Below are 71,820 nucleotides of genomic sequence, written 5' to 3'. Positions count from 1 at the left end.
TGCCCCTCTGCCCAAGTGGAGACACCACAGACAGATAGCCGAAACACAGCAAAGCGACTGTCTTCACTGCAGACCACAGTGTAACGCAGCGTCACGGATCGCATCGCCGGCCTGCAATCGTAGGCGCCTTTCACCTCCGTTACCTTTTGTATACACTGTTGCTTCCCTTGCTTAGGCATGGATAATGAGTATTTGTTAATTTTTCGATTTTGATTTGAGATTTTTTTTTTTTTAGAAAGGGTTTCAGTTTACCCCCTGCTAGCCAGGAACTCACTGTGTAGCCCATACTGGCCTCAAACTTGTGGCAATCCTCCTGTATCAGTCTCCCAAGTCTTATGATTGCAAGCATGTGCCATCATGCCTCCCTGAAGTACTTTTTATTTCTCACTCATTGCCGCAAGAGGAAATAACAGTAAGGCAGCAGATCATCCCTGGTTAACATTTGACTTGCAAATGTTAATTTTAATTTAAGCATTTCAAGTCATAATAAAAGACAACTGACCCGGTTTGAATTTCCTCTATGGAATATGAGAGTAAACTTTGAACGTATTGGTCAAATTCGCTTGTAAGCTTTTCAGTGATTTACTGTTAATTAATGCTTCAATCAAAGCAAACCTATTACTAACATGACCAGCCTCCTTAGAGCTATAATCAGTTTACTGAAAGTCTTTCTCTATGTCTTGATTTATTAATTATTTGGCTTTAAATCTAGATGAAAATACTGACACTGAGATATTTTCTTCTTAGAACCTTTGAATCAGTGACAGATCAAACATAGCAAACTTCACCAGCATTCATCTGTGTTAAATAAACACTGGTTTGCTCTCCTACAGAACCATCAGGTGATGGACAAATGCAACAAACCCCTCAAAAATAAAGAAAGAAAGAAAACGAACCTGGATTTCCTCATGTCCACAGTGATCCAGACACTGGAATTATTCAATCTAGACACTGGCAGGAAGAACCTGGGGCACTGACAGATGTGGGTTCAGAATCTTCTGTCCTAGCACCATGAACCCCGACACACACACACACACACACACACACACACACACACACACACCACCGCCAGCTCCAGGACCACTGCAGGCACTTGTAGAGTCTGGTTCCAAAGCAAACTCAGTCTCCCCGAACTGCCCCTCTCGGGTCCTCAGTGTTTCCAGTAACAGATCAACACTGTTAGAGGACAACATCCCAAAGAGGTTCTGCCACTGAGCTCTGGGAATCCTTAAAGAACACACAGTCCCTAAAGAAGCAAGCTAGAGGCCCCCCATCTCTCCACCCATCCCCAGGGCTAGTTAATATGGAAACTGCCTTGCCAGATAGTCACAATGTGTTTAAATGGAAATGGTTGGCTGTAGATAATGTCACTCCCTGACACCCTGGAACACTCTAGAAGACTCCTCAGAAATGACCTCAGGGCGAAACCAAACTATATGGGCCAGTGATTTCTATTTATAGTGACTGAGCAATTGGAACCTTCTGCAATGGTCATCAGACGAAAGGGTAAGTTGTAAGCTAACACACTATAAAAACCAGTGAAATTGTGCCAACCAAGCTCTTTAAAAAAAAAAATCCATATTGTAGAAAATCTTAGGACAAATGATCAGTTTTTTCAACAAATGGATTATAAGCAAAATATTTATATTTAAACTTAGAATAAACAAATTAAAGACTTTAAGAAATGGATGAACTGAAAACTGTAATTTTCTTAGATTTATTTTTTAAAGTGAATTATTTAAAAAAAATAATGGGGCTAGGGAAATGGCTCAGTTAGGCTGCACAAGACTGATGATGCCCAGAACCCCCACAAAAGCTGGACTTAGCCGTACCCACAGCTGCATCCCAGCATATCCCATCAGAAGGCAGCAGCACACACAGCTGCATCCCAGTATGTCCCATCAGGAGAAAGCAGTACACACAGCTGCATCCCAGTATGTCCCATCAGGAGGAAGCAGTACACATAGCTGCATCCCAGCATGTCCCATCAGGAGGAAGCAGCACACACAGCTGCATCCCAGCATGTCCCATCAGGAGGTAGAGGACAGAGACAGGACAATCTCCAGAAGCTGGCCACACAGCTTAGTGTATGCAGGAAACTCTGCCTTGAGCAAGATGGAAAGGCAAGGACCAATACCTGAAGGTTCTTAAGGTTGTGTTGGACCTCCACAAGTGAACTGTAGTACATGTGAGCCCATGAGAGACACATATATGCAAATAAATACATATATTAAATTAATTAATTAAAATTGCTGTGGAATAATTCTCTTGTACATGGTAAAGATTTGTCACTCAAATTGGTTTAATAAAATGCTGATTTGCCAGTAGACAGACAGGAAGTATAGGCAGGGTGACCAAACTAAGAATGCTGGGAAGAGGAAGGGTGGAATCAGGAGTCACCAGCCAGATGCAGAAGAAGCAAGGCGTCAAGGCAGTACTGAGAAAAGGTACCAAGCCATGTGGCTAAACATAGATAAGAATTATGGATTAATTTAAGTGTAAGAGCTAGTTAGTAATAAGCCTAAGCTACTGGCCAAGCATTTATAATTGATATAAGCCTCTGTGTGGTAATTTGGGAAGCAGCTGCTGGGCATTTGGGAGTTGCTGGTGGGACAGAAATCTCTGCTTATAAAAAAAATGGTGTGTCTGTAATCTTAGCACTTGGGAAGCTGAGACAGAATCACTATGAGTTTGAGTCTAGCCCTTGTTGGCCTTGGTGTAATCCTAGCACTTGGGAAGCTGAGATAGGACCATCATGAGTTTGAGGCTAGCCCTTGTTGGCCTTGGTGAACTACAGCAAACAGCAGGGTCTCTGCAGATAAACTAATCTAAGCCTTGTGGGCAGAGATCTGTTATAGTCAGCAATAGAACTTTACAGAAGGTTCCTTACCAATATACACCGAGCTTCTCTACATGAAACAGAGGCCTAAAGCACTACCTTCCACATCATCATTCTGAAGATTAAATGAGCTGGGCATTTATGGAACTGGCTAACAAGCTCACTGATGGCACATTATATTATCATATCATATTATATTGGAGATAAAGTCTCCCCACATAAACCAGGCTAGCCTTGAACTTGCAATCCTCCTTACCAGTGTGTGCCACCATCAGTTCTAGCTTCCTTTCATTTGAATTTGGACAGCTAATGGAACTCAGTAAATGGGACCGATGACATACCAATAACTAGAATAAGTCACTTACGGCTACATTTACTGTTGCTTGGGAGAAAGTGAAGCCACAGAAAGAAATGAGTGTACAGGAGCAGATTTGGACAAGACCAGGACAGCAGCGCTTGGGACCTGACCGAGACTGTAGCCGGAGTGCTGAGCACTGGGTAGGGGTCATACCCGCCCTGGCCTGGGGACAGCAGACAGAGTCCTTGCAGAAGCTGTCTGCTAATATCCCACACGGTGCTGTGAATGTGAGTTCTGGCCTATGAGGCACAACTGCCCAGAGTGAGATCCAGAACAATACTTATTGTTAGAAACAACAGAAAAGGCAAAAAAAAAAAAAAAAGTGTCTACTTTACTAGGGACGGGAGGAGAGAACAAACTAGAAAGGGAGGTCATGGGGTGTGAGGCTGGGGAGTGAAGGACAGCTCGGCACATCCATTGCAACTTTTTCTGCTGACGGGGCAGGCTCATTTATGCTAAAAGAATCAAGTCGTGAGAACAATGCCCAGTGTGCACGCGGCCCAGGACCCATGGCTGGAACGTCAGCACCAGCCATTCTCTCCTGGTCCCTCTCCCATCATGGCTGTCAGCACCACAAATCCTTACTCTGCTTTCAGGAAAAGGCAGCATGCCCTCCCCGCCCCCAGGGGAGGCTGGCACAATGGCAGTGCCTCTCTGGGTGGATGGCATGCTTGGCTCTGCTCACACTATCAAGGAGCCATGGGATTCCACTACCTCACCCCACCCTCACCTTAGAAGGAGGCTGAGAACTGTCTTTTCTCATCCCCTACCACTGTGTGTTTCCTGTGTCTAGGTCACAAGACAGATGCATTTGTAGGGGCACAGTGATGGAGGCGCCTGGGGTAACTTGGCAGGAAAAAAAAATCTTGTTTTGTCTGTCTGTCTGTCTGTCTGTCTCTCTCTCTCTCTGTCTCTCTCTCTGTCTCTGTCTCTCTGTCTCTCTCTGTCTCTGTCTCTCTGTCTCTTTCTGTCTCTGTCTCTGTCTCTCTCTGTCTCTGTCTCTCTCTCTCTCCCTCTCTCTCTCTCTCCCTCACTCCCCCCCCACCCCCAGGAGATCAGCTGCATTCTGGAAAGAAGTAAGGGTTAATGCAAACTGGAAACAAACATTCCAGCAAATCAGGACCAAGGGATGGGCACGAGAAGGAAGTACATCTGTGTGGAATTGAACTTGCTGATGATAGGAGTGTTATCTTAGGAATTTGCTCACTTCCTGCTATAGTCATGCGTCCGTATAGGACAGACCACAAGACAAACAGAGATTAGGGGACAAAATGAGTGTATGGGGGTCTATTTTAGAGTCAAAAGAAAAAAAAAAAAAAGCCAGGTGCAGTGATACTGCATACCTGTAATTCCAACACTTGAGAGGCTGAGGCAGGAGGGTCCTTGCTAGTTCCAGGCCAGCCTGGTCTATACAGCAAGTCCAGGCCAGAGGCCAAGACTACACACTGAGATCTTGTCTTAAGAAAAAAAAAAAAGAAGACTATTTTCTTTATTCCATTTATTTTATGAAAGAGGAAAATGTGATCTTAAGAGAGGAAGAACCAGGGTCTGAACAGACACTAAAGGGTCAAATCATCAAACAGTACCTCCTGCTCCCGGGTTTGGGCCCCTCTCTGTTGGGATTTAGACCACGGATGCTCCGTGTTCAACTATGACGCTGAGCGTGGGGCACAGTGCATGGTGGCTGGCTCCCTTGGGCTCAGGCAGGTCCAAGGGACCAGTGGACTTCTCCCCACACCTAAAGCTACCATAGCCTGTCACCCTCCTTGATCCTTCCCAGAGGACCAAGATGAGATCAAGGTGAGCTCAGCTTACCCTAAAAAGGAGGAAGGCTCTGAAACCCTGGTTTTAAGGGCATCCCTTCCTCCACGATAAGATGGGAGAGAAATAACCCGTTAACAGGTTGGCACCAAAGCCAGGATTATAGGTTTGTTTTTCTATATTTTACAGACTTTCTGTGTTGAATACAGACAGTTTTTTTTTATAATGGGGAGGGGAATACCGATCTAAAGTGGGAGAGAGGAACAATGGTAACTAATTGCCCAGCAATTCACCAACCAGCATAACTGTCCCTGGAGAGCCACCCACGTCTCTACCTGCTAAATAACTGCAGTTTTTCTTGAAATATCCTCAAGATTTACACCTGGAGTAGAAACTGACCCAGAGTCAGGACACTCGCTTTTCATGTCTTTGTTGATGATCACACTGACAGCTACAGTTGTAATGCTCAACGTGGCTCTTTCTCCTTCACTCAGCTATTTAAATTTTGACTCTCAACAGCAGAAGGAAGAATGTGCCCTCCTTGTGAAATGAGCTTATGTTAGACTCCTGAGATCTGACCACACATTAAAGGATGCCGTGTGCAGACACACGAAGGCCTCTAATTGATGTTCTGTCGTAACAACTCGTCGTAAGGCTTAGGATTTGGGCTTGCAGCTGGAGTGAAGCCATCTTATTTTCTGAGGAAAAATCCGGCAAAGTTTTCCATAAGGTTATCCAGCCATCCGTGATAGAAAAGCTCAATAAATTACAGCAGGAGGAAACAGCTGCCCCTAAAAAAGGTACACAGACAAACCACACGCCTCTATCCCAGCACCGGGAGGCAGGGGCAGGTGGATCTCTGTGAGTTTGAGGCCAGCCTGGTCCACACAGAGTTCCAGACCAGCCAAGGCTACATAATGAGACCCCGTCTAAAACAAAACCAAACCTACCAAATATTAAACAAATGAACAAATGCTGCTCAAAATGGGAAAAATCTGGACTCATTCTCTTCAGCTTGTCAAGGATGCATCTGGTGGGACATTTTGGCACAGTCCTGGAGGCCCTGGCCAACGCTACAAGAAAAGAACAAGAAATAAGGTACAAGGATGGGAAAGAAGCCGCAAACCCACCACTGTTTTAAGGATGTGATTAACTCCTTGGGGGAAAAGCGAGAAGAAAAACTAAACGACACAGTGAAGCAAGGCTGTTACACACAGGTCTGTCTAGAACAACCAGGAACCTCGAGAGCCTACAGAAGCAGATTCCATGACATCAGCCTACTTCTGCTAAGAGCCAGAGTTGATTATTACTATTATTACTACTAATAGTTCTGGGATGTTGTTGATAGACTTGGTCAAGCAGCCACTGCACTTTTGCTGAGGGATTCCCTGCAGAGGCTTCATGGCATTTGAAGGCACATCGTTCATTGGTCAGGATTGCACCAAGCCTGATTATGACTCTATTCATATAGTCATTAATATACAATTTGCACCAATTCAAATACATTTCAAGCATCATTCTAAATGTTCCTCAACTTCTCTGATTGGGGAAGCTGAGAGGGCTGGGATTGGTTAGTACTTGGATGGGTGCTGTTGGTTTAAAAAAGAAGAAAGAAAATACAGAACTGAGAAATACCAATTTCCTAATTTGTATATTTTGTAGCACCACAAAGTAGGCCAAGGTTCAGTATTAAGAAAAAAATAGATATTGCTCCTAATAAAAATGTTCACAAGTTTTCCTACAGAAATACATTCATAAGGCTTTGCACTCAGTTTCAGAACAGGAGAGAGCCAGAATTTAATATCTGGCTCAGAAGATGAGAGAAAAATCCAGGCTACGCATCTTAAAGTACTGATAGCCATCTAGAGAATAATGAGAAGAAATATGATTCACCGTAGATCAAAACATGAGGTATCAAGAACCCCCATTCTAGGGTTTCCTGAAGGAATTTAAGGTCTATAATAAAGAAAGGGGCTGAAGACAGCTTAGTGGTAGAGTACTCACCAAGCATGTGCAAGACCTTGAGTTTGACCCCTGGGGCCTGGCGGATAAAGGACTTAAAAAATGAACCCTAGAGGTAAAAATCGATGGAGACTGTGCCCATCTCAAAAGGATCAGGGAGACACGGAGACACACACAGAGGAAGTAATAGAGCACCAATGGTCAGATGCTAACATCTGGTTATTCCAGGGAAAAAGCATACAGGAGCTCTTTGTACTATTCTTAGAACTCTTCTGTTAGTTTTAAATTATTTCCAAGCTCTAATAAACTGCTAGAAAATAAGGTGAGTAAGTGGAAAGACATGTTACTGGCTTTCAGGTAGAACATGTTACCATTAAAAAGATGTCAAGCCTACTCAAAATAATTTACAATATAATCCCAATAAAAATCTCTCAAAATATAATTTCTGAGTAACTTAATGAATTTACTCCAAATTTTATAAGGGAAGTAACCTTTAGTCCAGGAACAGTTACATAAACTTTAAAATGAATGAGTTGCTGTGCTGGTCATCACAAGATGATGATGACGTCGCTGTAATAAAAAAGAAGAGCAACAAAACCTGGAGCAAGAGCTACAGACCAGTGGACAAAGCACACGTGGAACTACAGAGCAGTAAACAAAACACACGTGGAACTACAGACCAGTGGACAAGTGGACAAAACACACGTGGAACTACAGACCAGTGGACAAAACACACGTGGAACTACAGACCAGTGGACAAAACACGCGTGGAACTACAGACCAGTGGACAAAACACGCGTGGAACTATAGACCAGTGAACAAAACACGCGTGGAACTACAGAGCAGTGGAATAGGCATTGAGCTATAGAACGGTGTGCCATGGAAATCACAGAGAAAGGGAAAGAGTGCCAAGGCTCAATAAAGAAAAGCATGGAATTTTCTGCTCTCTCTCTCTCTCTCTCTCTCTCTCTCTCTCTCTCTCTCTCTCTCTCTTTCCTTCTCTCCCTCCCTCTCTCCCTCTCTCCCCTCTCCCTTTCCCCTTCCCTGTCTGGCCCTGTGAGATGTTATTAGAAATCTTGGCTCATCAAATAGAGGAAAACAGGACAGGGCTGGATGCAATGTGGATAAAATGTCTATAAGAATTAAAGTCACAGAAGTGACCCAGAGATGGAGGTTTTAAATATTTAATTCCCCCGATTCTGTGTGTGTGTGTGTGTGTGTGTGTGTGTGTGTGTGTGTGGTTTGTGCATGTCAGGGCACTGCCTGCGGAGGGCAGAAAAGGCATCAGATCCTCTGGTGCTTAGGGCCTGACATGGGTCCTGGGATCCCAGCTTGGGTCCTCTGGGAGAACAGCAAGTGCTCTTAACGACTGAGCCATCTCTTCAGCCCAGGATCGAGTTTTTTCAAACAAAGTTTGAGATGCATAAACCTAGGTTAAATAACTTATTTGACAATATAAAATTAAGGATTTATCTTGACCAAAGAAAAACAAATGAAAATAGAATAGACCAGATGAGAAGATAGCCTCAAAGTATGGACATGCCAAGGAGTATCTCCACTACGATCACTTCTGTCATCAGTGACACCACAGACATCAGCGCCGACAGAATGACACAGAAAGAGCTCGCATTTACAGGAAGCTGTATGTCTAAGAGATGCTCAAAATGACTAGTAATACAAAGATACAAACTAAGATAACAGGCAGCCACTTCACTTACAGGCCGAATGCTGGTGGAACACGAGGAGGCGGTACTTCCGGCAGGACAGCGATGGGGACAGCTGTGAGTCTGGGGTCTTTTTAGCTTTGGAGCCTTTCCTGGATCTCACTCTGTAGACCAGGCCGGCCTCGAACTCACAGAGATCCGCTTGGCTCTGCCTCCCGAGTGCTGGGATTAAAGGCGTGCACCACCACCACCCGGCAAGCCTGAGGTCTTTTATGACATCTCAATCCATGAAAGCTCATACACAAGGGTGTCCTTCTAAGTCCGCATTCCACAGAAAGGTGACGTGGCTTCATAAGCAGACATGTAGGAGAAGGTGGTCACTGCTGTAATTTTTGAGACAAGGTTTAACTACATAGCCCTGGCCAGCCTGAAACTCACTACATAGACCAGGCTGGCCTTGAACTTAAAGATCTACCTCTCTCTGCCACCCCAGCACTGGGATTAAAGGCAGGTGTGTGCCACCATGCCCAGCTCTGCTTTTCATTCTTGTGGTCTGACTGAAAAGACTTGACCCAGTCTCTCTGGATTTGGGGCGATTCAGCTCCCTGTGGGTTTGTGGGTTGAGAACCTCCTCCAGCATGCTCTTCTTGCCTCCCTGAAGAAGTATTCCACATGACCCGAAATCTTAAAATTCTTGAGCTAGAGGGGACCCAATTATTCTGCAGAAGAGGAAATGAAAGCCCAGACAAGATTTCTGATTTAGGGCCACACACTAATATAAAAAGGAAGGCCTCCAATTCCACCCTTGTCCCCCACACTCCCCCCTCCCAACACACCCCTGCCCAGCATCAGCATCTCCTCTCAACCTGTAGTGGGCGGTTTTTTGAGCCATGCCCTGAAGCCCCGCCCCTAGTGAGGTAGCTGTAACTGTTATACCTGACTATGACCTTAAGGTACCTGCCCCTGGGGCGTGGCCACGGGGATCCTTAAGACCTGGGATGCACATACATGCTCTGGGATGCACGTGTGCACTCTCTTCTTCGCTACCTCGTGGTTTTGGAGGCTGGACTGGACCAGGGCAGAGACGGCTAGAGAACAGCATTGGACTGTGCCTCACCCTTCCAAGATCCTGGGACAAATTCCTTTTTTCTGTCTTGTGAGTTAACCCCCAAATAAATTCCTTTGCTCATTAAATAGACTCCATGGATTAATCCCATGATCAATCTTTTTCAAACAACAAGAGGAAAACGCTGTAAAGGTTTCCCCCATACTCAGAGTTGACGCTGGATTTTTTACAATGGTCTATAGTGAGACTCCCTTTCCCACTCCACCACCTCTTAATCTGCCATTTCCCCACATCCGCCCTGCCTGGCCTCTGTGACCCTGCCAGCCCTCCCACCTACCCAGCTGTCTCCTGCTCCAGTGTTAGGCTGGGACTTGCTCCACCTCTGCCTCCCACTCTCTCAGTCAAGTCAGAGATCAGGAGACATCTCAGTAGAGGCCTTCTCCCATCATTCTGTAGAAAAAGTAACCCCCCCCACACACACCCTTTCCTATCTACACTGCTTAAAATTTTCTGTGTATCCTGAGGACCAGATCCGCTATGCTTGCTTACACCCCCTGTCCCTCAGGGTCCCAATGGCTCACAAAGTGCTCCAAAAATATTTGCTGAATGAAGGAATGAAGGAATGAATGAATGAGCCACTCGGGGTCAGAACACAATCCTCAGACTCCAACTTTTCGCACAACACCTTATTGTACTGTCAGTTCTCAGCCCCCACATATCTTCACTGCAGAAAAGGCTTGCAAATTCAAAGATGAAATAACTCATTTTAGCTACTCTGCCTACTTGTTTCCTTGTGGCTGCTTTTTTTTTTTTTTTTTTTTTAAGACAAGGTCTCACTGTGCAGCCTTGGCTGGCCAGAAACTCACTATGTAGAGGGTAGCCTTGAACTCGCAGAAACCCACTTGAAGAGTAAAGTCATGAGCCACCACACAACCGTATCAGGCAGCTGGCTTTCTTTTTAACACCAAGGATTAACCACCTGAACAAAAGTTAGCACTCGGTGTATACAATTGCTCTTTCATGGGGGTTGGCGGGGGGGGGGGGGGGGGGGGGGTTAGGGGAGTAGGGGGTAAGGGTGGAGTGTGCTGGCTATGGCTGGGACTTTCCATCTCCCTGCTCTCCAGGCGAGAGGCTACTTCATAATGAACTCCCAACAGCAAGCAAGACCCACTTAGCCAGTCTTGAAATTATTTTATTCAGATGCTTTCATAGCTGGGTCTAATAAGAAACTATTCCATATTCACTGGTGTGGAACTTTTGAGAACTATTCTGAATGAATTTTAAGAACACTTTAACAACAACAAAAATGCTTGAGAATTTCACAGATGATTCTGTAATGGTGATAAGCTACAGGTGAGACATTAACTGACTTGTATTCAGTCCCAAAGGACAGAATAATAAACCTGGAAAAATAGGCCAAGCTTTGCATCTGCCAACAGGTAGCAAGCCTCCACTTGTACTCATTGAATCATTTTTTAAAATCCGCCCCCAAATTTAAGACTAAGCGATCTGCCGCTTAAAATATTACTTTGCGTTTATTTTAGCCCAGTACAGATCAAAGTGACCCAGAGGGACGGGAACGGTGATGAATTTGAAGCACTGGAATGCACCATGCAGAAAGGGTTTCCTTCTAAGGCAGAGGAAGAGTTCTGCTCTGGAGACATCCCGTATAATAATCTGCACACGTGGAGAGTAAATATCCGAACGTTCTCTGCTCGGCCCTCTGGCAGGGGCGGAACTGTCTATGCTAACCATGAACAGCTCCCATTCGTTTTTTTAGATCTTAAATGGTATCTTGGGATCCAGGACTTCTCCTGTCCTGAAGGAGAGGATGTAAGCTCTCTGGGCGAGGCCCTGCCACATGGGTGAAGAGGATGTGAAGAGGGTCTCTGCAGGCAAAGGGGTGCTCAGAGAATAGGGCCAGAAAAGAGGAGGTGAGTGGGAAGAAAAGGTTAGGAGGCCCTACTTCGAGGGTTAAAAGACAAATAACTCATACATATTCAGACAGCATCTATAAAGATTACTATCAGCCCAAAACATACACAATGTGAATGTGGCACAAGTTATCAGTTTGAGTCAGAATGTTCTTGGCTTATTGGAAAAATCACTTGTGACATGTCCCCCATTCCCACGCCAGACTTAGAAGTTCTGCACCACACACCAAGCACTCGGTTCTAGACACTAACGCAGAAGTGTGAGTAATGTGGGGAAAAAAAAAAAAAAAAAAAAAAAACCAGGTTTCACTTATTTTAGCCCAATACTCAAAATGTGAGTGGAGAGGTGGGGGTAATAATAAACTTGAAGATCTGCTATACAATATGTAGAATTAATTCCCCCCCCCCCCAAGCTGCATTTGTTGTCACCAGGAGTGGGTGTTTCAAGTCAATGCACAAATTAAAGACTTTAGCCGTGGAAGAGCGCCTGAGAGATCACGTCATTCAGTAGTTGAGAGGAAGGAGTCCTGATGGATACACTAATGTGCACATTATAGCATGACTCTGCTTTTGCTTCCACCGTTTTATAAACGCAGCACTGAGAGAGAAATTAGGTCTGGGTGTTGCAAACTTCGACTGTGGATTAAGCAGCTCCACTAGCATCGTGTAGCTCGACTAAGTAAAGTGGAGTCTAAACTATGCTCCAACCCGAGTACCAGTGTCATACTAGCTCATCACATACCACACCATTACTAACGGGGAAGTTTCACGAGGTGCTCCGATGACTGTAAAAGAATTACTGTGAGACAGACCTAAAGGCAGGTTAGAGATTTCGAGAATGAAGAAACATTTACCATCCATTACTCTACCTACGAGGTTGCTTTTCGAGTTGGTTTTTACATTCAGTGCCCCAAACACTCTTCGCGGTTCTTAATACACATCAGATGCCGCCTGTTTGGTCATCCCAATAGCCCTTTTTTCCAATGACAGATAGCACACCCTCCTTTGACACACGGATGCCTTAGTGCAGGCGTCCTGGGTACCTAAAAACTCCACGTTTAACCAAAGCTGCCTCTCCAGCTAAATCGTCCCATCGGCTTGCTTGGGAAACCATCCCCGCCTGCCTGTCACGGAATCCCGGCCTCGCATGCCCACCGGCGACAGCAGCGACAAGGGACAGGTCTGGGGCTGAGTGCTTCGGCTCGAGCCTAGAGGCAGTGACAGCGTCTCGGCCGGACACCTCGTCCCCCGTCCGCGCCCGGGGACGGCCTCTAGGGCTGCGGGAGCCCCCGGGACCCCGCGGCCGTGCGTGAGGACAGCGAGGGCCCGTGGCGCCCCAGCCTCGCGCACCGCTGAGCGCAACGCGACCCGGAGCCGCGCAGCAAGCCGGACAAGGGACCGTCCCCGCCACCCCGCCACCCCGCCACCCCGCCACCCCGGCAGCGCGCGGCCCAGCACCGACCTGCTCTCGACGCCCGGCGTTCCCTCCGCGCACGGCCACTGGTGGCCCGGGCCGGCCGCGGTCACCTCCCCTCGGCGGCGGCGGCGGCGGGCGGGACGATCCGGGTGACTCCGCGCCGCCCCGCCTCCCTCCGCGCCGCTTCCGCCCCGCGGCTCCCGGCTCCGCTTCCCGCGCTCGCGCCCCCTGGCGGCCGCCCCGCCTGCCGCCCCGCCACGTCAGGCCCCCCCCCCCCCCCGCGCTCCCAGGGCCTCTCCGGGAAACTGAGGCACGGGCCGTGCGTTGCTCGGGCTAGGATCCACCCGTACCCCACCCCCACCCCGCGCACCCGCGTCACCGCCAACCCAGAAAACTCAAATTCTCCGCTGCGCCATGAACTTACTCCGCGGGGGAGGCTGGCCTCGAACCTTTGACCATCCTCCACTCCCCAAGTGCAGGATTGCGGGGCATGTGCCACCAGGTCTCTACCCTCTCCCCATCTTTTTTTTCCCCCTCTCCTCCAGAGAAAAGTCTCACAGAACAATTTTGAGAATTTAAAAGCAAGGAATCACAGAATACAGGAAGCAGACACCTCAGGTTCTCAGAGACCCCGCAGGATTTCTGCTGTATTAGAGATCGCAAGTGCTTGGAGGAGCTGCTGCGATTGCAGGGCTTCACCGTCAAGGGAGCTGCCTAGCAGATTTGAGGAATGCAGGCGTCTTCTATCACTGTGCACACATAGCAAAGACAAGCCTTTATTTCAAAGCTGCCATTAGCTATAGCGTTCCTCGACTCCTCGACTCTTACAAGATCATAGTAAACTAGTCATAGCTTGAAGTGTATGTATCCTTTGGATCATTTTTTAAGCGCGCATGTCATCGGCAGTAGGTACATTCACGTTGCTATGCAACCATCAACCTGTCCATCACCAGGACCTTTTAATCTTCCCACACTGAAGCTGCTCTCATCATGGAGGACTCTCCACTCCCTAGCCCCAACAACCCCTCTTCTCCTGTGTCCTTAAGAATTCCTCCACTCTGGACGCGTTCATAAACGGAATCCAACATACTTGTCCTTTTGGTGTCTGGCTTATTTCAGATAGAGTAACGCCCTAAATTTCATCTGCGTTGTACTACGTGTCAGAATGTCCTTCCTTTTTGCTGCTGAATGTATCCCATCTTCTATACAGACTACGTTCTGTTTATGCATTTGTCCTTCAGTGGGCAATTCAGCAGAGTTTCCCTTTTGGCTATTGTGAGTGACCAAAAGTGTACACATATCTACTGGAGTCATTTCCTCCGGTTCTTTGGGGCATGTATCTAGAAGTGAGACTGCTGGGTCACCTATATTATTCTCCTCCTTTGCCGTTTGAACACTGAGGAAAGTTTTTGTAGTAAAACATAAATATTCCAGATTTTTGTCTTTAAAAAATTTAGCGAATGCTTCAGTCGCCTGTGGAACAAGGGCCTTCGCTCCCCCTTTTCAAGTAACATAGAACATCTATTACCTAGAGAGATAATAACAGTTTTTTTTTCTTTTTCTTTTTTTTTTGAGGGGGGGGAACAGGGTCTCTCTCTCTCTCTATGTTGTGTCTCTGGCTGTCTTAGAACTTACTATGTAGTCCAGGCTGGCCTCAAACTCCCAGAGATCCACCTGCCTCTGCCTCTGCCTCTGCCGAGTGCTGGGGTTAAAGGTGTACCACCGTGCCCAGCTGATAATAGTTGCTATCATTAACTAACCACAGTTTTGTTTCCTGTGTATATGGTTTTCTAATGTGGTTTGGAGCCAAGTATTCCTTATGAAAACCAGATGAACTAAAAGCAAAGATTTCATTTGAAATGAAAACACTGGTATGTCTTAACTCAGCTCTATCTAAACTTTTCTCTTTTTAAACATTTATTTATTTATTTGCTGGGGCAGGGGACATTTGAGGCAGGGGTCTCATGAGGAGGTCAGAGGACAACTTCTGGGAGTCAACCTCTTCTACCATGTGGCTATCAGGTTGGACCGCAAGTGTCTTTCCCTCTGTGCTGTCTCTCCAGTCCCTAATCTAAACATTTTCCTTTCACCCAAGAGTCCGTACCTGAAGAGCCAGGCTATTGACTCTCAGAGACTGGTTCTTTGGTTGAGACTAATTGCCTGAGGGTGTCACCAAGATCTCAGTTGTGATTGGCATAACACTTCTGAGGCAGGCAAGTGTAGGAACGGTTTAGTGCCCCGAGATTCCCATTTAGTTTGGGGCTCCACATCCCCTCTTGTAATAATACATTTACACCCGCTTCCATCTCTCAACGATAGTATAAATTTCCAGACCTGGAACTGGTAACAATCAAATAGTTTCTGTTCAAGTATATTCCCAATATATTCACATATAAAGAAGAACTGGGAACAATCAAATAGTTTCTGTTCAAGTATATTTCCAATATATTCACATATAAAGAAGAAGAAAAAGGGGGTGCTAATCTGGCCTGAACTGGTTTTGTATGAATTACCAGTAAGGCAAAGCGATGCCCTCCCTTTTAGAGAGAATCTCCTATTTACTAACTTGTGTCTACGCATAACTGGGTGTGTGTATGATTGAAATCAGATGAGTCCAGGAAGAGACAGGCAGGCACAGTAAGAAAAATGAGTGTATGACCTAATCTATCAGTCAAAATAGAGAACCACCCAAAATAACCCTTCGGTGACCAGCTCCTCCTTCCTTTAGGCCAGGTGGAGAGCTCAGCTGCTGCCTGGAGCCCTTGAGCACTGTCTGTCCTGGGACCGCTGAGAGTCTTGGCAGGGTATCCCTCTCTAGTCTCTACTCTGAATAAAGCTATCTTGCTTCTTTTGCAAGTCTGTGAGTCCTTGTTTTCAGTCCTGTGGATAAGAGCCTGAGAACGCTGAAATACCCAGGGCACGGTAACTTTGCCTCTCATCAGGGGACCCTCACTGTCCTCTTGACACGGAACGGAGCCATGCTGGACACTTGGGATTCAGCCTGCCCAACAGACAGCATGCTGTCTGCCATCGTGGAAGTCATACTCCACAATGATGTGACAGGAAATAAGTTATTTGCTAGATCAGCATGGAGTGGAAAAAACGAGCCAGAGGACACAGATTAATGGCGAAGGATTAACCCCTGATGCCCTGGGCACCCACGGCATGGAAGAATTAACTTCTCTCAGCTGCAACAGGGCTAATAGGAGTTGCTTCAACAGTCCTTGAAGGAAGGAAAAAGCAGTTACTCAACATGTTTCTTTTTCCTATTTGGTGGCTCAGACCAGGAATCTAGCTAAAACAAAGGGAGAGGTTTCTTTGATTCTAAAGGTGGTGGGGAAAGTCTCTCTTCGAATGTGATACTTTCTGAGACCAAAATGAGGAGGAAGACTCAGCCTTGCAAAGAGCTAAGGCAATGCCTTTCAGGCAGAAGAAACTGCAAAGCTCTGAAATCAAGTGCAACTTGGCAAATTTCAGAGCCACAAGAGGATCTGGTGTGAGTAAGCAAGTAGAGAATCGTGAAATGGGACTCGAAGACACACAGAGGCCGGCGAGGTGGCTCAGTGGGTAGAGGTGCTTGCTGCCACCGAGTCTGAGGACCTGAGTTTGCTCCCAGAAAGTTGCCCTCTGACCTTTACATATGCACGCGAACAATAAGTAAACAAATAGCGATAGGAAGTAAACAGGAGTGAGGGTCATCCTGAGTCTAGCAGGGCACGGCAGACTGAGTTTTATGATCAATATCCTCACTTGAGAGGACTGGAATAAAACTGATCAGAAGAGATCTATGTGGGGCCGGGATTTAGCTCAGTTGTTAGAGGGCCTGCCCAGCATGCATGAGGCCTTGGGTTCAAGGCCCAGCACCACACACTGGCCGAGGTGGTGCACACCTGTAATCTCAGCACTCAGGAGATGGAGGCAGGAGGATCAGAAGTTCAAGATCACCTTTGGCTACATGAGTTCAAAGCCAGACCCTCCTGAAAGGTAGGGGATAGATAGAGAGGGCTGTGGTCTGGCTGCCTTGTAAGACGGAAAGTTAGAATGCAACATTAAAACTTACAAACAGAGACTGGAGAGACTGTTCAGCTGGTAAGAGCACTGGCTGCTTTTCCAGAGGACCCAGGTTTTATTCCCAGCACCACATGGCAGCTCACAATCATCTGTAACTCCAGTTCCAGAGGATCAGATATGTCCTTCTGGCCCCTGCTCAAACAAGTCATGTACATGGAGCGCAGACATACATACAGGCCAAACACCCATGCACATAAAAGAAAAGTAAATAAATCTTTAAAAATTACCCTCAGTAATTTTCAATAAACCAAAACACAGAATTCTTGTCGGCTTTGGTGACTCCTACCTGTCAGGATAGTCTGGGTCTGAATTTTCACTGTCATCACAGGAAACATTGCAAAGAGCAGTTGGTCAACGGCTTGGCCCCACAGCTGAGCCTTTTCTTGAATGTACCATGTGGCAGCCATAAGCTGATTAGAGTAGAAGGCTGCTGAAGATGCCTCTCACAGGATATCAGGCAGACGTTAATCCTGGAGCAGCCAGGGGCCCGGCTGTGGGTGAGAAGCTGTTCTTCCTCCTGATCCTAAGGGAAAGGTGGTCCAGAACTTAGTGGTGTAATACAGAAGACACAGGCTTGCAACTTCAAATGTCACGAAGGAAGAGGCATCATGTGGAGATTTTTTGCGAACTATTCATAAAAAGGGGGTCAGAACAAGGAGGGGGTGTCCCAAGACAGAGACAGTGGAAGATGAGCCCTCGGAGAGGATGGAAATGGGAATAGGAAGTGCTCCCTAGAGGGCGGAGGAGTCTAGGATGATTTTGACACAGCCACATCTGTGTGGAGGACCTGTGCAAGGGCGGGGTCAGCTCCTAGCAGTGGTTCTCAGCGTGTGGGGCATGACCCCATCAACAAACCTCTATCTCAAAAAACATTTGCATTATGATTCATGACAGTAGCAAAATTACAGTTATGAAGTGTGCTGATACTTTATGTGTGCTCTAACAAATAAAGCTTGCCTGAAAATCAGAAGGAGGAGCTAGCCACTAGTTAACCATAGAGATCTGGAGGTCTGTACAGACAGACAGACAGGAAGCGATAGAGCTGGGCAGAGAGAGAAGCTCACTCTCTTTCAGAGGATTTCGGAGGGGTAAGAACTAGTGGCTTGCTGCTCTGTCTCTCAGATCTTTCAGCTTTTACCCCAATATCTGGCTCTGGATTTTTTACTAGTAAGACCATTTAGCAAGACTGTTTAGCAAGACCGTTTAGCAATTCGTTTTACAATGAAGTCACAATGAAAGCGATTTTAAGGCGGGGGGTCACCACAGCGTGAGGACCTGTACTGAAGGGTCTCAGCGTTGGGAAGGCTGAGAAACACTGCTGCCGAGGAACGGACCAGGCTCCACTCCAGAACCCAGAGTGATGCCAATCCCTCTCTTGTTCTTAGAAAAGTTCCCTGCAAGGAAGCTTTTAAGTTGTAAAGAACAAAACCAGGGCTGGAGACATGGCTCAGAAGTTAAGAGCACTGGCTGCTCTTCCAGTCGTGAGTTCAATTCCCAGCAACCACATGGTGGCTCACAACCATCTATAATGAGATCTGGTGCCCTCTTCTGGCATGCAGGCAGAACACTGTATACATAATAAATAAATAAATTTTAAAAAAGAACAAAACAAAATCTGCACCCCGTTTCTCTTTAGGGCCTCCTGGTGCTGTGCAGAGGCCTGCTACCCATGGAAGCTTCACCTGCCTTCATATTTAATCACAGTCAAAAATAAAAACCAAGTCAGCGTGGTGACACATACATATAATCCCAGCACTCGAAAGGTAGAGGCAGGTAGATCTCTGTGAGTCTGAGTCCAGCCTGGTCAAAATGCAGAGTCCCAGACAGCCTCAGCTACGTAGTGAGAAAACAAAGCAAGTCAAAAACCAAAACAGCAAACAAACGAATATCCTTGAGTACAAATACCCACCACAACATACCAAGCCACCTGAGCATATAAATGCTGAACTCAAGTAATATTTTTAATTTTTTTTCATTTTATTTTTATGTGTATGGATGTTTTGCCTGAGTGTCTGTCTGGGTACCAAATACGTGTCCAATGCCTGTAGAGACCAACAGAGGGCATCAGGTCCCCTGAAACTGGAGTTACACAGTTGTGAGCTGCCATGTGAGTGCTGGGAATCGAACCCAAGTCCTCTGGGAAGGCAGTCAGTGCTCTTAACCACTAAGCTATCTCTCCAGTTCCAGAAGTAATATTTCTTTTAAAAAAAAAAACATCCATTTTATGTACCTGCCAAAGATATATCACTTTCTAAAGAAGCATCTGGCAATGTAGAAGCTAAAATACACTTTTCTCTTTATTTTATGTGTATGAGTGTGTTGTCCACACACATGTCTGTGCATTACTTGTGTGCCTGGTTCTAAGAAGACCAGAAGAGGATGTTGAATCCCTTAGGACTGGAGTTACAGATGGTTGTGAGCTGCCATGTAGGTACTGGAAATCGAACTCAAGTCCTCTGAAGAGCAGCCAGTGCTCTTAATCGCTGAGCCATTTCTCCAGCTCCCGAAGACAATTTTATAGAAAATGTTTATTATAACCTGGCCTTCTATAAAGACCATAGCATATATTTAGACCTTTAGTTTTTCTTCTTTATCAGTGAGAAAAAAACATTTCTTCAAAAAACAGGACCAGGATTCTTCGTTTGAGTAGAATTAATTTTTCTTTTAAATCTTAACGGTTATTTATTTGTGTGCGTGAACATTTGCCTGCCTGTGGGCACCACAGTGCTTCTGTGAAAGTTAGAGAACAACCTGCAAGAGTCAGTTCTCTCCTTCCACCATGTGGATTCCAAGAATGGAACTCTGGTTATTAAACTCGGCAGGAGCGCCCATACCCACAGAGTCGTCTTGCTGGCTCCTAGAAGTAATTTTTAGAAATACAATGTAGCTGAGCATGGTGACTCATCATGGTGACCTTAGCACTTGGAAGACCAAGGCAAGAGGGTCTCGAGTTCAAGATTAACTTAGGCTACCTAGTGAGACACTGTCTCAAAACAACAGCAATAACAACAAAACCCCACAGAAATCCTTTAGGTCCTGTTTTCTTGTCTTGGTTGTTCACATTAATGGAGCAAGATAATAAAGTTTTCTTTTTCTCTCCAAATAACATTGGTTGTTCTCGGCACATGTCATGATGACCCATAGAGGTGGTCACTGTCACCCTTAGCATATAAATGAGGAGCTGAGCCTCCACGAGGTTGGTTCATCTCATCTTCCCTATATTTTCCACAACTTAACCATTCTTACGCTGTTTGTATCAGAAAACCATTGTATTTATGAGACAAGACGTCATGCATCCCAAGCTGGCCTTGAACTCACTATGTTCCAAAAGATGCTCTTGAAAATTTGGTCCTCTTTCTTCCATCTCCTGAGCACTCAGGTTGTATGGATGTCGGGATCGAAGTCCCGCATGCTAGGCAAGCACTCTACCACTGAGCTACACCCCAGCCCAATAACTGCTGACATGTGGCATGCCACCTTTCTGCTTTTTAAGTGTTTATTTAAATTCACTCACTTTTTTTTTTTTTAAGAAGGGAAAATTCGTATGGACACCCCTAAGTGCAAAACCAGGCTGTAATCACAGGAAGTTATCATCAGAATAAATACAAAGAAACAAGGTTGATATGAAACTCTAATTCTAAGAGTGAGGGCTACTCTTTCATGTGTTAAACAAATGAATAACGAATAAGCACAAAGCTATCCAGTGTTAGAGGGAAAGCTGCCCCGAGAGGCCATTCCCTATTGTGTAAAACTGGCATTTTCAGACGGTGCCTTGCCCTGGGAGGTTCCAGTATAGAAGCAGCATTGACTCATTTTGGGAAAGGAGGATGACTCTGCACCTGGATGGACCAGCCAGGCAGCATAGACTAAAAAATTACTTGTTCCCCAAATCAGAAAGTGTGCCACCCTGTAAATTTATCGGGTTGGATTGGGACTATAGGGGGCAATGGGCGTATCAGGGAAAACAGGCCCAAGAACTTAGCAGCCACACCATCCCAAGAAAGAGTGTGACTCCCTCACTTGGACCACATAAAGAGGTGGACACCAAGCCACCTTGGTGACAGAGATGGCGGAGCGCTGGTCATCTGGTGTGTGCCAAGGACGTACCAGGAGAGAACGCCCAGCTATCTCGGGGCCTTAACTAGGCTTCCATCCTTGCAGTGGAAGCTGGTACTAACTGCTATGTGCCTATCCTCCAGTTCATCAGTCTGGACCGGCCATCCATCTGTCTGTCCATTCCTTCATCTGGACCTCGTCCTGCCCTTTTGCCTCTACAGTCAGACTCAACTTTGCAGCTTTGCTCTGACCTGCGGCCACTGCGCATCCCTGGCATCCCTGGCTTCTTCACGATAGCGCCCATCAATACAGACTCTAGTTCCATGTCCCTCAGCTCCTCACTGAACAGGACTTCAGAAACCTCCTGAACTCTGCTGTGGCCTCTTGACTCTTTACATCCATTCTACAACCTACACATATGCAGATGGATATAGATGTATTTACTCCGTGAAGTATATTGTGTCATCTAGAAGTTAATATTAATAATTAAAATTGGAGTAAAAAAACTTGTGTTATTGTTTAATGATAACCAATGTTCTATGCTAACACACACACACACACACACACACACACACACACACACACACACAGAGCCTCCATCTTCCAGGAGTGGCAGATAACCACAAACTGACCAATAAGAGTCATTATTATAGTTTCTTAATTTGTGTTATTGGAAGTCACACCCAGGTAAGTATGTGTGTGACCCAAGCGTCAGATCTAGTCTGCTTCTAGGCTGGGAGAAGGTGAGCTTGTAGAACAGTTAGTACCTTCCCCCTTCATGGGAGAACCCGAGGAAGAAGCTTTCATCAAAGACAATGATACTAAAAAGTGGAGACAGATTTTAGACTACAGACTGGGGCACCTGATCCAACTCTTTGTGAAGTCCTCATGCATACATTTTTAGTTACCAAAGACACTAATGCTAAGCAGAAATGAAACATTTACTGTAGCATAATGAGAAAAAAGGATGTATTATACTTTTAAAGATTATATTTTGTTTATTTATCTATTTAATTTTCATTTGAGACAGGCTCTCACTATGTAGCTCTGGCTGTCTGAAACTCCATATCTAGACCAGGCTGGCTTCAAACTCACAGAGATCCACCTGACTCTCAGTTGCTGGGATTAAAGGCATGTGCCACCATGTCCAGCTGAAACATTTTGTTTTTATTTATGTGTCTGTATGGTGTGTGTGTGTGTGTGTGTGTGTGTGTGTGTGTGTGTGTGTGTGTGTGTTCCCTGGAGCTGGAGTTACAGGTGGGTGTGAACTCCCCATGTGAGTGCTGGGAAGTGAAGCCATGTCCTCTGGAAGTACACAGCAAGCTCTCTTAACTGCTGAGCCATCTCTCCAGCCCTGGCCCATGACTTTCAATGTTAAGATTATAGATTTCCTAACTTGGGGCATGAAAGCAATTATGAGTTTGTGAAGGTGGAGGATAGCAGGGTGTATTTTTTCTAATTGACCTTACTAGAAAATTAGTAAACTACTCCAAAATAGTTAGTGGATCCTTTAACTTGCCATTAAAATTTTTTATTGGTCTGTAAAATAATAAAGTAATTTTATTGGTTGACTATAAACTACAGTGTGTATAAACATTTAAGTATTTTGGAAAAGGAGTAGAATTGTCCTGTAATTTCTTATCTTGTTTTTGCTTGATCTGATTTCAGAAAGGATTTTAAGGAGGCTCATCAACTCCTTTGATCTCCTGCTCAGCATGGTGTCTCCAGGCCCAAGGCCTGGCTGGGACAATCTATGGGAAGTCAGAGAGGCCTTTTCCCTCCCCGTGAGGAGAACATGGAGCCAAGAAAGGGTTTTATTTGTCTGTTCCCAGGACTGTGTGTAGAAGGCCAGCAGGGTGTGAGCAGAAACAAGCAACAGCCCACCCTGAAGCTGCTCTCTGCTTTCAGAGCCTGGGCTGCTGGTGTCCTGGGCCGCAGCAGACTCTGTGTGCATCCCAGCAGGGAGAACTTAGCCTGTGTGTCAGGGAAGGGAAGATGGGGAGAGACCCAGGAAGGAAAGGGGTGTAGTGAGGATCCTTATAGGGAGGAGAGATGACAGGTGAGGGGGAAGCCTTTCTAAACGGTGGAGTTTAACTTTTGGGTGGAGAGAGAGGACACGTACTTGCTTAGGCGTCTGTCCAACAACGTTCCTCAGGTTTAAGAGTCTGAATGAAACCAGTGTTTCAGCCACCCTGAAGTCAGACCCCAGGAGGGAGAGAGGCCCTGCATGCACGCGGGCTGTGTGCGTGCAGCCTGTGTGCATGCAGGCTGTGTGCATGTGTGTGCAGGCTGTGTGCGTGCAGGCTGTGTGTGTATGTGTGTGTGTGTGTGTGTGTGTATGCAGGCTGTGTGCGTGCAGGCTGTGTGCATGCAGGCTGTGTGTGTGTGTGTGTGTGTGTGTGTGTGTGTGTGTATGTGTGTGTGTATGTGTGTGTGTGTGTGTGTGTGTGTGCATGCAGGCTGTGTGCATGCAGGCTGTGTGTGTGTGTGTGTGTGTGTGTGTGTATGCAGGCTGTGTGCGTGCAGGCTGTGTGTGTGTGTGTGTGTGTGTGTGTGTGTGTGTATGTGTATGCAGGCTGTGTGCATGCAGGCTGTGTGTGTGTGTGTGTGTGTGTGTGTGTGTGTGTATGCAGGCTGTGTGCATGCAGGCTGTGTGTGTGTGTATGTGTGTGTGTGTGTGTGTGTGTGTGTATGCAGGCTGTGTGCATGCAGGCTGTGTGTATGTGTGTGTGTGTGTGTGTGTGTGTGTGTATGCAGGCTGTGTGCATGCAGGCTGTGTGCATGCAGGCTGTGTGTGTGTGTGTGTGTGTGTGTGTGTGTGTGTGTGTGTGTATGCAGGCTGTGTGCGTGCAGGCTGTGTGCATGCAGGCTGTGTGTGTATGTGTATGTATGTGTGTATGTGCATGCAGGCTGTGTGCATGCAGGTTGTGTGCGTGCAGGCTGTGTGCCAGGAGCATGGTAGGACAGATGGTGGTACTGCATGTGGAAGATGATCCTTTCCACTCAGGGACTTCAGCTTCTCCTGGTCTGGTGCCAGATTTGCCCAGAGCCACGTTGCCGTGTTTGCAGTACCTTGTTCTCGAGATGGTTAGGCTCATTGGTGTCTTCTGTTGCCGTGGAAAAAGGGAGTTTTACCAGCTCACTGCCGGCCAGACTCTGTGCTTTGGATGCTAGGTTAGACCCCTAGCAATATTGATACGATAGGTGGGGAGACTTGAGAGCACATACCCTTCACACACCAGATAGACGCATGTGTACACACATGTACCTTAGATCCAGGAGATGCAGCTGCTAGAGACAGACAGGCTGATCCCTGCTACAGGATCCTTGGCCTAATGACTCCTTCGGCCTGGGGTGCTTACTGCTCTGTTCTTGGAAGCCTTCCTGTTCTCCTTTCCAGATCAGCCCAGTGTCACCTGCTCAGATAGGGCTTCCTTCATCATCGGGCTTCTACACGGGCTTTTCATCTCTGGGCTTCTCATTGCAGATACAAATCCTTTTTACATTTTTATGTAGTAAATTGTTTTAGTCTTTGTCTCCCCCTCCAAATGTATCCAACTCCAAAAAGGTAGAAACCATGTCTGTCTGGTTTGTCCACTGTCTCCCCACCATTCAAACAGGGTCTGGCTTATGTGTGAGGCACAAATATCTACCAGATGAGCAGGTATACTAGCAGTTCTATCTCTGTCTCTGTCTACTATTTATTTACTATTTGTATGTGTATGGGTGTTTGGGGCCATGTGTATGTCTGAACACCATGTCATGCAGTGCCCATGGAGACCAGAAGAGGGCATTAGATCATCTGGAACTAGAGCTACAGATGGTTGTGAGCCACCACGTGAGTGCTGGGCACCAAACCCAGGCTCCAGGGAAGAGCAACAAGTGCTCTTCCACCTCAGAATCATCTCTCCACCCTTCCCCTACACCCCTGACACCAAATACGTTGGGGGTTTTTTTTTGTGTGGTGTTTTTTTTTTTTTTTTTTCCATACTAACAACCGGTTCTTCAGCCCTGTATACACTAACTGGGTCCCCAGTAATTTGATTCTGTTGCAATACTAACTTCTTGCTAGGAGCAAACTTGGATCCTCTGGAAGAGCAGTGAGCTCTTTTACCCACTAAGCCATCTCTCTAGCTGTTCTTGGACTGAATGAAAGGGGAAAGAGAGTGAGCACACACATTCACTGCTCCTTGGCTATCAGTTTGAGCGGCTGTCTCAAGGCCTGGCTGCTGTGACTTGAACTGTGAGTCAGAATCACCGCCTTCTCCCCTAAGTCACTTGAGTGAAAGGTTTTTGTGTTTGTTTTGCTTTTTCTTTAATCACAGCAAGAGGAACAGAAACTAAGACACTCTTCCCTTGTCCTACCCTGGAGCAAAAGGTCAAAGGGCACACTGAAGGGACTGGAAAGATGGCTCAGCAGGTAAGAGCACATACCTGTAACCAGAGTTCAGTTCCCAGCACCCACAGCAGGTGGCTCACAACCACCTAACTTCATCTCTGGGGACAGGATGCTTTTGGCTTCCATGGACACTATTGTTGTGTACACACACACACACACACACACACACACACACACACACACTGTCTGATGTAAAATCCTTTCAACTCGCAGGTAAAACCTTTAAGACGTATTAACAAGCCAGGCAAAGTGGCATATGGCTTTAGTCCCAGCAACTGAAAGGCAGAGGCAGGAGGATTTCTGTAGGTAGTTTCTCTGTGTCCCAGTAGCCACTTCCCAAATAACCACTCAGAGACTTATTAATTATAGATGCTCAACCATTGAATAGATCAGGTTTATTACTAACTAGCTCTTACAACTTAAATCAACCTATTTCTATTCATCTACATTCTGCCACGTGGCTCATGGCTTATTACCTCATTTTCTATATGTCCTGTTTCCTTGGCAGCTGGCTGGCATCTCCTCTTACTCTACCCTTCTACATCCCAGCATTCTCAGTTTGATTGTCCCGCCTAACTTTATCCTATGTTGCTATAGGCCAATCAGCTTCTTTATTAACCAATGGGTGTAATACATATTCACAGTGTACAAAAGGATTATTCCACAGCACATAAGGCTCTGGTCACATCAGCACATCAGTACTCAGTAACACACACACACACACACACACACACACACACACACACACACAATGTTTTTTTTTTTTTTTTTTTTCGAGACAGAGTTTCTCTTTGTAACTGCCCTGGCTGTCCTGGAACTCACTCTGTAGATCAGGCTGGCTTCAAACTCACAGAGATCCACCTGCCTCTACCTCCCAGGTACTGGGATGAAAGGGATATACCACCATGCCTGGCTAAAACCAATTATCTTACTCTCAGAGGTAAAAACTGTGTTTGGCATTAACACACCCATCACTCAAAGTTGGTGAGTTTTAGAAACCTGAGGCCAAGAGATCAAGGCCAGGTGCATATTTATCAGGTCCTGAGGTCACAGGCTGGATTAATATCCCGGATGTAACAGGAGTGGGTTTACACCACAGTAACAGGATCTTAGAGATGAGAACTGATTTTCAAGGTCGTTGGGTCATTCAGTTTCCCTGCTCCACTTGGTCTTAAAGATCTTGTAGGAAGAAATCAGATGCTACAGCATTTAGTGAGTTTGATACTTTGTGGAAAAGAGAAAAGCTCCCGTTGGAAGCCATGTAACACTGTCCACACCCTTGAAGTATTACACACCCACTGACAGGCAGTTTGGTGCAAATATGGGAACCACTGGCAGCAAACACAACCACTGTTCAAAGGCTGAAGTCTCTGCTAACAGAGATAACCTCTGGGTAAAGTCTACTGAACTGATCTCTTAAAACCTGTCATACAGGGCTGTTGAGATGGCTCAGAGGGTAAAGGCAGCTTGCCAACAAGCCTGATGACCTGAGTTCAAGTCCCGGGACCCCCATGGTGGGAACAGTGAATCTCCAGCAAGTTGTCTTCTGATCCCACATGCACGCCACGGTATGTGCCAAACAATAACTAAATATTTTCTTAGATGTTGTATATTTTGTTTTCTGTGATTTGGGGGTGGTGGGGGTGGTGTGGTGGTGGCACTGGGATGTTACTCTGCCTGAAAAGTGGGTGTCCATCTACCTCAGGTAGGAAGAGGAGTCACTTCACTTCATCAAAGAACTTTCAGTTTAGGAAGGAAAGTTCTAGAAGTGAAGTTAATAACTGTTACAGAGGCATGATGGCCTCAGCGCAGCCTGTCAGGAACTGCCCACTTCAAGCCCCAACAACTTGTCAGTACCACCCCTCAAAGCCCCACCGCTTGTGCTGATGTGTCGGGTGGCATTCGACCAGCCTTTAGAGTGACAGTCTTCAGAGGAAGGATAGACAGGGGCTGCTTTCCCTCCTCACTGATGAGAAACTCAACTTTAGTACCCACAAACTCTGGGTGAGGCACATCATATTTCTGTGTTTTGGGGTTTGAGTTTGTTGTTGTTTTGATGAATAATTATGACTCAGAGAAGTGAGATTTTTTTTCCCTAACATAATATTTTAATTATTTGGTAATTTCTTGTAATACACCATAGTCACACTCACTTCCCATTCTTCCTAGATCCATCTTCCCACCCTTGTGTGCCAAGCCCCCCCCTAATAAATTAAAAGAAAAATAAAAATACACAAAGTCCAATTTGTGTTGCCCATACACTCATTGGAGTGACCAATCCCTTAAAGATAACTGAGTCCTCCCCCACCCCACCCCCACAAGAAGCCACCAACTATGAAGTATAGTAGAATATTATTTTAAGATGTGTTACTTTTGTTTATGTTCCATTTGTTTAACTCTGTGAAGCTGTGTAACTGTGCCTGTCTAAAACCTGATGGTCTAATAAAGAATTGGCCATTAGCAAGGCAGGAGAAAGGACAGGCAGGGCTGGCAGGCAGAGAGAATATATAGAGGGAGAAATCTGGGAGAAAAGCATTAAGAATAAGCCAGAGAAGAGGAGGACATCAGAGGCCAGCCACCCAGCTACACAACCAGCAAGCCACGGTCTAAGAGTAAGATTTATGGAAGTAAGAGAAGGGGAAAAGCCCAGAGGCAAAAGGTAGATGGGATAATTTAAGATAAGGAAAGCTGGCTAGAAACTAAGCCAAGCTAAGGCTGGGCATTCATAAATAATAATACGCTTCTGTGAGTAAGTTTATTTGGGAGCTAGTTGGCAGGCCCCCCAAAAGACCAAAAACCCCTAACAACATAATGGCACCCAACATGGGGCACGAGCCTATGACCCAGAGATTAAGAGTTTCATGTTCTACCAACTGAGCTAGCCAGGTATTTCCTGATGGCAAAGGGTTACCTTGCCTGTCCCTTGTTGATCTACATTCATCAGTCCAATGCCATTTTTTGCCACACCTTCTGCACACTCAAAATGCTAGGGCCTTCTGTTTTAATTATTTCTATAATAAACATTATTTCTTGGAGTAATTTGCCTATACCCCCTTTTCAAATGACCTTGTCCACCACAATTAAAACACCTAACATTTTGATTTTTCTTCATAGTTTTAGAAAGCAATACTCCTATCCAAGTATCATCATTATAAGTATGGGGGCCAATATCAATTATATATCTGATCCATTCTTCTATGGGTGCTGATCTTGCCCTTGAAGGCCTAATCACCCTTTTACATTCCACGTTAGCATTTTCAAAAGCCAAAGATTATATTAAAATTTGTCTAGTGTTTGGATCAGATACCATTCTATTTATAGCTGATGTTAATCTGCGCAAGAAATCAATGAAAACTTCATCTGGGCCTTGTATAATTTTAGTAAATGATTCAGTCCTCTTTCCTGATTTGTCAACCCTGTCCCAAGCATTCAAAGCTGCTATATGACATAGAACCAGAGTGTTATCATCCAACATGCACTGTCTTTGCAAATCAGCATACTGATCCTCACCAAGAATTTGGTCTTGGGAAATATCATGACCTCTGGCCCTACCTTGTTGTTCCAGGTCCCTGGCTTCCTCTCTCCACCAAGTTCACCATTGTAATAGAGGACCAGCTTCTAATACTGCTGAAGCTAAATCCTTCCAGTCTTATGGAATAATTCTATTCTTAGTTGCCCATGAATTTAACATCTGTCTTACAAAGGGTGAATGCATACTACTGCTTCCTTAACTCTCTTTAAGTTTAACATATCTACAGGATTCTAATTAATTTCTGCATAGTCTTGGGGATGCATATTATCTAGTGGTTGTTGTTTAACAGTAACGGGATATATTAAAGTTGGTGTTCTAATAATCTTAGGCTGTTCCTCTCCAGTTTCACAACACAATGGAGTGGCAAATTCTGCTCTAAATTCCTCTGTGTCTGAACATTTTTGTTTTTTTCACTAGTATATCTAAGGCCTGCATTCTACTAATCAGCTTTAGCACAAAAAACTACCAAGGTTATTATTGGTAAGATATTAATTACCATACTGATAACAAGTATTATCAGTATTATATCAATGTAAGTTAAATCATCAGTCTTCCCATATTCTGCTTCTAACTTCAAGCCTTCTGAGGTAGCAGTATAGAGAGCCCTAGCACCCTGCATGGTTGTGTTTCCCATTTTTTAACACAGAAAAAAAATTTCTTTTCAATATTATTTAATTCTCTCCTACTCTCCTAAAGGATTTTCCAAATCTCTTACCAATTCTGTTCATTTCTCTGGGCAAGCAGCAGCCCATTGCTAGCATGCAGAAGTTCAGGCGGCAGATATAGCAGAGCCGGCTGGCAGAGAGCCCCAGAGGGCAAATGCAGCAAAGCCAGCTGGAATAACCCCTTTTTCTGTGTGGTTCTACCACCTACTGGTGCTCCAATTATTGTCCTTTTTAAAAACGGTTGCTGCCTTTTAAGCCACAGCTGTCTGAATCAGCAACTGCGACTCCACTGATACCACCAGTGGTTAGGCCGCAAGGGCTGTAGCTGGAGGGAAATCTGTTCCCTCTGGCTCCAACTCCTGCAAAGCTATGAAGGGAACTTAACTAAACCTCTCTCCCTCTAAAGAACTCAAGATTCAAAGGTTGAGGTGGAATTCTGCTCTTCAGAGAGGCTGAATAACAAGTAGCTCACCTCCTCTCCTTGCTCAAATCCTCCAAAAAGCCCCTTTTCACCTGGCTCCTCCCTACCACTTCCTATCAGCTAGTTGCTGACTCAGCCTCCTGACCACAGGTGAATTTTATTTAATCAAACACATCTTTGAATCATTAAACAAACATTCCTCTTGTATATTATTAATGGACCAGCCTTAATAATATACTTCCCAGGGTGCCCAGGAGAGATGCTACCATCGACGAGGGAATAATTTTTGGGAAAAGAATCTAAGTACACCGAGCTCTTTGTCCATCTACTTTATTCCTCTGGGATAAAATCCTACCTACATAGCTTCAGTTCCGTCCTGACATTCAGTTCCTCTGTCCCTTCTTTTACCGACCCCTCACAGCTCTAGTAAAAACTAAGCCCTTATGCCTTCAGCCTCATCTTCGTCTCCTGTTCCTTTGTCCTTAGCTCCTTCCTAGCTGCTTACTCCTGGCTCTCAGAAAACTCTACAAGAGATCTGCTTTACCCTCTGCTCAACCTCTGTTTTCCTCTCTTCTCCCTGGCCATGCAGTTCTGTCTTTGCTGTTCCTGCCTCACCCTTCATTCTTCCTCTCCTCTCTCTGGTCATGAGGTTCTGTGTCTCTGGAATTCTGCTCCAGTCCTTACTGCAGCTGGTTATGCAAAAAGCCCTATTATTCTCAGTCCATTGCTCTGGAATGCCACTAGGCTTGAAAGCAAGAGATGGTATGAACTCCATTTGCAAAAGAAGCAAAACTATGCATCTACAGCCTGCTTGTCTCCTAGGCTCAGTGGGGGAGTTAGTTACCTAGAAGTTCAGCAGGTCTGAGGAGCTGACCTGTTTGCCAAATGGTCTGGGAATATTTGGGCATGCAAGAATTTCATAGCAGAAGACAGCTGAAATATTAAAAACTGGATAGCACCAAATAGTCCATGATAAATGGCTTGCCTTTTGACAGACCCTTGGCTGGTCAAAGTATAGCTTTAATACACAGCTGAATCTCTATAATATATTCTTGTGGCCCACAAGACATTCTAGAGCATAAACAAAAGCAACATACTTTGAAATAATATTCTACAACAGTGAAGAGCTATACTTCAACATCTTTGTCACAATTTTTAAGGACTCTCTTCAATAGCTTCCTGTCTAGAGTGTTTCTTTGGGGGCGGGGGGAGGTTGTCACAGAGGCCTCTCATTCAGTGTCTCTCATTCTCAGTTAGGAATCTGCAGTCATCGATATCACTGTAAAAGAAGCTTCCTTGTCCATAGCACTCTGTGGCAGCATGGAACACTGACTGACCTCACATGGTCTCTGGCAGCAACATGGACTGCAGATGGACTATTCTTTGGGCAGCCAACTCACAAAATACAACATGGAGACTTATTATTTATGAAAGCCCTGTCTTAGCTTAGGCTTATAACTCTTATAACTTAAACTAACCCATTTATATTAACCTATGTTTGCCTCATGGCTTTTTAACCTCTCTTCCTTCTTTCACCTCCTGTTTCCTCTCCGTGTCCTCAGGCTGGCATCTCTCCTGCGCCTAGATTCATCTCTTCTTCCCTCTCTGCCCAGAAGTGCTGCCTAATCTCTTCCTGTCTAGCTTTTGGCCATTCAGCTCTTTATTAAACTAAGCAGAAGGTGCCTTGGCAAAGACACATCTTCACAGTATACAAAAAAAATCTTTACACTGTGGACCATGGACCTCAACATGGTTTCCTGTAGCAGCACAGATCACAAACACCAACAAGGTCTCCTGTGGCAGCCCTGATCATGGATATCAGCATGGTTTCTGTCCCAGCACTGATTGTGGTGATATTGTGTTCCCCAAAATATTGTGCACCCTAATAAACTTATCTGGGGTCAGAGAACAGAACAGCCACTAGATATAGAGGCCAGAAAATGGTGGCACACACGCCTTTAATCCTAACACTTGGGAGGCAGAGATCCGTCTCGATCTCTGTGAGTTCAAAGCCACACTGGAAACAGCCAAGCATGGTGACTCACACCTTTAATCCCAGGAAGTGAGCCTTTAATCCCAGGAAGTGATGGCAGAAAGCAGAAAGGTATATAAGGCATGAGGACCAGGAACTAGATATGGTTAGGCTTTTGAGCAGCACAGTTCAGCTGAGAGGCATCCAGTCTGAGGAAACAAGACCAGCTGAGGAATTGGCAAGGTGAGGTAGCTGTGGCTTGTTCTGCTTCTTTGATCTTCCAGCATTCACCCTAATACCTGGCTCTGGTTTTGTTTTTATTAAAAAGACTATTTAAGATTTGTGCTACAGCTGATTGTTAGAATTCCTAGCCACTTCCCCAGCTACATGACCACATATGTGCTGTCCGGTAGCCAGGCAAGATGCTTAATCATCCTAGGGCCTTACGTCCTATGTAATCCGTGTGCTGCGTGATCATGTAATCTATGCGCATGCGTGGCATAGCTATGTAAGCCCATATGCACATGTGTGGAGGGAACCTATAAAAGCAGGTTCCACCTGTTCCTTCCCCCTCTTCCCGCACAGCTATCCCACAGGCCTACGCACACCCCTTCTGTTCCCTTCCCTTAATAAACTCTTAGAGTGGATTTTGTTGTACCTTGTGGCTTTTCTCCCATGATAAACAGCACCGCTTAATGAATAACACTGATCCCAGACATCACTATCGCATCTGGCAGCAGCAGGGACCACAGATACTAACATGGCCTCTCTTTGGAGGATGCTTAATCCAGAAACCAAACCATCTTCATCTCAGATATCTTGTTGCTCATAGTCAGGGTGACCATGCAGTTGGGTGGCGCCCTTAGACGCAGTACCTGCAGGAGCTCCAGGCTGCTGTACATCACCCTGCCCTTTGTGCTGGCCACCCTGCAGCAGCAGCTGATCCATGCTGAGGGCCAGGCTTTCAGGCTGAGCAGCGGTACCATGGGCACCTGGGTGAGGTGAGCAGGGAGTGGCCCAAGCCCCCCAGCAGCCCAAGGACTGGCTCCTCTGTTTGCTGAGGTGCTCCCATACACACCACAGAGACTCTGTGTCTGAGTCTCTCTGCTGAGCGCCACTCCCTTCAGCCATCTTTTCCTCCAGTTCCATGACATCACTTTTTAAAAGCATCTTCCCGTAAGACCTCCTTTCTTTAGCTGTCCCAGAGACACTGTGTGCTCTGCAGGATCATCCTCTGCTGCTGAGTCTCCTCCGTGTGTCTCTCAGGCTCCTTGGAGTCCCTGCACAGCCTCAAGGGTGCGCTTCTGCCGTCTTTCGGTTTGTTTGTTTGCTTGTTTTTTGTTTTTGTTTTAAATGGTCACACAGCAAATAAAGACCAGAGCTACAATCAAAACTCAGGTCTGTCAGAGTTCAAAACCCATGGCATTCACTATGACGTCCTTCAGCAACAGGAGACACCAGCCACTGAGGCTGCCGTTTTAGATGGAAGATTTCCTCTTAAAAACTCGTTATAAAACAGAAAGGTGTGGGGGGCCCAAAACAGCTTGAACACACAGCTGCCATGACAGGCTTAGAGGCCCAGACACAGCTTCTGTGACAGGCTTACTGGCAGGAAACACCCAGACCCAGGAAAAGCCATAAGCTGACCCCACCCAGGGAGGCCTACATCTAAGGGAAAGTACCTGGTATCCCAAACATTCCAACTATTAGATAAAGTGGCCAGATGTCCTTGAGTCTAGCACGCACCTATTTCTGCTTTACAGATACCCCTAGACAAATGTCAGCCAATCAGGGTCCTAAATCCTGGAAATCCCCTCACCCCAACCTCTGCTATGATAAAAACTCTACCCCACCTGAGCTCAGGGTTCTCTGCTCTCACCTGTAGCTAGAGTTTTCCTGCCGGGCCCACAGTCAGGACAAATCTCTCTCACCTGCCAGTCCCACAGCCACTCAAACCCGACCAAGTAAACACAGAGACTTATATTGCTTACAAACTGTATGGCGTGGCAGGCTTCTTGCTGACTGTTCTTACAGCTTAAATTAATCCATTTCCATTCATCTATACCTTGCCACATGGCTCGTGGCTTACCGGCATCTTCACATGCTGTTTCTCATCGTGGTGGCTGGCAGTGTCTCTCTGACTCAGCCTTCCACTTCCCAGCTTTATTCTCCTCCTTGTCCCGCCTACACTTCCTGCCTAGCCAATGGCCAATCAGTGTTTTATTTATTGACTAATTAGCAACACATTTGCCATACAGAACATCCCACAGCACTCACCACTGTGTGGGACAGACAGAGACCAAGCTCAGAGCTTGAAAATAAAGGCTCTTTGCTTTTACATTTGGGATTTGGTCTCCATGGTGGTCTTTTGGGGGCCCCTGTGATCTGGGCATAACAAAAGGTATCGCCAGGTGGTAGTGGCATATTTTTACTCCCAGCACTCAGGAGGCAGAGACAGGTGGATCTCTGAGTTCAAGGCCAGCTGGGTGTACAGAGAGAGTTCCAGGACAGCCAGGGAAAACACAGAGCAACACAGGATAAAAGAAAGGTATCAGTAAGGAAAATTCAAGGTCCAAGTCAGAGACCTTCTTTCTTGTGTCAGCTCTATCCATTCCTACCCTCGTGACTTCACATCAGTGTTTCTCTGTTTCACATTGTTATAACACAATCCCTGAAGCTGGATAACTTACAAAGTAAAGAGGTTTATCTGACTTACGATTCCAGTGGCCGAGAGTCTTACAGGCACCTGCGTCCTGGCAAAGGCCTTATGCCTGCTCCCCTCGTGGAGAAGTGGAAAGGAATCAATCAGAAGCAGAAGGGGCTAATGGATGGCGTGGCTTTGCTTGGAAACAACCCACTCAAGCCCGTTGCTCCGGGAGATCAGCACTGATTTATTTGAAGGGCAGGAGTTCATGACCTAATTATCTCGTATTCGATCCCACCCCTTACAGTTTCCATTGCCCCAGTGCCACCCCCCCCCACCTCCCCCCACCCCCCCCACCCCCCGGGGACCAAGCTTCCAGTGCATGAACCTGTAGGGACACACATTCAACTGTATACAAACCACGATTTTCCTTCAGGATACGTGGAGTTTTCGTGCCATGGCCAGAGCCCAGGTATTCTGTGTAACGTTGTGGTTTAATCTCACATTTGCACTTGAGTGGGGTGCACTTAGGATAGTGGGGTGAAGTGCTACAACAGCTTTAGTGTTTCAGCCTCAGGGTGGCAGGCGAAGAGATCTGAGGGAGGAGACTGGAAGTCTCTGGGAACATAGGGACGTCACAAGGAGCTGATGGGAAGTGCTCTCAGCTTGCAAGTGTCTCTGCCACTGCCCCTCCAGGGCTGAGGCCATCTTCCCAGCTGGCTCCCTGCAGGCTCCTCTCTGCTGGCTCTTTAAGCACCAGCCCTGGCTATCTATTGAGCTCAGCCCAGCCTTTGGAAGGACGCGTCAGTGGCTCCTGCCTCTTCTGGGGATAAAGGCCAAATGACTCTGTGTAATGGTCCCTCCCAGACACCCAGCCTAGTCTCTCAGCATCTCATGCCGTGTTCCTGGCAGTCCCCCCTTAGAGGGCCCAGGACCTTCGAAGAAGCTCCAGGTACCCGCACTTCTCACCTTCCCAGACTAACCATATTCCTCCACTTCTTCACACCCTGCTCTGTCTGACTTCAGTATACCTTATCTAGGCTTCACCATTGCTGGGACAGGCTCTTCTCATGGGCTCCCCAGGCCCACCTCAGAGTTATGGGGTCACAGTAATTATGACAACGTATTGTGATGTTCATGGGTCTTCCAAGCTACTTTGCCACACTGAGACCATGGGCCATGCTTTCTTCCTTTGCATTCTCTGCATGCTTTGTGAGCAAGGACTCAGTAAAGATCCTTAGTAAGAAGGAAGGAAAGTCAGGGGCAGTGTCAGCAAGCACTCTGTGACCCCATTTTGTAAACTTCAGTTCTGTCCAATGACTTAGTATTGGGGACCCTCAAGACAGAGTGATATTCAGACAGCCTAGGAAAATGTGGCACACACAACAAATGAAGGCATCACGTGTCACTGAGCTGAGTTGTGCCCTCTCAAAGCTGCGTCATTAGAAGGGATCCAAGGAATTAAGATCGGAAACTGCAAAGAAAGCATTAACCTTTTAGCCTGAGGAGAGACATCTCCCAGAGGGAGAGGATACATCTTCGCCCCTTTTCCTTCTGGTCACAGACTGAGATGGCTCAAACACAGATCGAGAAAGAGTGTGTTAGTTCACGGGAGAGGGCACATCTTCACAGCTGCTGATGTGTGTGAGGCTATGCCCCAAGAGGAGAGAGGGGAATTACTCATCCATAGGAAAAAGCTGGAGCAGCTGTGGAAACTCGGGCTGATCCCCAACACCCAGCACTGGGGACACAGGACTTAGGACACCAGGCCGGTGAGGGTTCATCAGCTTGTATGCTAGTAAGCGTGAGATGGAAGATGATATAATGTCTTCAGAAACATCTAGTTTCCTCAGTAATGCCTTCAGGACCAGTGGGTTCAGCGGGACTCAGCAAAGCCCGGAGCACTGCCCTGAAGGACACGCTGCCAACACACGCCAGACTATAGGCGTGCTACGTCTCCTGTCTCCTCCATACCCAGAAAACATTACAAAAGGTGGAAATTGTTGGCAGTGCTCCCAGGTGCGGGGCAGGGAGCAGGACCCTGTGGATCACATCCTTTCCTTACTAGGAAAGCATTGGCTATTGTGGAAACGGTCCCAGGCAATTCTGGATCCCCTCAGCACTACAGTCATTTTGATAGCTTCATGTAGCACCAAGTCGTCACCAGCTCTATGCTAGACTCTGGAGACAGATGAACAACCGGCTGGAACCTGTCTCAGCATGCAGCGCACGCTGGCATGGGACCCGAACCAGACTCCCAGGAAGAAGGTCTCCAGAACCCTGCTGGAGGCATGTACAGTGGGGCACCAGTTTCCAGAAGGTTCTGACTCCTTTAATGCTGGCCTAGAGAAGGCTTGCTCCAGGACAGACAGAAACACTCAGAACTCTTCTGTATGTGCCTGTGTCTGAATATGTCCCAGATAATAAAAGACAAGTGTCGCCACGGGATTCAAGAGCAGGGACCCGGCCTTGCTGTGTGTGGCCCTGGGTGCTGGGCTTCAGGCAGGGCCGCGATGCCGCTTTCCTGCCAGATCTTTCTTTCTGGATGTCCGGGGCTGCTTTGGCCTGCTTCCTTGTCCTCGGCCAGGAGCTTTCGGCACAGGGTACACCTGAGACGTGCTTCGGCTGAGTTGGAAGTTAACCTGCAAGGGCAAGGCAGAAGCTGAGTGCCTGTTGGGACTCCCGCCCCCGCCCCGTCACACCAGGTTCTAATGGTAGGGTACTCCAGACTCGGCAATTATCTCCCAAAAGAGAGGTACAGAATCAACCACTGATGACATGAAGTGTGTGGCTGGATGGACTAAATATTAGCAAAAAAAAAAAAAAAATCCTATTCTCACCTCCAATCACGCTTTTGCTTACACCCTGCTTAGGGCAAGAGTGATGAGTGGAGGGGTCTCCATCTCTATTTCCCTCCTAGTGGCTGTGTGAGTCACCGGTACCATGCCCATACATGCCCAAGAGTGTCTCAACCTTCTGTGTCTCAACCTCCTGCCCCACGGCTTGGCAACCAGGATCGGAGAGATAACAGACATTGCCTGGCTAGACTCTTTTTTCTTCCTGAGATAGCGTCTCACTGTGTAGGCCCAGCTACTTAGAACTTGCTTTGTAGCCCAGGCTGGCCTTGAAATCACAGAGATCCCCTTGCCTCTGTCTTCAGAGTGCTAGGATGAGAAGGTGTGCGCCACCACATCCTCCTGGATTTTTAAACCCAAGATTACATGGCCATCAGTGTGATGGAAGGGCTGTGTACAGCTGTCCTCTAGCCATGGAACACAAATGGGAAGATGCTGTGGACTGGGTGTTCGGGTGTGGGGCACTGGGTGTGGGGTACTGGGTGTGGGGCACTGGTGTGGGGCACTGGTGTGGGGCACTGGTGTGGGGCACTGGTGTGGCTGCAGAGCCATCACCAGCGGCAGAAGAGGAGGGGGTGACACCATGTCCTAACTACACTCCCCGAAATCCCTTCCTGTAACAGTCTCAACTACTGAAGCAGCAGGGAGTTAAAACCACGCCCTGAGTTTCCTGCCTCTTCCATAAAAATCCATAGCCAGATTTTCTGCTAGTTCTGTAAAAGGGGAGGGGAGTCGGAGCCAACTGTATGAGACCATTTCCTACTTTCCCTTTAGTAAACACATAAACCCAGGAAAGGAAGAGAAGAGACCTCAGGCAACAGGGGAGGAAAGGCCGAGGAAAGAGAAAGGCTCCAGCGTCTGCAGGGAGGTGGGGACAGCCGGGAATTCTGGGCCCTGGGAGAGGTTTTAATCCTCTTAATTGTAAGATGAAAACCCTTGAGGAAACATCTTTTTTCTTTCCTCGGGAAAGCGGCTAACGGCTCTAAAATTAAAATGGAAGCCAAGCAGAGGGCAGTGCAATCAATGAACAGACTGGTGGCCGCTACTGCCTCTGAATATCACATCCAAATGACAGACTGTGCCTCCGGGTTATACTTGACACAACGGATGGGTATGCTAGTTTATTTAAAGGACATGGAGGGTGGGAGGGAGAGCGAACTACGTCAAAACAGGCGTAACTCGGGCTGTGGAGCTGTTTACATTTGGCGGTGAACAGGCTTGCCTACAGCACATGGTTTATGTATGTGGCTGCTGCTGGGCATTTGATGTTAGGGTGAAAGGGGGGAAGAAAGGGGCTGGCTGGCTGGGAAACAGGGTTCTGCATGATGGGGGGCTGTCTTCTCTTCCTGTCTGTCAGTATAAAGCATGTGCCATACAAGTGTGAAGACCCGAGTTTGAATCCCCACAAGCCACTTACAGCAAGACACAACAGTGTGTGTGTTTCTGTGGTCCCAGTGACTCTGCAGCAAGACTGAGGGCAGAGACGGAGCATCCCTGGCAGCTCCGAGGCTAGCCAGTCTGGAGCACACACACCGTGCAGCAGACAACAGAGAGACCCGGCCGGCCGGCCTCAACTAAGGTGGCAGACAAGGACCGACACGGAGATTGTCCTCAGACCTCCACACAAGTGCCATCACGACACGTCCATGCCCTATCCTCCCAACACATGCTCACACATTCATATCCATCACACACACACACACACACACACACACACAGAGAGACAGAAAGTACGTAGGAGGTGTTTGAGGGGGCGATGATCTTTAAGTTTCAGAGGAATTTTTAAAAGACCTGAAGCTCTCTTTGCTCTGTTGACTTACAGGGTTCTGCACATAGGCAGGTAGCACAGTGTGAGTCCCTGCGACACACTAGGAGGTGAATCCCACCCCCACCATCCACCCACTGTGTGATACTGAACAGTTACTTACAGGTAGTTGTGAAGGTTAAAATGGGTAATTGTGGGAAGCTCTCCTACAGTATCTGATGCCCAGCAGCTACTCAAAAGGTACTGAGGACGGCATTCAAAAATAGGAAATGGTTGAGTGCATGGAGGGCTGACAGCCGTGGTCCCTTTATGCTCTGAGGTTCTGACATAACATGATCTACAGTGAAAAGTTCCAGGCTGTAAGTCAATGGTTCTTTGCTTCTCATCCTCTCTATAAAGTAGAGCTGTGGAGAGTTGAGCATCGCAGGGGGCTGGTCCTAGGTGGCCGCAAGGGGAAGTGAGCCTGAGACCACAGGGCACAGCCGGCTTGCAGATCGCCACCTAGTGGTGGTCGCTGTTCATGGTCTTGAAGAATGCAACCAGGGCTTACAAACTAGCCTTGTTGTGCACCTCTGTGGACCTGTGCTTTGTCTTTGCAATCCGTGAGAAGGAAGTGTTAGCACTAATGTACAAAGGAAGAAGCAGGATGAGAGAAACAGGCTGTATCAAAGAGACGAATCAGGAAAGGTCAAGGGGAACCCAGCAACGGGCCTGTTTAAGACCCTGCGTGACATTTACAGAGCAGCTAAGGCTCAGCCAGACTCACCAGTGTTGGTCCCGCAGGCCCCACGGTCACAATCACTGTTTTTGGGTCATACCCTGGTGCCTTGGCGGTGACAGTATAAGTCCCCGGAAGCAGCAGACGGAAGTAATCCCCGTGTTCACCTAGACGTCAGAAGGATGTAACTCAGCCAGCTGACTTCAAACCTACTTCATACAGAACCTGGCTATGAAAGTGATCTGGGGGTTTAAGCTGACCACAAGCCTGTTTTTGGTTTTGTTTTGTTTTCTCCCTCACAGCATGATGAAACCCATAAACAGCTAAACCACTCAGAAGTAAGATCCTCCACAGGGGTCACTCCTGGGAAGGTTTCATTGTGCTCTGCCTCAAACTACAGTCTGTTCCAGATCCCGGGTCTAAAACAGACTCATGTCTAGTAAAAAATCACTAGGGAAGAGAAAAAGTGAACATGTCTGTTACTATTTTGCCTGCTAAGAAAACTTTGAGCCCTCTAACATTTGAAAAGCCATTGCAAAGAAACAACCTCTGTTTGAAGAAATAGTATCCCAAGTCTAAAGTTATATGGAGGCAGACTTCACCAGAGAGAAGCAGAAACTACCGTGGTAAAGAGCTGTCAAAGAAAGAAATGGACTGCGTGTAAAACTGTGGGTACTCGGGAAGCTGAATGGAGGCCCTGGACAAGCTACCCAGCTGAGCAGTGTGCACTCTGTACTAACAATCCTGGGGATCCGGGTTGGACAACCAACACCCGGGAATGTTACACATGTGAGAATCAGACTAAGTGATCACTAACGGTCTGGCTTGAAAATCCTGCTTTTTCTCTTCTCCCCCCACCTCCTCTCTGTTTTGAGACAACAGGGTCTCATGTGACCCAGGCTAGCATCCAAGTCACTATGCAGTCTGGCCTCAAACTCATGATCTTCCTACCTCAGCCTTCCGAGTGTTGGCATTACAGGGGTGTGCCACCGCGCTGACCAGAGAATATTATTTTTAATATATTTTTTTAAAAGACAGGGTCTTATATAGCCCCAAACTTGCTATATTGCCTGAGGATGGCCTCAAATGTATGATCTTTATGCCTCAACCTCCCCAGTTTAGGGATTACAGGTGTGCATTACCATGCCTAATTTGTGTGGTGCTGGATCTCATGCATTCCAGTCTGGTCTTAACGTCACGATGTAGCCAAGGATGACCATGAGTGCTCCCAAATGCTAGGATTACAGATGTGTGCCCCCGTGCCTAGCTCATTCAGTGCTGGGATTGGACCCAGAGCTTCTTGCACGTTAGGCAGGTACTTTACCAAGCTACACCCCAGCCCTGTAATTTACTTTAAAATACTTTAGCAATGCAGTGTGTTATTATGCACATATTGGACAGTTTAGGTTATATCCTGAAACTGTTATTATCTTAACTGGGCGCTCACATTCAGGGGTGATTAGCAATTGTGTTACAAAAGCTCCATTCTATATGTTTCTTCAAAGAGGCTATCTTCACCTGTAACCAACAACAGGTGCCCTGCCAGGCAGCCCATCAATGTTGCTAAGGAGAGGAGTAACATCTATTTCGCATAATGGATATTGAACACGGGGCCTATCCATGGTATTTGTTCTTAGGGGCTCTGACGTTTTAGAGACCTTCCCATCCTCACTTAAATGGGTGAGAACCAAGCCCAGAAGCATGTGCTCTTGGGGAAGGTGCTGAGGTCCGAGCTCTGCATGGTCCCATGTGCAGCCACTGGGCTGGAAGATTCCCGATTGTCGGCCAGACAGAGGTGACACAATTCTTTTAGAACATTGGCTTTTCCTTAAACAAGCCTGCCACTGAAGAGGCTCTGAGACCACCTTCAGGGACATGAAGCACAGATTTCATCTAGCCTGGACAGACAGCCATGAGCTATGAGATGCCTGGTTGGTAGCAAACAAGGTTGTTTTGGGAAGTGAGTAGCTACAACATCCATGAAAAGCCAACACACAGAAACTCCTACGAGTGGTGAGCAGTTGACTAGGAGGGGAGGGGGTGCTTTGCAACACTGCTCTTCCATGAGATGACTCTGTTACCTGTTGGCATTCACTGTCCCTTGACAGAGTCTAGAATCACCCAGGATGGGCTTCTGCATGCCTGTGAGGAATTACCTTGACTGTGTTGACTGGGGTGAGACTGCTCACCCACTGTGGGCGGCACCACTCCCTGGCTGGGCTCCTGGGCTGTGCAAGTGAAGAAAAGGAGCTGAGTTCTAGCATGTACACCCTCATCGATCTGTTTCCTGATTATTGATGTGGGTTGACCAGATGCTCCAAGCTCCTGCCACCTTGACCCCTGACTATGATGGACTAGACCCTGGAAGTATGAGCCAGAACAAGCCCTTTCTCCCATAAGTTGCTTTTTATTTTCAGAGTACTTTATCATAACAAAAGCAAAAGAAACCAAGACAGTACCCTTCCAGCAGGTTCTAGGTAATTCCAAGACTATCCTCTACTGCTGACCTTGCCTCAAATCAAGTCTATAGGAGGAATCTTGTTGTGGAATATTATTTTAAGGTGTGTTACATTTGTTTATGCTGTGGAACATTTGCTTTAATGATGCAAAGATGTGTTGCATTCTTTATGTTGCATTTGTTTAACTCTGTGAAGCTGTGTTACTGTGTCTGTCTAAAACACCTGATTGGTCTAATAAAGAGCCGAATGGCCAATAGCTAGGCAGGAGAGAGAAACAGATGGGGCTGGCAGGCAGAAAAAATAAATAGAATAAGAAGAACATTAGAGGAAGAGGAGCAAGAAGAGAGATCAAGTAGCGAGAGAAGGAGGAGGATGCAAGGGGCCAGCCACCCAGCTACACAACCAGCAATGGAGAAAGAAGCAAAGAAAGAAAGAAAGAAAGAAAGAAAGAAAGAAAGAAAGAAAGAAAGAAAGAAAGAAAGGAGGGAGGGAGGGAGGGAGGGAGGGAGGGAGGGAGGAAGGAAGGAAGGAAGGAAGGAAGGAAGGAAGAAAGAAAGAAAGGAAGGAAGGAAAGGAAGGAAGAGAAAATAGAAAAAAGTGAAAGCCCAGAGGCAAAAGGTAGACGGGACGACTTAAGTTAAGAAAAGCTGGCAAGAAACAAGCCAAGCTAAGCCAGACATTTATAAGAATGTATTCATTTGGGAGCTGGGTAGTGGGCCCCCCCAAAAGAGGCAAAGAGTAAAACAACCAACTATAGAATCTATCAGCTTTTCCTAAATGGACATGTGGGAAATGCCTGATACAGAGGGGAGACTAAACATGAGTGTTACCGTCCTTCTCGGTCCTATTCCATGCCATCATTATTAATTAATATCGCCAAGCCCAGAAATACTCCCAGTAAGACTATCTCCACAGTGGTACCTGGGCTCTGAGTAGGAGCTCCGTCTGCATCAATGCTCCCTGCTCTCAGAGCCTGCTCACTCCAGAAGTGAAAGAATTTCCTCATCAACATCTGGCTGCTTGATGCCATGCTTCCTTTTTTGCCCCCATATCTGGCACCCTTCCTTCCTCCAGTTCCTCACCCACAGCGTCCTTGATAGCTGGTCGCTCTGGCTTACAAATGGTCCCCAGTTCTACTGAAGGAGACAAGAAACTCCCTTCCTGCCTACCTGAAGTGACATCGTGGTTGATCCCAGTGACAGAAATGACAGCCCCTGTGAGGTTGTTAGAGTTCTCATCAAGCACCATTCCCTTGATGCCCTGGTGAACCTGCAGGAGACAGTGGCCGACAGCAAGTTAGAATCACAGAACAGCTGTGCAGTGGGAGAGCTCTGGCCTTTCTCATGGGTCTGCACAGTCCATCTTCACTAACACCATGGCAGCAGCCTGCAAAGCTGTACTTCACCGCTCTCCCAAACCCCAATTCCCTTCTCAGTAGATGGGGTGACCCTGCTAGAGACTCAGTCAAATCATACTGCCTTTCTTCTCAAAGCCCAACTCAGCAAGGCCTTAGGCTCCTGGGCTGGTCTGTAAGGCCACAGTCCCCAAGAGCAGCCCAGCCTCATGACAGCTACCCTCTGCCTGGTTCCAAAGATCTGCTTCCATTCTAGCCGTGCTGCTCATCTAAACTTTTTAAAACTCTTATTAATTGTATGTGTTTGGGTATTTTACCTGCATGTGTGTCTGCACACCATGTGCATGCCTGGTGTGCAAAGAGGGCCTCAGATTCCCCGGGACTGGAGTCACCAATGATTGTGAGCCACCATGAGGGTGTTGGGAGTCAAACCCAGGTCTTCTGAAAGAGCAACCAGTACTCTCAACCGCCAAGCCATCTCTCCAGTTCCTCATGATCTAATCTTGAATTTTGCTTAAATTAAAGAACTTTAAGTTGTGATAAAGGCTGTCGAGATGGTCTAGTGGATAAAGGTGTGTGCTGCTGAGCCTGGCAACCTGAGTCTGATCCCGGGACCCAAATGGTGGAAGGAGAGAACAGACTCCCTCCTACAAATTGTCTTCTGATCTCCAAATAAACACCACGGCACGGATGCACCTATACCTACACACACACACACACACACACACACACACACACACACACACACACACACACTTTAAATTGTGATAAAATACTCATACAGTCCAGTTTATCAGATACATTTGTAATGTGTGCCCAGCATAATGACTCGTTTCTAGAACTCTCTTCATCCGATGACACTGAAACTGCTCTCCTTAAGTAGTAACTCCCCATCACTAACTTCTGGGTTTTGAAAACCCACCAATCCCTGGGCTTGCTCTAAGCTCAGGACTTGAGATCCCACCAATCCCCACCCTGGAAATCTCCACCCCCAAGAAACCCTGTACAAGTTTGCCTTTCAGTTCCCTGCTGCTTCTCACCTGAGCAGAGGCGGCCACCCTCTTAGATCTTTCCCAATAAATCTCTTCTGTGAGGTGTGACTTGGTGGTATTCCTTGGCTCCCAAATGCCAGGAGACCTTTCCCCTCAGAGCTGCAACACTTGCACCCCCACTTTCTACCCCACCTTCTGCTCCTGCAGCCCCAGCCGTCACTCGGCATTCTGTCTCTATGATTTTAAGAACTCTCTCTAAACAAATGGAGTCACATAATATACGTCTGTTTGTAACTGGCTTATTTCACTTAGCATAGTGTCCTCAAGGTCCATCCGTGTCAGAGAGTACTTTGTTTTGAAGGCTGAATAATATTCCTTCCTGTCTGTCTGATTCCACTTCTTTGGGATAGAACAGTGCTGAACAATAAGATAATTTTCTTTTGATTGTTTCTTTTGCAGATTTGGAGACCCACGTTTGAGTCTCTCTCATGCCAAGCGAGTACTTCATCATCAAGCTGAACTTCAGGCTGATTTTTAATTGTTTGGAAGTGCGGTCCCATTGTTTCCCACAGAAATGATGCCACCTCTCATTCCCAGCCACAGAGCTCACGGAGTCCAGCCCCCCCCCTCAGCCTGCTCATTCCTGGGTTTGGCAGAAGCTGCTCCAATGCATGTGAGTGGCAGCTCCTTGGGGTCAGTGATGCCGGGCATGCTTTCAAATGTGCAGCTTGGCTTTTTTTCATATATCTATTTTGGAGGGCCCTGCCCCTGCTCTATACACCTGGTGTCCCTGCTCTAGACACCTGGCCTGACTGCGTCCCTGCTCTAGACACCTGGTGTCCCTGCTCTAGACACCTGGCCCGACTGTGCCCCTGCTCTAGACACCTGGCCCGACTGCGCCCCTGCTCTAGACACCTGGCCCGACTGCGCCCCTGCTCTAGACACCTGGCCCGACTGTGCCCCTGCTCTAGACACCTGGCCTGACTGTGCCCCTGCTCTAGACACCTGGCCTGACTGCGCCCCTGCTCTAGACACCTAGCCTGACTGTGCCCCTCTGATCTTTGGACTCCTTGTTTAAGAATCACTGTCACCATAAGGCTTTTTTCACAGCATTTCTCTTTTTAACACTTTACCGAGTTTACTTTCTTATTTTGTTTATTGTCTGTCCTGGTTAGAATGGCAGTTCTATATAGACAGAGATATGCTTGTTTACCCAGAGTCCTCAGCTTATAGTTAAGTGTCTGACAGACAGTGATGCTCCAGGACACTGTAGGGAAAAAAAAATCCCACGAGTAGAGCATTTGTTGCACTGAGTCAGAGCCAGGCCAGGCCTGAGTCCACAGGAACCCCAGCCACCACCGGAAGCTCCTCTCCTGTGCCTTACCTGTTCCAGGAACTGGATCAAGGCTTCCCGGTTACCCAGCCACTCCCGCTGCAGCTCCTCTTGCGGGGGAAACTTGTTGCAACTCAGCTCTAGTGTGATCTCAAAGCAGTTGGTGTGGAGATAATTGAAGTCTTGCATTCCTAGGGAAAGAGGCAGCAGCAGGTCTTCCTGTTGGGCACCCACCATCACCCCATGCCATCTTTCTCTTTATCACAATTTCTCCACTACATCCTCATCACCTTCTCGTCTACCTCCTGACATCTGTTAACTTTTATCTACACGCGGCTGTCCCCCAGTCTCAGGTGTGTCCCTTTCTCTCTCTCACTTTGTGCTCATATCGTCACCTGAATCCTTTATGTTCTACTGCAAGCTGCAGGAAAATGTAACGGAATTCAGCTACTACCACAAAAGCTACTACTAGGAAAGGTCAAGGACTTTTCTGAAGGTCAAGCCATGGCTTAAGAGGTCTGGGTGATATTTTATGTATATACATATATATAATGATTCCTGCAATGATTTCCTTTAGGCTATGCATGCTTCCAAGAACTCATAACAGTGTTTTTTATCTGAAATATCTATCCAGCATCCAAGGCCAAACGATCTCCTGAATTAAGGCAAATTAAGCTCAGATCCTCCTTTCTTATACAGCCTTAGCGGTATTTGTACTAACATTATAGACTCCTAACATATACCTGACCACCTCTAGGAGTGTAGTTCGAGCACAAAAATTCCCTTTTTCTGATATATTGACTGATTTTAGCTCTTAGTTGACCTCCTCCTTTACCACTCCCCTTTTGGGTTGTAAAAGAAAGCCTGACGGTCACTGCCTGAGGAAGACTCTCATCTGCCTTTATGGCCCTGTAAGAACTCAAGCCTGGTGACCTTGCTTTAGCTGGAGCACTGCTATTGCATGGGTGTATAACTGTAAACCTCAGACTGAGAGAGGATTTGGAGGATTTTGACTGGAGAACTAGATGGAGAACTAGAAGAATGAGATGGAAGATGAGGAAGAGCCAGATGGGGAAGAACGAGATGAGAAAGACCAAGATGGGGCAGAACTACGATGATAGAATTAAGATAGAACCTAGAGGGGACAGCAGATAAAGGTAGAGAGAAATCAGGCAAGAGAGGAGCTAGGCACGAGAACAGAACTGAAGCTGTGTAGACAGAACTTTATCCCAGAGGAATAAAGTAGACAGACAAAGAGCTTGGTGTACTTAGATTCTTTTTATTCACGCCGTTCGCAGCTTCTCTTCTGGGCCCCTGGGAAGAAGATTATTATGGCTGGACCATAATGATTTTCGAAAATGTTTCTTCCATTTCATGATTTGGTTCCCCTTCCGTGTGTGTGTGTGTGTGTGTGTGTGTGTGTGTGTGTGTGTGTGTGGCTTGAGGAAGGTATTGGGTGTCCTGTTCTGTCACTCTCTGCCTTACTCCCTTGAGAGAATGTCTTCCCCTGAACCCAGAGCAAGCTCTCCACCAGCAAGCACAATAACGCTCCTGTTCCCTCTCCAAGTCCCAAGGTGATGGGGATTTGAACCCGGGTCCTCATGTTTGTGCAGCAAAGGCTGTTGCTCACTGAGCCACCTCTATGGCCCCTGATTTCTCCTGTCCCTCTTACTCCTGTCTCCCACTGAGTGTGCCCAGGTGCTGCTTTCAGGAGAATGGCATTTCTCTTTGAGCTGTGGTGTTCTGCAGACCCGAGAGGCAAGAGGAGATGGACGTTTGCTTCATGTCTCCCACAATAACCAGATACACAACTGTAATCTGAAAAGTGGACTCATGGAAGAGTGGCAGACACCTGTATTTTATCTTTTTTTTCTCTATCATATATGGCTTCTTCTGAGTGTTTATATTTTTCACTTAGTAAATTGGATCAATTGTTTCAGTATTTTTTTGATTATTAGAATGATATTTATATTGTACATTTATTTGGATTAAAATTAATCAGTTCAAAGATGTCTATTCTACCAAGAGTGACCAACCAACTCACTGTAACTTCTGATCGTTTTTTTTTTTTTTTTTTTTTTTTTTAGTTTTTCGAGACAGGGTTTCTCTGTGTAGCTTTGCTCCTCTCCTGGAACTCACTTGGTAGCCCAAGCTGGCCTCGAACTCACGGAGATCTGCCTGGCTCTGCCTTCGGAGTGCTGGGATTAAAAGCGTGCGCCACCACCGCCCGGCCCTGATCTTTTTTTATACCTGACATATACTCTTAAATTTACATATGAAGTGTCCTGACTCAATCTGTTGTCTGTTCAGATGCTTCTCAGTCTTCTACCCTCAACAGCCATATCTGCTTGGCAGCATATCTGGATTTCTGTGATCCTGACCATGGTCCAGATGTATTAACCAAAATAATTACTAACTAACTGAAGAACAGAAGTAAAAAATAATTGTCATGTTATACCTGAAGTAACTACTATGTTCTGCCAAAGCAGACGTTGCAAGGTTACTCTGTCCCTCATCCAATATTGATGCAATTGTAAGTTTTGTCTTTAAAAATGCTGTACACCATTGGAGCTTTGGCACCAAGAGACATCAAGGCATGAACCAGCTCTTGGTCACTAGCCAAGATTAAAGGTTTCTTATTCTCTTAATTGGCTTAATCAGTGTGGCTGCCCATATCTTTCTACATGGAATTATTACACATATAATCTTAAAATGATATGAAATCACAAAGGGCCTGTAGATGTAACCAACCTTCTTATTAAATAAGAAACACAGAACCAATGCAAAGACGAAAGCAAAGAGGTCAGAGCTAAGAGCTAAAACCTTACCCTTCCTCCTGCAGTGGTCCTACCTCTCCGAACTCACTACCCCTGTGTTAATGTCTTTATATAGTGTTCCTGTTCTGCCTTCTCATTGGTTGTAAACCCAACCACATGACCGCCTCGTCACGGCCTGTCTGTATAAGCCTCCAGGTTTTCCTTGCTTGGTATTGAGATTAAAGGCATGTGTGTCCAATAATGGCTGTATCCCTGAACACACAGAGACTTACCCAGCTCTGCATACCAAGTGATGGGATTACAAGTGTACACCACCACTGTCCTGCTTTCCTATGGCTTGCTAATAGCTCTGACCCCCGGGCAACTTTATTTATTAACATACAAATAACATTTTAATACAAATAAAATATCACCATAAGGGCCCACCTCCCCCAAAGCCAAAATAACTCTAGGAATAAAGCTGGAGACCTCACTTTTGATATCAAAGTTACACCAATCAAAACACTAAATAAAAATAAAGTTAGATTCATGTATAATGCCACACACAAAGATGGTCATGGTGGTTCACACCTGTAATCCCAGCACTCAGGACGCTGGAAGATGAGGCAGGAGGATCATAAGTTCCAGGTCAGCCTGGGCTACACAGCATGACTCAAGTATAAAATAAATAAATAAGTGTCAGCATGATGATACATCCCTTTAATCCCAGCACCTGGGAGGCAGAGGCAGGAGGATCTCTGTGGGTTTAAGGCCAGCCTGGTCTACAGAGCAAGTTCTAGGCCAACCAGGGCCACATAATGAAGTTTTATCTCAAATGAATGAATGAAACTCTTATCTCATAAATGAATGAAAGAATGGGTGAATAAACAAAGACTTCAATAGATGCTGGTCTAAAGAAGATGTACAAATGGCTGGTAGGCACATGAAAAAGATATTCAACATCATTAATCTTTAGAGAAATGTAAATCAAGCTTCTGTATGATGCCAGCTTGCACCCACGAGCTGACTACTACAGAAAGAGGAATACAGACAGAAAATAATGAGTGCTAATAAAGGTGTTGAGAAATTGGAGCCTGTGTGCTGTTGATAAGACTATAAAATGGTACAGCTACCACAGAAGAGAATTACCACCTAATCTAACAATTCCAGCTCTAGATATGGATCCAAGGGCACTGAAATCAAGATCTCGAAGAGATGTTTTTACATCCATGCTCATAGCAGCTTATTTTCAGTAATCAGAAGGTAGACAGAACCCATGTTCCATTGATGGGCAGTGTACAAACAAAATGTGGTGGATGAATGTATTGGGATTCTGCCTTCCGAAGGCAATGCCTTGATGAGCTGTGAGAATGCCACATTAAATGCAATAAACTAGCCCAGACTCAAAAGACAAACACTGCATGATTCCAACATGAAATATCCATGTTAGTCAAAATCATGGAGAAGTATGGCACTGGGGCAGGATGGGAAGAGTCTAGAAACAGGGCTGGTGCTAATGGCACAGTTAAAAGTGTGATCAACAAGCCTGATGTGGTGGTGCATGCCTATAATCTCTGTCCTCCAGAGCCAGAGACTGGAGGGCTTGATATGAGTTCAAGGCTAGCCGGACCATAGAGTGAATGCTAGGCCAGCCAGGGCTACACAAAGAGAGACTCTGTCTCAAAAGATCGAAGTGGGGAAAGAAGTACGTATTTGTCATTGAATACCTCCATACCTGCACTGGGTCATATGTGCTCGCTTTCATACACACACGCACACTCACCCACCACACAATACATGAATAAGTAATTTTAAAGGGTTATGATGGAGCTGGGTGGGTGGGATGCTCCTGTAGTCCCAGTTCATGAAAGAGATGAGGTAGGAGGATCCCTTGAACCCATGAGTTCAAGACCAGCCTAGACAACAGTAAGAACTAACGACAAGAAAAAGGATGGTAGGTTCTGTAGTATTTTGTCACAATAAAAACTGAAAAGTAAGTATCCACTTAGTTAACTTCCACTTGTTCTTTGGGCTGATGAGAACAAGCTATTATAAAATGAGTGCAGCGGGCTGGAGAGATGGCTCAATGGTTGAGAGCATTGGCTGCTCCTCCAGAGGACCCGTCAGACTTCCAGCACCCACATGGTGGCTCACAACCATCTGTAACTCCAGTTCTAGGGGATCCAAAACCTTCTAGCCTCCTCAGGCATCAGGCTCTTAAGGGTGCACAGACATGCACACAGGCAAAACACATGTACACATAAAATAAGAAAGAACAGAGGAAGTTGGAGACTGGTGGTCAATTTGGTTGTCAGCTCTGCTGGACCTGGATTCCACTAAGAGATACACTGCTGGGCATATCTATGGGGGTCTTCCAGTCATCTGAAGTGGGAAGGCCCACCCTAAATATATAGGTGACATCCTCTGGCAGAAATCCAGATAAAAGGTGGTTCACAGGAAAGCTTTGCATGTGGCCTGCTTGCCTTTGCGTCTTGCTGGTGAGCTCATCTATCCTGTTCTTAAGTTCATGTGCTCTGTGGCTGCCATCCACCCCGACACTGGAACCCAGCTTCGTTGGTCTTACAACATGGGCTAAAGACCATCCGCTCTTTAGGAACCCTCTAGGCCTTCAGCACCAGACTGGGGGTGCAAAGAGACCTAGCTTTGTGAGCTGAGCAGGTTCCAGGGCCTCGAATCTTCAGTGTGAAGACAGCCACTGTTGGATTACCCAGACTCTATCCTATAAGTGATTCTAATAAACTCCCCTCTTAACATACGTTCATTCTATGGATTATGTTCCTGTAGAGAACCCTGACTAATCCAGAGACCAATAACGATAACTCCATAAATGTTTTCCTCCCATGCACTAGAGTCCCCAGGAAGCCTGGGCCATTCAGCTAAACGCAGATAACTCTGGGCCTTACTCCCAGAGCTTCTGACTCAGGCAAAGGGTCTAACTTGCCAAGGGGTACTGTCGGTGCAGGGTCAGAGACCACGCACTAAGACAATCATTGTGACTGACTAATTAATCAAGTTATTCTTGGGATTGTGCCAGATTGCTTTAGAGTGGAGATTTCTGAGCGGGCATGGGCCATGCTTTCTCAGAGGACAGGGAAGGTGGAGAAGGAGAGAGAAAAAAAAAAAAAAAGGACGATTTGAAAACACATATCTAACGGTTCCAATTTGTGGTGTGGGGAGGCTGGTTTCCTAATACAAAGTTAAAGAAATTAGAATCTTACTGAATCTTCCTGCTTGTGTTCAAGTGGGTTTGGGGCTTGACTTCTTGACTTCTTGACTTCTCAGTACACGGTGACACCATGGCTTTTCTCCCCTCCTCTCTCCCCAGGACTAAACATCAGCTCAACCCTTATCAATACTGGTGGTGAGAGTATGGGAAAAGATGTGAACAGCTCCTGAGTGAACCTGGCCCCCTGCTCTAGCCTCTTCCCTGTCTTACAGAGGAAGGTTCACAGCATGCATTTATCCTAAGCCTGTCCCAGGCAAGGTGCAGGGAAGGGTTGGAGACGGGGCCGGGCGGGGCGGGGGAATGGGGCAGGGTGCACCTGCTGCTGGAGCTCCCCGACCTTTTGTTATGAATGGCCAACGCCCACGCAGGTTCCTGCTGTGCGGAGTTGGTAGCCCTAGTCGGCAGGTTCCTGCTATGCGGAGTTGGTAGCCCTAGTCGGCAGGTTCCTGCTGTGCGGAGTTGGTAGCCCTAGTCGGGAGAGGCCAGCCCCTCTGCTCACCTGCTGCTGTCTGACGCCCACCTCTGTGCTGCTTTTGAAAACAGCATTTAGGAGCCAGGTTTCAAGTGCTTTACTTAAAGCATCAAATCCATGAGTTGAGTGTGTTGCCGGGCTTTAGCTAGAGATGGGAAAACCAAAGCGCAGAGGGGCCGTGGGACTAGCCTGAAGCCACACAGCTGGTACACAAGCAAGATGAACTGATTCAATCTCAGAGACCACACCCTTCACCACTGGGTCTCATTACTTTCTTCCTATGCCCCAGCAGATCAGGGCACAACACACTAGTTTTACAAGACCACACATGATCTCCCACCCGCCTTGGTCTTTTAGGATCACAAATAGGCTGTTAAATGCCAGCTTGGGAGTTCTCCATTTCTCCATTTCCCCCATGAGGTGCAAAATTCTATAGCATTCCCTGTGAGTCCCTGAGAAGGAGAAAAAACGACTGTTCCCAGGACTCCGCTTACCCTTGCTGAGAGAGTACCAAGACGCCCCGTTGGTGATACCGTCTGGGAAGTAATCGCCGCAGTTCCAACCTTGGTGCATCCATCCGTGTGCATAGGAGTAGACCTTGGCCAGCTGGAGGAAAGACAGGAAATGACTGAGAGCAATCCCATCTCACACAGCGGTGGCTCAGACTCCAAACTAGGGGACGCCAAGGGGCAACGTGATATGCAGAGTGCATTATATGCTTCAGTGCAAGGAAGTGTGACCAGAGATAAAGGAGGAGGTGATGAGGTGGTGGTGGTGATAGTGTGTGTGTGTGTGTGTGTGTGTGTGTGTGTGTGTGTGTGTGTGCGCGTTTATGTAAGCGAGCACGCACAATTCGGACTGCAGTTAGGAATTCTGGATTCACTTTTTTTTTTTTTCTTTTTTGGTTTTTCGAGACAGAGTTTCTCTGTATAGTTTTGGTGCCTGTCCTGGATCTCACTCTGTAGCCCAGCCTGGCCTCGAACTCACAGAGATCCACCTGGCTCTGCCTTCCAAGTGCTGGGATTAAAGGCATGCGCCACCACCAACTGGCCCCTGGAGTCACTCTTGACCTCCTTCTCTCTGTTGGGTTTTTAAAGACAGAGTCTCACTCTGTTGTCCAGGTTGGCTTTGAACTCAATCCTGCCTCAGCATCCCAAATGTTGTATTGCTATAGGAGCCCTGTATTCTGGTGTTTCCACTTTCTCGGGGATAAGTCTGTCACGTGCAAAGAAATGGATGACAACAGATCACACAGAAGGTCTTTTTCAGTTAGGCCATTTTCTAGCTGACTTTAATGAAAGAAATCAAAGAATGAATAAAATAGAAAACGTGTATTTTGACAGATGGAAGATACGTGTTGGGAAGAGAGTCACATGCTTAGACTCTATGATCCCCATTATTCTTTAATAATTTTTTTTTTTATTTTTTGTGGTTTTTTTTGAGACATCTGTTGCACGAATCCTAAATAGCCTTATAATAAAAACCCGGAGCCAGATAGTGGGGTAAATGCTGAAGGATCAGAGGAAACAAGCCACAGCCACTTCTCACCTCACCAACTCCTCAGCCGAAAAGAGAAGATTCTGTCTCCACAAATCCTCTGACTGAATGCCTCTGAGTCCTCAGCGGAAAGGCTCTCTGGCTCCTGACTCCTCACGCCTTATATGCCTTTCTCTGCCCAGCCATTTTACTTCCTATCACAACCTTCCTAGTGCTGGGATTAATGGTGTGTGTGTTTCCCAAGTACTGGGGTTAAAGGTGTGTGCCACCACTGCCTGACCTCTATGTTTAATCTAGTGACTGGCTCTGTCCTCTGACCTTCAGGCAAGCTTTATTAGAGTACAACAAAATATCACCACAACATCTTTCCTTGGCTGGCCTGGAAATGGCTCTATAGACCAGGCTGGCCTCAAACTCACAGAGATCCACCTGCCTCTGCCTTCTAAGTACTGGAATCAAAATACTTAGACCACACACCACCATGCCTAGTCATTATGTTTTTATAGTAGTAGACAAAATGTTATTACTGGAGAAAAATAAATTAATTTACTGCCTTTCCAAAGTAAATTGGGGTCCTTCTCTGTAACTTATTGATAAATTATAATAAATATTACTAATGTTTTATTATCTACAGATATATTCATATTTTATAATTTCGTTAATAAATTTTATTACAAAAGATTATGAACTTACAAAATACATATTATGAATATATAACTCTCTATATTCATCTTTTTTAAAAAAGATTTATATGTGTGTGTCTGTGTGTCTGTTGCGTGTGTGTGTGTGTGTGTGTGTGTGTGTGTGTGTGTGTGTGTGTGCATATGAGTGCAGTTGCCCTTGGAGCCCAGAAGTGTCAGATCCCCTGGAAGTGGTTTTGAGCTAACAAACATGGATGCTGGGAACAGAATCGGGGGCCTCTACAAAAGTAGCAAGAACTCTCAGCTGCGGACCCATCTCCCTAGCCCCTGTTCTACTGTTTTATATTACTATTTAAATCTTAATTTGCATGGCTTATTTTTCATTAAGATAGACCTATTATCATAAAAGTGTAAGCTAGGTTTTCTCAAAATTCACATTTCATTCCACTAACTCATAGCTTAAGTGTTCTTTACATCATAGCAATTATAAAATGTCTTCCTTTTGATTTCGTCATTCCTGGATTTATGGCCTGTCATCTGAAATAAAATGTGACTTACTAGACAGCCTCTCCCAAGCAGACCCTGTTTCCTGTAACCATCTGTGGACCTGTGTATCTCTGACATGAATCTCCTCTCCTGAGCCCAAGTTCCCCTGCTGGGACGAGCTGGGAGCTGCCGTTCTGCATACCATCTGGAAGAGCTGATCATCTGGTGTGGGGGAATTGGAGGTGCGATGGTGAGGACTTCGGAACCGATGCTCAAGTGACTTGTCATACGGGTAATTGGCCACCACAGCCCCGCCATGCAGATTGGCTGAGAGAACGAAGTTTAAGGAGCGAATCCACTGGATCACCGCCCGGGTCTCGGGTTCCACCTGTGAAGACATGAGAAGTTGGCAGCCAAGGTATGGCTGAGCTGCCACAGGGTCCCTCAGAGAATCCTGTCAGGAAGGAGCCTGCAGGAATTGTGAATCCCACTCCCTCCACCCCAGATATGAGAACTGAAGCTGGGAAACTTTGACCTTGGTGGTAACGATTTCAAAATGAAGTATATGGGACCCCTTCCCAAAGTGAAATATGTGGATTATAATGCACAGAATAGGTACAAAGAGAGCCTCCAGGGTAGGAAGACTCTTCAGTCTGTGTGACAGTGATGGACACTTTCAGCATGTGCACCCACACCCACAGAACACCAAGGGTAATCTCTAGTGGGACTGGAGAGTTTAGATCCTGAGTGTTGGGTCAGGTCAATACAGGCGTATTGATTGTAATTAATGCACCACTCTGGGATACGATGTTGAAGGTGGGGTCAGTGTGGGAACAGGAAGTGTCTGGAATTCTGTATTTTTTTACTCAATTTTGGGAGAGAAGAGAGGGAGCAGGAAAGGGCAAAGGGAGGGAGAAGGGATGGGGGAGAAGGAGAAGAAGAGAGCCAAAGGTTTCCCAGTTTATCCAGCGTAGCAAGGGCTGGGCTTCTAAGACATCTTTGCAAAAATCTAGGGTTCTAATAATAGAAACCACTTGCTTGAAGTAATGATTTCGGCCTCCTCTTGCCAACACATCTGCTGCACCATTTTAATGACACTCTGATCATATCTACGTTTCATGGATTAGACACACTAATTTCTACTGAGTGTTACTTTGCCAGTGACTGGCAGGATTAAGAAAACCATGAACCCACGGGACCCGCAGCACAAAAGTCCAGTCGCCGGTGCTGTTCTCCTCACACATGGGTCTGTTTGGTGAGCTCTTGGGGTCAATGAGTTAACAGCTCTTCCTGGACCAAAGGTCAGTCCCAAAGGGGACTGGCTGAGGAGAGTTGGATCTCACACAAGCAGGACAGACACATCATGTGTGGGTAGGTAAGTTCCCAGCAATGTTTGGTCATTTTGTCACTGTGCAAAGTCACAGAGTAAAGGGATCACTGCTGTACACGTGATCTCTATTGGAGAAATTGTCATTTTGTGGCCTGTGGCTGCAGGACCAAGAGCTCAGGCCCTTTGATGCTCCACGTTCCAACAGGCCAGCTTCTGGTCACTCCTTTCCCTCAGGGCTCTTCTATCAGGAGCACAAGGGAGTTCCCATTTCATTTTTCCTCTTCAGAGCTAGGCAGAGGACTGAGGAGGAGGCTCATCTTGTCTTATGAAGAGAAACAAGTTTAATAATCAAAGCATGGCGGGGGGTGTGAAGAAACAGCTCAGCAGTTCAGAGCACTTGCTGTTAGCACAGGGGACCCAAGTTCGGTTCTCAGCACCCATGTCAGGTCACCGCCACCTGTAACTCCAGCTCCAGAGGATCTGACACCCTCTTCTGGACTCGGAGAACACCTGCAGCTAACATGGACACATCCCCACACAGACACACAGACCCCCACATAATTACAAAAATACAAATAAAATAAACCTTTCAAGAATTCAGAACATGGCTCACAACAATAATCCCAGCACTCTGGAGGCAGAGCAGGAGGAACAGAAGTTCAAGGTCATCCTCATAAGTAAGTTTGAGGCCAGCCTTGGCTACATGATACCTTGCCTCAGGAAATAAAAAATTACCTATGATAGTCTTCTGCCTACATACACTGAGTAGGACCATGTTATTTTTTACTTACTAACTGAGCCAAAAGGACAGCTGTACCCAGAAATCCAACATGTCAATATGACTTTTACATCATTTTTCTAAAAAGATTTTATTTTATTTTAAATTATGTGTGGGTATGTGTGTCTGTGTGGGGGTATGTCCACAAGGATACAGGACATCAGATATTCTTGGAGCTGGTGTTACAGGCAATTGTGAGCTGTCTAATATGGGTTCTCTGTAAGAACGGTAGACACTTTGAAGCACTGAGTCATCTCTCCAGCCCTCATCATTTTCAAGGGGGAAATACTGACCCTATCCACCCAGGAACGTCCAGTGGAGAGGCCTCCCCCTGCTTTGTGTTCCTCTCCTCAGTCTCTAAGCTTCGATGTTCACAGATAGAGTGTCAGAGCCCTCCCACCCAGGAGAAAAGTCAGGGCTGACAGGGATGCTCTGAGAAGGCAGGAGTTACTCTCACCAGCAGCAGGTCCACACAGGGTGGGGCCATTCACACTACCCAGGGCTTGCCAGATGCTGTCTCCAGTTAGAGCATGGGAAACAAGGGGGGCTTTAAGATGCAAAAGGTCACATAGGAGGAAAGAGGAGGAACCACGAGTTAGACATCATTCTATAGCTAACATTGTGAACATCCGATTCATCACAAGTAGGAGAAACTTGTCTACAGAATGCTGGAGCTTCCTGTCAACAGTCCAGTATCAGCAGAAAGGATGTTGGAAACATGAGTCGGAAGGTCTGTCTGTGTTTGTGCACGTGAGTGTGTGCATGCTGGTGTGCTGTGGGATGGTCTGTATGGCAAATGTGTTGCTGATTGGTCAATAAATAAATCACTGATTGGCCAGTGGCCAGGCAGGAAGTATAGGCGGGACTAACAGAGAGGAGAATTGAGAGAACAGGAAGCTGGGTGAGAGAGACACTGCCAGCTGCCACCATGACAAGCCGCATGTGAAGATCCCGGTAAGCCACGAGCCATGTGGCAAGGTATAGATTTATAGAAATGGATTACTTTAAGCTGTAAGAACAGTTAGCAAGAAGCCTGCCACGGCCATACAGTTTGTAAGCAATATAAGTCTCTGTGTTTACTTGGTTGGGTCTGAGTGGCTGTGGGACTGGCAGATGAGAGAGATTTGTCCTGACTGTGGGCCAGGCAGGAAAACTCAAGCTACAAATGGCGCCCAACGTGGGGCAAGAGTTTCCACCTAAAAACCTGAGAAAAGATTCTAAAACGGAGCTAAAAACAGCTTCCTAATTGTCTCTCTCAAATGAGTGGCAGCTGCCGGTTTGAGTTACTTGTGGGTTCCTAGCGTGTGTGTTCGACCTGCCGCTGTATGGCGGGAATGAGTCCTCTGCAAGTGACACATTAAGCTGTATGGTGGATTTAGCCTTTGCTAGTACAAAACAAAAAAAAGAGGTTTCTGGGCTACATGCTGCTTGGATAAAAGCATAGACCTACGATAGCTCCCAGAGCTGGCAGAAAACGTACGGCCGCCATGTTGGGAAACTGAGGTGGGTGGAGCCAGCAGCCACAGCTGCTGTAGTTTAAAGCAATAGATTCACGGCCGGGCAGTGGTGGCGCACGCCTTTAATCCCAGCACTCGGGAGGCAGAGGCAGGCGGATCTCTATGAGTTCGAGGCCAGCCTGGGCTACCAAGTGAGTTCCAGGAAAGGCGCAAAGCTACACAGGAAAACTCAAGCTACACTGGTGTGTGCACGTGTGTAGGAAGATCAGAGGTTGAAGATGGATGTCTTTCTCTTTCACTCGCCACCATACATCTACATTTTAAAAATTGCACTTGCTTTGTGTGCATATGTGTGTGCATATGTGTGTGCATGAACACATATACATGACAGCCTGATGTCAAGGTCAGAGGACAGCCTGCAGGAGTCAGCTCTCTCCTTCCATCATGTGGGTTCTGGGAATCAAACTCAGGTCTTCAGGCTTGGCAGCAGGTAACTACCCACTGGGCTGTCTCGTTGGCCCTACACCTAGCATTTTGGCATGGGTTCTGGGGTTCAAGCTCAGGTCCCCATGCTTGTAGGACAAGAACTTTACCAACTGAGCCATCTCCCCAGTCCATGTCTAGGTTTTAATATTGATCCTTTCAGTTATTACTTATGTAAATTTAATTTGACCTATAAATGTAGTAACTGTCAAACAGGGCTAATATTGGCTACTATTGCCTGCTGTGGGATGTCTTTCTGTATGCTGTGAATATGTGTTGCTCTGATTGGTTGATAAATAAAGCTGCACTGGCCTATGGCAAGGCAGCTTAGAGGCAGGCGGGAAATCCAAGCAGATATACGGAAAGAAGAAAGGAGAGGAGGGAGAGATGCCTAGCCGCCACCCAAGGAGAAACAAGATGCCAGCAGACTGGTAATGCCACGGCCACGTGGCAAAACATAGATGAATAGAAATGGGTTAATTTAAGATGAAAGAGCTAGCTAGCAAGAAGCCTGCCATAGGCCATACAGTTTGTAAATAATATTAAGCGTCTGAATGATTATTTTATAGGTGGACAGTCAGTGAGGCCTTGCTGCCTGGAGGGCTCTCTCTCTGCTGCCAGAGGGAAGAGTACAAAGAAGTCTGAGAGCTAACATTCTTCTAGGTAGAGTAACTGAGGAAGGAGCTGATGTTCAATTCTTGACAGTTCTCTTGATGTGAAGAATACTTAGCATCCCGCAAGCAACTCCAGGTGCCGAGTTACCAGCTTCTATTGCCAATTTTCATCTCCTACCTGACTCTTCCAGTTGTCTGGGAGGGGTAAGTGGTGGTTGGGGCCGCCGTACTTCTCATTGTAGTAGAAATAGGTGTTGAGGTCAGGGAAGTTGCGGTTCAGGTCCACTCCGTTGGCATTGTTCCTACCAACCAGATACCCAGATGTGTTTGGGCCCTGGGAAAAACGGAGAGAGGAAAGATGAGCATTTAAGACAGAACCCTACATTTCAAGAGTGTGATGTAACTTTTAAAGGTACTAACTACATTAGTTACTTTTCTGTTTCTGTGATAAAATACCATGACCAAAATCAATTTAAGATAAAAACGTTTTATTTTAGATTATGGCTCCAGAAAGAGAGGGGTGAGAGGAAAGAGGGTGAGTTTATAATGGGCCAGAAAGCAGAGCATGGTTGGCATGCTACCATAATCAGGGCATGGTAGCAGGAGCAGGAGGTTGGCTGATCATGGTTAATCATAGGATGGAAACAGTGGGAGAGATCAGAAAATAGAGTGAGGCTGTAAATCCTCAAAGCACACCAACAGTAATGTACTAGCAAAGCTCAACCTCCTAAAGGTTCCAACCCCTTCTGCCCAAAGCACCACCAATGAGGGATCAAGTGTTCAAACACGTGAGCCTATGGAGGGTATGTCTCATTCAAACCAACACACTAGCTTAATTTATGAAATGATGTAGCATTATTGCCTTTCATGTATCCAGTGTCCCTGTTGGGTGGTTCAAATGTAGACACCATGAAGTTCTAGGGGGTCCCAGGAGACTCCTAACATAGCTTTACAGAATTGCTTAAGAATACAATTCAATGCATTTTAGTATGCCTACAGAGTGGGAAAAACAACACCACCGTCACGGTTATTCTAAAATCATAATTTCAGGACATTTCTGTCCCTGTAAAAATAAACCTCATTCCCACTCATGGTTGCTTCTTATTTTCACCCCAGTGCTGAAAAGCCATATTCTGTATCTGTGGAAACAGGATGTGTACAAAATGAGGTAACAAGCCATGAGCCACGTGGCAGCAAGTAAAGGGACAGAAATGGGTTAATTTAAAATGTAAGAGCTAGTTAGTAACAAGCCTAAGCTATTGGCTAAGCATTTATAATTAATAATAAGTCTCTGTGTGGTTATTGGGAGTGGCTAGTGGGACAGAGCTGATTGGTGGTCCAGGAAAAAGACCTCTGCCTACATGATGTATAGCAGGACGTTTTCTTTCCGGCTCCCCTGACCTCCCCAATGTTTCTGTTTCTGCGTATCTTTCCTTTCTTCTCTCTTCCCTCTATGGTGGCTGGAATGATTCTATAAGTCTCTGGCTTTTGAATACTTGGTTCCAGTGGTGGCTGTTTGGGGAGTTCTAGGAGGTGTGGCCTTACTGGAGAAAGTATGTCACTAGCTTTGAGGTTTCAAAAGACCCGTACCATTCCCAGTGTCTCTCTGCCTTCGCTTCAGGTCAAGATGTGAGCCCTCAGCTAACCCTGCCACCACGCCTTTGCTCTGCCATCATGGATTCTAAGGCTCTGAAACTGTAAGCCCAATTAAATGCTTTCATAAGTTGCCTTGGCCATGGTGTTTTGTCACAATAACAGAAAAGCAACTAGTACATCTATCCCCCTATCCTTCCCTCCCTCATGAGACAAGGTTTTATGTATTCCAGTCTGGTCTTAAACTAGCTATATACGAAGGATGGCCATGAACTTTTGATCCATGAACCACTATACCTGGTTTTGTTCTCCTTATAGGGGAATCAATAAAACTGGCTTTTGATTATGATTGTCTATAGATCCGTGTTTTAGACAGGTAAGTATATTTTTACAGGGGATAGCCATTACCACAGAGGTTCATAACCATTCAAAGCGCTAAGAATATGTGACTGTTGATGGCTTAGCCTTAGATGGGACATCGGCTCCCCTTCCAAGACTCCAGGAACACCATAGAAGAGGTGATGGAATAGAGGAGTGCTGTGGAATGCTAGCTCCCAGGCATGACAACAGTTGTTGAATTCATGGACTCACACCAGCTGTGATTCCCTGTGTAAAACCTGCACAAGACTGGGCTCCTCAAAACTCCCTAGACCCCACCCTCTCTGAGGATTTACAGACAGTTAATGGTTGCTAGGGAGAAGGGGCTCCCAAGGCCCTGCCCATCCCTGAAGAGCTATTGATGGTCAATGGATACTGGGGAGTTCTTCAGTGGTCTAGCCACAAGTAAAGTGCTCATGTTCCAGTAACTAACCCTTCATGCATGCTCACAAAAGCAACCTTAATTAAACTCTGGGTCACACGCAGGAGGTAGAAAGGATGACTTTATATACATGTATGAAAATGTCACCAAGAAACTCTTATGTATAATTAACATATGCTAATGAAACCAAATTATGGAATAATAGGATTCTTATCTTCTGAGCAGTCTTAACCTTCTGGATCCCTTAACTTCTCTGTTCATAGTTCAGATTTTATCTTTATTTGTTCATGTATTCCCTCACCCACCTTCTCATTCATCCATCTAGTCAACCACCATTCACTTAATTCACTTATGCATTGTCAATCCAAGGCCCTCAGACACTGGGGAAAGAGCTAAGTGAGATAATACTCTAGCCTCCTAGGAATTCATAGCACACTTGCGGGGCTAGACGCATACATAAATAAACAGAAAGTGGTAACAGAGATGGGTTAAGATTACCATTAGTAGCCGGGCCTCTGTTGTTAAGAGCGCTTGCCTGGCATTCCCAAAGTGTTCTGTTCAGTTCCTGGCACTGGTAAATACCAGGCATGGTGGCATATGTTTAGAAGTTCAAGGTAATGTTTTGCTTCCTAGCAAGTTCAAGGTCAGCCTGGGCTACATGAGATCCTGTTTCAGAGTGTGTGTGGCAGGGGCAGGTCTGTGTGTGTGTGTGTGGGGGGAGGTCATCAGAATTATTTTTTGTGTCACTGGAGAAGGGGAATAGTGTACACTACAGCCCTACAGATGAAGTGGGTAAAGCTCAAATTCTTGGCTGTTCCCAGAAGTGAGGTGAACGAACCTCACTTCCTATTGGAAACTCAGAGATGCCATTCAAATTTTCCCTAAGAATCTTTATCATTCTCCGCGTTTCCCTTTTCACATGGGCATCCCACTCACATTTCATTCTTAGACTGCACTGAAAACATGACATTTTAAAAAGTTCTCTTCAGTTACCTACATAATTTCTGTTACAGTGCAAACATTTATGGACTTCGGAGTTTGGTATGCACCTCTAAGCAGGGCTTTCTCACTACTTCTTGTTCTTAGCAGTGTAGCTCTTTTTTTTTTTTGTTTTCTTTCTTTTTCTAAGACAGGGTTTCTCTGTGTAGCCCTGGCTGTCCTGGAACTCACTTTGTAGACCAGGCTGGCCTTAAACTCAGAGATCCACCTGCCTCTGCCCCTCAAGGGCTGGGATTAAAGGTGTGCACCACCACTGCCCGGCGGCAATGTAGCTCTTAACTGTCAATACTAAGAGCAATGGGCTTTATCAGTTGATTTTGTACATAACTGGTCCTTAGTCAGGCTGGCAAGGAGGGGCTTTCTGAGCAGCAGGTTGTGGGTGGTGTCAGAGTATTTACTTAGTGTGTGTGTGAAACTTCTGGATTTCATCTCCAGCAGAGCCAAAAAAAAAAAAAAAAAAAAAAGGAAGAGGAAGAAAAGGGGGTAGAGAACAGGAGGAAAGAGAGGAAGAGGAGGGAGGGGAAGAGGAGGAATATCACCTAGCTGAAGGTTCCTAGGTTCCCATAAACAGAGCAAATGGTGTAATAGATTTCCATTGCTAAGCTGCACGGTGGTGGCACATGACCTCAGCTCTATCTGCAACCATAATTCTCTCTACCCAAGCAATATAACGTTTTTCATAGGTTTGGGGATTAGGGCGTGAAACACCAGGGAACCTTTGATTCTGCTTCCCTGCACGTGGCTTTAAAGTCTGGCTAGGCATCTCCCTGGGCAGCCACGCAGTCCGGGCAGTAGTCCTGGAACCTGCTAGGTCCTCTCTCAGATTCAACCAAGTTCAAGACCTGCTCCCTCTGATTAGAAACACACCAGGCTGGCAGAGAAGGGGCCACAGGGAATTTCCGCTCCCCCTCCTTTGTCTGTTGCAAAGGATGTGGGCAGCACTGAGTTGCTTCTCCAGCTTCCCTGCCGTGCACAGAGGACGCTAATGCAGGACAGGAGCCATGCTGGAGTTCTCCCTCCTCAAGGCCCGAGGCCTGGCAGGGCTTTCCATCGGTTGTCTCTCTCTGTGTTCAGTCGCTTGTCAGCATCCTGGCTCGAGCACCCTATCTGCCTCCACTCTCCCCGCCTCAAGCAGATTTAAAACACACTTTAACGTAACCCTCCTTCTGTAAAGACATGTAGATACAGCTTTTAAAAGAATGCATGTGCTGTGTGGATGGCAGCCTGATGCCCAGGCCTTTCTGTGACGTTAAGGAGACTGAACTGGGACCTGGAAGCCACATGTCAAAGATCTTCCCCTATGATTCCGACACAGGTCCACGAAGCAGCGCCAGGGTTTAAAGGGAGACTTGAAGGCATGCTGCATTTACGTTAGGGAACGAAGGGCAGAGCGATCAAGCACGTTTCTGTGCATCTCACTGCAAAAACAATTCCAGAATAACGAACTGGAACACTGAGCACTGCGCCAGCAGCAGTGTGGACTCTAGAGAAAGAGATGTCAGGCCTGGGGACGCGCGCGGACCCAGCCTCCCGCGCCTGAGTCAGGCGGGGCCTGAGTTTGAGACCCGCTTCGGGAGGCTGGGGAATATAGTTCAGTTTATATTAACTCGGCTAACATATTTAGTTTAAAGCCTCGGTGGGTTAAAGGGGTGGGAGGGAGAAGAATGATCTAGAATTAACCTCCCACCCCAATATGGGGGGGGGGGAGTGTGTGCTGTTCTGCTAAAGGGACAGGAAGGTGTGTGTGTGGTAACACCCTCGCACGTCTCCAGTATTGTACTGGTTAGGGGGACCGGCGTGGAGGGCTCTGAGGTTCAACCAGAGCCCACAGTGGGGCACTTCAGGGATGCTAACGTTTTAACCCTTTGCTTCTGCCTTTCCCTGCACCCCAGCTGTTTTACCCTTCTCTTCCCTCTCCCCCTTCCCTCCCCTCCCCCTCCCTCTTTGTACTGACATTTATAAAGGGACATGGGACACACTGTCCACTGACTCATTTCATAAGACGGCGTTAGTCTCTTCAATGCCTCGTCCTTGGACAGCGTACCTGCGCGGCAGCCACCTCGTAGCCGTCAGGGTTCATGGAAGGCAGGATGTGAATGCGCGTGTCCTGGATGAGGCGCAGGATCCGCTGGTTCCGGTTCCGGAACTCCTCACAGAGGAACTCCGACAGCTGCAGGAGCAGCTCACGCCCCAGCACCTCATTTCCATGCATGTTCCCCACGTACTTGACTTCCGGTTCCACTGGAAACAGAAACACAACCCAGCTCTTGAAGGGGCAGGCAAGAAGACCACGAGTTCAAGGCCAGCTTTAGCTTACATAGTGAGTTCCAGACTAACCTAAGACTCACAAGACTGTCTCACCCAACTCCACCATATCACCCCCCTCCAAAAAATAAAAAATAAATAAATGGAAAGAAAATTCAGGCTTTCATTAGGTCTTTAGGTCTTTCCCAGAAACTCCTGAGCCCCTTCCTAATAAATTGCGATCAGAAAAGCTATAGAAATCCATGTCCGGGATAATAATGACCACCATGTATTGACCCCCCAAGTGTACTAGCTGTTCATGTCATTGTTGCTAACTTTCACAGAGAACTTGTGGAGCAGGTCCCATAACCTCAGCATGAAGGAGACGCTAAGTAACTTGTCTGAGGCTGCTTGTGTTAGAGGTCAAAGACCAGGGAGCACTCAGGACCATTTGGAGGAGTGCACTCATAAAGACACACCCAGAACACTGCTCGGACACCAGTCTTTCTGGGCCATGGCATTTCCCCAAAACCTGTCTCATAAAGTACTCTTGGGCCTAGAACAGGCTTCCCTGTTGAAGACGTAAGTTGTTTGGTCTATGGGGCTCTGGAATCCCTTCTTCAGAGCCAGAAAGGCATGTCTTGAGGCATGAGAGAAAGGAATCACCTATTGCCTGGGTCCTTATTCTTCCCTTTGGCCACATTAGCTGTTAACAGACATCAGAAGTGAGAGTCTGTGAAAACCTCTAGAGCAGCGGTTCTCAACCTTCCTAATGCTGCACCCTTTAACACAGTTCCTCATGTTGTGGTGACCCCCAACCATAAAATTATTTTCATTGCTACTTCATAATTGTAATTTTGCTATTACTATGAATTGTAGATATTGGCTATGCAGGATATCTGATATGCGACGCTGTGGGGCCTCGACCCCCAGGCTGAGAACCACTGCTCCAGTGTCACGTGAGACAGCTGTGCTCGGCTCTGAACAGAAGCTCCTGCTGATGCTGCCCCCTTTCCTCCACAGCACACTTCTGCTTCCTGCTGGTTGATTCTTCCTCTGGGTCCCTTATTTCCTCACTGTCCCCACAGTCTGGTTCAAACACGGTAAGTCCGTGTCACCAGCTTAAGCTCTTCTTGCTAGAAGTGAGTCCTTTGTGGCCTTCCCTTTTATAGTACTTATTGTTCTGGGCTCTATCTACACAGGCACATACATGTCCTGCTTCCTTTATGGGACCTAGTATTAGCCAAGTAGATGATCTTAACACACCTTTAGAAAAAAAAAATCCATCATTATTTATCTTAGTGTTCCTGTATATAACAAGCCTCTCTAAAAGAATGTCTTCAATCCACAACGATCATATTTTTAAAAATAATATGCAGGCCCGGTGTAGATGTAACCAACCATCTTATTAAATAAGAAACACAGAGCCGATTCAGAGAAGAAAGCCAAGAGGTCAGAGCTAAGAGCCTTACCCTTCCTGCTTCAGCCAAGAGAGCTCTCCGAAAGAAAAAAAAAAAAAACCTGCTTCCTGTGTGTATGTCTTTATATAGTCTAGCTGTTCTGCCTTCTCATTGGTTGTAAACCCAAACACGTGACTGCCCCGTCACTGCCTGTATGTACAGCCCTGCAAATCCTCTATGGTATTGAGATTAAAGGCGTGTGTCTCCAATGTTGGCTGTATCCTTGAACACACAGAGATCTACCTAGCTCTGTTTACCAAGTGCTGGGATTAAAGGCGTGCGCCACCACCGCCACGCTCTTGCTATGCCTCTAATAGCTCTGACCCCCGGGCAACTTTATTTATTAACATACAATTAAAATCACATTTCAGTACACGTAAAATACCAACACAGCCCGATATAGTGGCGCTTGCCTTTAATCTCAGCACCTGGGTGTCAGACAGGCAGATCCCTGTGAGTTTGAGGCCAGCTTGGTCTACACAGCAAGTTCCAGGCCAGCAGGGCTACCTAGAGAAACCCTATCTCAAGAAAAATATCATTTCATTTAATACGTATTCTATTGTTTTAACCTTTTTCTTTCTTTCTCTCTTTCTTTCTTCCTTCCTTCCTCTTCCTTCCTTCCTTTCTCTCTTTCTTTCTCTCTTTCTTTCTTCCTTCCTTCCTCTTTCTTTCTTTCTTTCTTTCTTTCTTTCTTTCTTTCTTTCTTTCTTTCTTGTTTCTTGTTTGTGTTTGTTTGTTTGTTTGTTTGAGACAGGGATCTATCTCTATGTAGCCTTGGACTGTCCTGGAACTTGCTATGTAGAGCAGGCTGGCCTCACAGAGCTCTTCCTGCTCCTGCTTCCGAGTGCTGGGAATAAAGGTGTGCACTGCCACTTGCAGCCTCTTCCTTCCTTCCTTCCTTTCTTTCTTTCTTTCTTTCTTTCTTTCTTTTTTTTTTTTTTTTTAAGGAAATGTTTGTGATAGTAAATAGCAGGTATTTGTCTTCGGGAAAACCAAATTTGGAGAATCTGTTTAGTCTTCTCTCTTAGTTATCCAAAGCAATGGGAGACTCGGGCAGAGGGGCCGCTGGTCTGGTTCACACAGCGTTGTGCTGCATGTTTAGTGGGAGCTCACCAGCAAGCCCTCTGCTTCTTATTTCCATAGAGACAGAATGCAACCGTTTCCCATAATAAGCACCGCACCGCCAGCAATTACTGTGGTTCGAACTCTCACACCTTCACACCTGCATCTTTGTAACCCACCTCCCACTTAGTCAGTCTCCTGCATCTGTGTGGCTCCTTAGCAGCCATGCTCCCAATCAGGGGCTGACAAAACTTCTGTAAAGGGCAAGGAGGGGCTTTGTGGACAATGTTATCACTGTCACAACTACTCAACTCTTTCAGTAGAAGCCAGCACAGATAATTTGAGAGCAGACTGAGTGTTATGGTGTTCCATGAAACTTCATTCACCCCGACAGGGAGATAAGTGGGATCGGAACATGATGTGATATCCACAAAGAACCAATAAAAGTTAAACAAACAAACAAACAAACAAAATGAACAAAAAAGCCCATTCACCAGAGCAAGTGGCTGGTCCTGAAGCTGCGGTTGTTGGCCTCCACCCCAAGTGGTCTTTAAAGTCAGAGTGCATCACTCTTCTGTCTAAAACTCTACAGCAGAATCTCGCTTTGCTCAAAGTAAAGGCCAAGATGGGTCCACCTGCTTCTAAGTCCCGAACAAGCTCCCTGGTGCCCAGTGCTCTCAACCACCTGACTCTGACCTCGGTGCCAATTGTGCTCTGGCTCCTGGGGGCTGCATTTTCTTTCCCTTAGGCTGCCATGCCCTCCCCCTCAGAGACCTTCAGATCTCTGCTCAACACCACCTCTGCTAGAGAAGCCTGTGGGGCACCAGTGACCTCCTCCGCTTCCTTCTCGATTGCCACATAGCAGGACCATCTCTCCTTCCTGTTTAAGTTCTTGCTACAGAACTTACTCCATCTGACATACCAAGCATTTGCCCAGTGCCCCATTTATTGATGGTCTTAGTCCGCTATAATTCAGGCCTATTAGGGAAAAGCCTGTATTATTCTTGGTTGTATTTCTAAAGCCTACAAAAGTGCCAGCATGCCTGGCTGAACGTTCTTTTTAATAAGCATCTCCCCCTCTCTTTCCTTCTGGTTTATTATTTAATCATACGTGTGTATGTAGGGGTGTTCCATAGAGCCCAGAAAAGGGTGTCAGATCCCTTTGAACTGGAGTTACAGGTGGGTGATCTGCTGGGTGCTTGGAACCAAACTTGGGGCCTCCATAAGAACAGCAAGCGCTCTCTTGACAGCTGAGCCCATCTCTACATCCCCAACAAAAGCTCTTCTCTCCAGCAGGCAATGGGTAACTATTTGTGGAATGGAGGGATGTAAGGAGCAAATGAAAGAACTGCTGACTCAGGGGGAAAGAGGGATCCCTGAGAGCCAGCACTGTCTGCAACAGCCTCAAGGAAGGCCTTAAGCGCTAGAGGTAGAGGAGCACCAGGAAGGGGCGTGGCCTGAAGGGGCGTGGCCTGAAGGGGCTAACCTCATAAAATCCATCAACAGCCTTAAGCTTCCACAATATGCACGTGATCTGAGTAAAAGCAGGTGCTTGCTAGGCAAGACCCTAATCCCAGGGAATCACATCGTTCTTCTTGAGCTTTCTCCGTATAAAGTTCGGAAGCTCTCACTGTCAGTCTCCATTGCACCTTTAAAGCAGGAGTGCAAGAAGACTGTATTTGTAACGAAGAAATGGTCTGGCCTCTCCCCGGCAAGTGAGAGGGTTCAGAGAATGGTTATCTTTGGATGGGAGACCCATTGGGAGTGTCGTGCAATGACTAAAAGCAAATTATAATGCAGAATGGAGCAGGGCTGGGTATGGGAGGGAGAGACAGACAGTCTGAAGGAGGAACTGACATAAGTCATGTGACTTAACTCAAATGTCACCATTGTTGGAAACAAAGCAACGAGAGACTAGAGACATCATCCAAGTTCATCAGTGTGTGGGCAGTTAATGAAGCCAGACAATAGCATGTCACACAACCAAGAATGCCATAGAGGGTCATTCATTGACACAGAGTGAAAAGACACTTGCCTTTGAGAGGTAGGATTGACTATCACGTCTGGAACGAGCGATATCAAGCCATGTAAATAATAGTTATCCTTGAATGTTTGGACTGTGCTTCAGTTTGTTATTTTTTCCTTATCTAATTTCTATTTTTTTCAGTTGGTTGGTTGTTTCGAGATGGGCTTTTTTTATGTTGCCTGGCTGGTCATGAACTATTTTTGAAGCAAACATGGATAGTTTGCTTGGATAACAGAAGCAAACTAACAAAAAAGAAAACGAATATTCCAACCTCTAAACTCTCTCTAGGACACCATGTTGGATCACTGCCCTTCCTGGAAGAGATCTGCCTGGACCCTCGGGAGAATGAGGAGGTCAATGATTTCTGCTGTGTTCACAAGCTATTGGATCCTGATAGAAGGAATAAGAGAAAAAGACCAGGGGTGTGAGGGAAGAGAGGGGAGGCTGGAGGGAACAGGAGGAAGACACCCTTTACCCCCGAAGTTTTGAGCAAACAGAACTCAGGAAGGAGGAATGCGCTGGAACCTGAACTGGGGTTGCAGCTCCCCAGGTCCCAGAGAATCTTGAGAGCCAAGTAAGACGGCCTGCCTTCTCAGGTGGAGGAAGAGGTAATGCATTGTATATGGAGGTCTCTTGCTGCACCAACCACCACCTCTGGATTTGTAGAAGGTGTTAGTTTCTCAACACACCCCAGAACTACTCAAGACTTACAGGCCTCATGGATCCCCGGGTAGTCGCTGAACTCCAGCACGTAGAGGTACCTCCCCTTCACGCTGCGCCCAATATTGTAGAGCCGTGTGATGTCCGGGCATTGGTTGTGCACCTTGTATAGCGTCCGCACGAGGTCATCATAGCGGTGGTGACGAAAGGTCACAGGGGCGACTAACTTGGAGAGAAGGAGGAGCGGCAGGAAGGCTGAAGGTAGATCTGGCATCTCACCGAGCTTCCCAGCGGCTCTGCAACGTGCCTCGCCCTCTCAGGATCCAGAGCCAAGAGCGGCCAGGCCTGGCTTCGCACCTGCCACAACTGCAGAAGACTGGGGACCAGGCTCTGTGACTCTGGGAATTATTTCTGAGGTCCTGGGATAACCACGATGCTCCGCGGACTCATGTCTCTTCCTCTCTTAAGCCTAGAAAACCTTTTGGGAGGTTTCTGTGCATCCCCACTTTGGGATTCTGGCTTACTGATTAACTGGACTGTAAACAGGCCTCAAGAAACAGCTGCTTATAACCCTTTGGTGCCCAGGGGCTTTTAAGAGATTCGGCATGTGCTTGTTACAACTTACAAATGGGGCTATCCGTTCCCTTTGGCCGCACCCCACCCCCTGTGCCCCATTCTGAAGCACCGTTCTGTCTTGTCCTCCCCACTCAAAACCAAAACAAATTGAGAAATTGAGGCACATGCTTCGAGCAAGCAATTAGAGATCACATATTTGATAATGTGTCTATAATTAATAAATTATTTATAACAAAACGATAGGAAGACGATCCTATTTCAACACTGTCAAAGGACAATGGCTTTCTGAATAGGACTCTGACAGCTGAGGAAATTAGAGTAATAATTAGCAGATGTGATTGCATCAAACTAAAAAGTTTCGCCATAGCAAAGAGTATCGCCCACAGGACAGGAGAAAATGTTTGCCAGATATTAATCTAATAGAAAATTAATACCCAAAATG

At 46.5% G+C, this 71,820-nt stretch overlaps 2 protein-coding genes across 2 annotated transcripts in view; both read right to left on the bottom strand.

The window, feature by feature from the left end:
• Dnmbp (dynamin binding protein) overlaps positions 1-13,128 on the bottom strand; it is a 105,194-nt gene extending 92,066 nt beyond the window's left edge. Inside the window, exon 1 of the mRNA XM_059257686.1 lies at positions 13,047-13,128. The gene's annotated coding sequence lies outside the window, so the exon portion shown is untranslated. The remainder of the gene's footprint in view (positions 1-13,046) is intronic.
• Positions 13,129-37,208: 24,080 nt separating this feature from the next.
• On the bottom strand, positions 37,209-71,076 carry Cpn1 (carboxypeptidase N subunit 1). Its single transcript, XM_059246474.1, has 9 exons — positions 70,854-71,076; positions 65,395-65,591; positions 60,177-60,332; positions 55,539-55,724; positions 53,207-53,318; positions 46,289-46,428; positions 43,728-43,827; positions 40,148-40,266; positions 37,209-37,403 (listed from the first exon to the last, which is right to left on the bottom strand). The coding sequence occupies exons 1-9, from the start codon at positions 71,074-71,076 to the stop codon at positions 37,260-37,262; spliced, it is 1,377 nt and encodes a 458-aa protein (XP_059102457.1). The 3' UTR covers positions 37,209-37,259.
• Positions 71,077-71,820: the final 744 nt, after the last annotated feature.

Source organism: Peromyscus eremicus, chromosome 1 (assembly GCF_949786415.1).
Source record: "Peromyscus eremicus chromosome 1, PerEre_H2_v1, whole genome shotgun sequence".
In the NCBI taxonomy this organism is placed as follows: domain Eukaryota; kingdom Metazoa; phylum Chordata; class Mammalia; order Rodentia; family Cricetidae; genus Peromyscus; species Peromyscus eremicus.
The sequence above is the reverse complement of the archived record's forward strand: the minus strand, read 5'-3'. Positions and strand labels throughout refer to the sequence as shown.

Bases quoted from the DNA above. Each gene is read 5' to 3' on its own strand.
- Cpn1 (XM_059246474.1), bottom strand. From the start codon at position 71,076: ATGCCAGATCTACCTTCAGCCTTCCTGCCGCTCCTCCTTCTCTCCAAG. The intron at 60,333-65,394 runs GTACGCTGTCCA...CGTTTTTCCCAG, and splicing joins ACGAGGTGGCTGCCGCGCAG to GGCCCAAACACATCTGGGTA. The intron at 53,319-55,538 runs GTATGCAGAACG...TCTTTCCTCCAG, and splicing joins ATGATCAGCTCTTCCAGATG to CTGGCCAAGGTCTACTCCTA.